General features: G+C 39.0%; 1 long non-coding RNA gene across 1 annotated transcript; it reads left to right on the top strand.

The window, feature by feature from the left end:
• Positions 1-22434: 22434 nt before the first annotated feature.
• LOC140848238 (uncharacterized) lies at positions 22435-35812 on the top strand. Its single transcript, XR_012128805.1, has 3 exons — positions 22435-22761; positions 32217-32284; positions 33946-35812. It is a non-coding gene; the product is annotated as an uncharacterized lncRNA (long non-coding RNA).
• The last annotated feature ends 36277 nt before the right edge of the window (positions 35813-72089 follow it).

The following is a 72089-nucleotide window of genomic DNA, read 5'->3' as shown; positions in this document are numbered from 1 at the left end:
GGAATTAAGGACATGAAGAAAACCAGAGAAAACACACAGATGGAAGCTACACAACGTGCTTGTCAATAATCAGTGATTCAATGCAGAAACCGAAGAGGAAAAGAGACAATGCTTGGAAGCAAATAAAACAGAAACCCAATGGATCAAAGTATGTGCAATGGACCTAGAGTGGTTCTAAGAGGGACGTACATAGCAGTGGAAGCCTCCCTTAAGAAAGAAGGACAATCCCAAACGAACAACCTCCTGTCACAGGGAAAGGAACTAGAAAAAGAGGTACAGACCGGTATAGGTTCCCATTTTTGTGTCACCATAGCACAGGGAGGAAGAGCAGAGTCTGTCCAGTGAGACTGCCTCAGCTTGTTTCCATCATCTCTCTGAATTTGGGCAAAGTCACCTGTGAGGATGTCCCTTTCTCCGTCTGTGTCATGGTGGGGATACTAAATAAGCTAGCTCAGTGTTTGTGGGGAGTGCAAAGTGCTTGTAAAGGACCTTGCGCATAGGGTTTAACCAATCTCAGGATGAATGTTTCTACAGGCCTACCTGTGTTGCATATGTAACTCAGGAGAATACACTAAAACGTATTTCACATATTAAACCAAGAAAGAATAACGAATCCATTTGTTTCACATGCTGTAGGGAAAGGGAGTTGCCATGGCCAGGCTGCACGCCTGACCGCGACCTTCTTGCCCAGGGCTCAAACGCAGTGCTGTCTCCTGACAGCCTGCATTGTGATCTCAGCCCCGTTTACTGCGCATGCGCAGCTCGGGGAATGCTTGACAGAGGGTCCCGACCGTCTGAGTTGCTGAGAAGGGACCTCTAAAGCGTGCTCTATGCCGCTTGGGGATCTCAGAGCCGTTGCGTGCAGCGGCAGCGGATGTAATCTCAGCACTCGATCGACCTGCTGCCACGAAAGTAAAGCTGGGTAGGAAAAGCGGAGCCTCGCCGTTTTCCACTCTCACCGAACCCGGTAGGAAATACGCAGGGACTCCTGTGCTACAGCGTCTTCTCAAGTTCATAGTAGGTGTTAAGGTAGCAGAGATGTAAAATTTGAATTGTCCTGACATTTTGGCTTCTCATGCCGATTGAAAACACCCCCACTGCCATGGCCTCCTAAAGGACTAGCAAGAGAGGTAAGCGCTTGGATCTAAGTCCGGGTCACGGACACAGTGGAATGCATTCAGGGAAGGGGTTACTTATCCACTTTTAATGAAGGATATGTCTAACTGAGAAAAGTCAGACTGAGTGATATTTTTTTCCATATCAAGTACTGGATTTCATACCATTTAAAACGGTTGACATACATTTTAATATGGAATATATTCTGGAATTTTCATAGAGCAGACATTTTGTAGATTTTAAACGTCAGTTTTGTTCCCATTTCACTTCCTCACCAGGAATAACTCATTATATATATATATATATATATATATATATATATATGTTCATATATGTAAGGAAAGAGCAAAGCTGAAGAATAAGCTTATGGTCTCTGGATTTCACGTTCATTTTCACAGACGTGCTTCCTGAAAATGAGCCGTGCTCTAAACACATCAGGTGTAGTCTGGAATTCCCAGAAAACATAACTGTCTGAACTGTCTAGTTATTCTTGTTATTTCTGATACCCTTACGGGCACATGAGCTATGTTTAAAAGTATCTGGACGATCCTACCCAGTCTGGCTTACATGTGGAAAAGATAAATTCAACTGTAACCTGAGGTCTAGAGCAGATACCGGACAAGCGGAGAGAAGCAGGTTCTTGCGGGAGTAAGAGGTATGGAATTTGATGGCTTGTCTGATTTGCAAGGAGGAAGTAGATATTGTTCAGGTCCAATTTTTTTTGTCAAAATAGGTTATCTGCACATGAAAAGGTGGAAATACCACAATATACAAGGATGCTATGTCCATGGGAGAACACATGGGATCTTTTGTTCCCTGTAATCGTTCAAGGTAGTACTCTGTGAGTATGCATGAGATTAATTTCATTATTTCAGCCATTCACAGGGCCTCACTTTCATACTTTTGAAAGTTATATGAGTAATTGCTTTCAATTTAAATGGACTAGAATTGGGGTGGCTGAAGGGATTAAGAGGCGAGACCCACCATTATGTTGCCTCTGGTAGTCTCATTTTAGACCTAAAGTCACACAGAAACTGAAAGGGAAGGGATGTTAAAAGATATTTTATGCAAGTTAAAGAGAGCAAAGAGCAGGATGAACAAATCTTGTGTGAAACAAATTGGACATGGAACAATGTAATGAGAACATCAAGGACATTACGTCAATATGAAGGAATCAGTCCGAGGAGAAGGCAATAACAATTGGGTAAGTGACTGTGCACCCAACACAGATGGACTTTCATAGGCAAAGAACCATTTATACATAAGTATGTTAGTATTTGGCACTTACTAACAGAACTAAAGGGAGCAGTAGAGAGCAGAACAATAATACTATGAGATTTTAACACTCATTTCATCAATGGTTAGAACATCAAGAGAGAAAATAAATGAGGAAACTGTGGCGTTTTATGACACAGCAGACCAGACAGATCACAGAACATTGCAGCCCAAAGCAGCATTATACACATTCTTTCCAGGTACACTTGGAATGCTCTCCAGAGGAGATCACATATTAGGACAGAAAAATGTCCCCATGAATTTAAGAAGACTGAAAGTGTATCAAGCACCTTTTCCCATCAAAATGGTATGAAACTAGGAATTAAGGACATGAAGAAAACCAGAGAAAACACACAGATGGAAGCTACACAACGTGCTTGTCAATAATCAGTGATTCAATGCAGAAACCGAAGAGGAAAAGAGACAATGCTTGGAAGCAAATAAAACAGAAACCCAATGGATCAAAGTATGTGCAATGGACCTAGAGTGGTTCTAAGAGGGACGTACATAGCAGTGGAAGCCTCCCTTAAGAAAGAAGGACAATCCCAAACGAACAACCTCCTGTCACAGGGAAAGGAACTAGAAAAAGAGGTACAGACCGGTATAGGTTCCCATTTTTGTGTCACCATAGCACAGGGAGGAAGAGCAGAGTCTGTCCAGTGAGACTGCCTCAGCTTGTTTCCATCATCTCTCTGAATTTGGGCAAAGTCACCTGTGAGGATGTCCCTTTCTCCGTCTGTGTCATGGTGGGGATACTAAATAAGCTAGCTCAGTGTTTGTGGGGAGTGCAAAGTGCTTGTAAAGGACCTTGCGCATAGGGTTTAACCAATCTCTGGATGAATGTTTCTACAGGCCTACCTGTGTTGCATATGTAACTCAGGAGAATACACTAAAACGTATTTCACATATTAAACCAAGAAAGAATAACGAATCCATTTGTTTCACATGCTGTAGGGAAAGGGAGTTGCCATGGCCAGGCTGCACGCCTGACCGCGACCTTCTTGCCCAGGGCTCAAACGCAGTGCTGTCTCCTGACAGCCTGCATTGTGATCTCAGCCCCGTTTACTGCGCATGCGCAGCTCGGGGAATGCTTGACAGAGGGTCCCGACCGTCTGAGTTGCTGAGAAGGGACCTCTAAAGCGTGCTCTATGCCGCTTGGGGATCTCAGAGCCGTTGCGTGCAGCGGCAGCGGATGTAATCTCAGCACTCGATCGACCTGCTGCCACGAAAGTAAAGCTGGGTAGGAAAAGCGGAGCCTCGCCGTTTTCCACTCTCACCGAACCCGGTAGGAAATACGCAGGGACTCCTGTGCTACAGCGTCTTCTCAAGTTCATAGTAGGTGTTAAGGTAGCAGAGATGTAAAATTTGAATTGTCCTGACATTTTGGCTTCTCATGCCGATTGAAAACACCCCCACTGCCATGGCCTCCTAAAGGACTAGCAAGAGAGGTAAGCGCTTGGATCTAAGTCCGGGTCACGGACACAGTGGAATGCATTCAGGGAAGGGGTTACTTATCCACTTTTAATGAAGGATATGTCTAACTGAGAAAAGTCAGACTGAGTGATATTTTTTTCCATATCAAGTACTGGATTTCATACCATTTAAAACGGTTGACATACATTTTAATATGGAATATATTCTGGAATTTTCATAGAGCAGACATTTTGTAGATTTTAAACGTCAGTTTTGTTCCCATTTCACTTCCTCACCAGGAATAACTCATTATATATATATATATATATATATATATATATATATATATATATATATATATATATATGTTCATATATGTAAGGAAAGAGCAAAGCTGAAGAATAAGCTTATGGTCTCTGGATTTCACGTTCATTTTCACAGACGTGCTTCCTGAAAATGAGCCGTGCTCTAAACACATCAGGTGTAGTCTGGAATTCCCAGAAAACATAACTGTCTGAACTGTCTAGTTATTCTTGTTATTTCTGATACCCTTACGGGCACATGAGCTATGTTTAAAAGTATCTGGACGATCCTACCCAGTCTGGCTTACATGTGGAAAAGATAAATTCAACTGTAACCTGAGGTCTAGAGCAGATACCGGACAAGCGGAGAGAAGCAGGTTCTTGCGGGAGTAAGAGGTATGGAATTTGATGGCTTGTCTGATTTGCAAGGAGGAAGTAGATATTGTTCAGGTCCAATTTTTTTTGTCAAAATAGGTTATCTGCACATGAAAAGGTGGAAATACCACAATATACAAGGATGCTATGTCCATGGGAGAACACATGGGATCTTTTGTTCCCTGTAATCGTTCAAGGTAGTACTCTGTGAGTATGCATGAGATTAATTTCATTATTTCAGCCATTCACAGGGCCTCACTTTCATACTTTTGAAAGTTATATGAGTAATTGCTTTCAATTTAAATGGACTAGAATTGGGGTGGCTGAAGGGATTAAGAGGCGAGACCCACCATTATGTTGCCTCTGGTAGTCTCATTTTAGACCTAAAGTCACACAGAAACTGAAAGGGAAGGGATGTTAAAAGATATTTTATGCAAGTTAAAGAGAGCAAAGAGCAGGATGAACAAATCTTGTGTGAAACAAATTGGACATGGAACAATGTAATGAGAACATCAAGGACATTACGTCAATATGAAGGAATCAGTCCGAGGAGAAGGCAATAACAATTGGGTAAGTGACTGTGCACCCAACACAGATGGACTTTCATAGGCAAAGAACCATTTATACATAAGTATGTTAGTATTTGGCACTTACTAACAGAACTAAAGGGAGCAGTAGAGAGCAGAACAATAATACTATGAGATTTTAACACTCATTTCATCAATGGTTAGAACATCAAGAGAGAAAATAAATGAGGAAACTGTGGCGTTTTATGACACAGCAGACCAGACAGATCACAGAACATTGCAGCCCAAAGCAGCATTATACACATTCTTTCCAGGTACACTTGGAATGCTCTCCAGAGGAGATCACATATTAGGACAGAAAAATGTCCCCATGAATTTAAGAAGACTGAAAGTGTATCAAGCACCTTTTCCCATCAAAATGGTATGAAACTAGGAATTAAGGACATGAAGAAAACCAGAGAAAACACACAGATGGAAGCTACACAACGTGCTTGTCAATAATCAGTGATTCAATGCAGAAACCGAAGAGGAAAAGAGACAATGCTTGGAAGCAAATAAAACAGAAACCCAATGGATCAAAGTATGTGCAATGGACCTAGAGTGGTTCTAAGAGGGACGTACATAGCAGTGGAAGCCTCCCTTAAGAAAGAAGGACAATCCCAAACGAACAACCTCCTGTCACAGGGAAAGGAACTAGAAAAAGAGGTACAGACCGGTATAGGTTCCCATTTTTGTGTCACCATAGCACAGGGAGGAAGAGCAGAGTCTGTCCAGTGAGACTGCCTCAGCTTGTTTCCATCATCTCTCTGAATTTGGGCAAAGTCACCTGTGAGGATGTCCCTTTCTCCGTCTGTGTCATGGTGGGGATACTAAATAAGCTAGCTCAGTGTTTGTGGGGAGTGCAAAGTGCTTGTAAAGGACCTTGCGCATAGGGTTTAACCAATCTCTGGATGAATGTTTCTACAGGCCTACCTGTGTTGCATATGTAACTCAGGAGAATACACTAAAACGTATTTCACATATTAAACCAAGAAAGAATAACGAATCCATTTGTTTCACATGCTGTAGGGAAAGGGAGTTGCCATGGCCAGGCTGCACGCCTGACCGCGACCTTCTTGCCCAGGGCTCAAACGCAGTGCTGTCTCCTGACAGCCTGCAATGTGATCTCAGCCCCGTTTACTGCGCATGCGCAGCTCTGGGAATGCTTGAATGAGGGTCCCGACCGTCTGAGTTGCTGAGAAGGGACCACTAAAGCGTGCTCTATGCCGCTTGGGGATCTCAGAGCCGTTGCGTGCAGCGGCAGCGGATGTAATCTCAGCACTAGATCGACCTGCTGCCACGAAAGTAAAGCTGGGTAGGAAAAGCGGAGCCTCGCCGTTTTCCACTCTCACCGATCCCGGTAGGAAATACGCAGGGACTCCTGTGCTACAGCGTCTTCTCAAGTTCATAGTAGGTGTTAAGGTAGCAGAGATGTAAAATTTGAATTGTCCTGACATTTTGGCTTCTCATGCCGATTGAAAACACCCCCACTGCCATGGCCTCCTAAAGGACTAGCAAGAGAGGTAAGCGCTTGGATCTAAGTCCGGGTCACGGACACAGAGGAATGCATTCAGGGAAGGGGTTACTTATCCACTTTTAATGAAGGATATGTCTAACTGAGAAAAGTCAGACTGAGTGATATTTTTTTCCATATCAAGTACTGGATTTCATACCATTTAAAACGGTTGACATACATTTTAATATGGAATATATTCTGGAATTTTCATAGAGCAGACATTTTGTAGATTTTAAACGTCAGTTTTGTTCCCATTTCACTTCCTCACCAGGAATAACTCATTATATATATATATATATATATATATATACACATACATATATATATATACATATATATATATATATATATATATATATATATATATATATGTTCATATATGTAAGGAAAGAGCAAAGCTGAAGAATAAGCTTATGGTCTCTGGATTTCACGTTCATTTTCACAGACGTGCTTCCTGAAAATGAGCCGTGCTCTAAACACATCAGGTGTAGTCTGGAATTCCCAGAAAACATAACTGTCTGAACTGTCTAGTTATTCTTGTTATTTCTGATACCCTTACGGGCACATGAGCTATGTTTAAAAGTATCTGGACGATCCTACCCAGTCTGGCTTACATGTGGAAAAGATAAATTCAACTGTAACCTGAGGTCTAGAGCAGATACCGGACAAGCGGAGAGAAGCAGGTTCTTGCGGGAGTAAGAGGTATGGAATTTGATGGCTTGTCTGATTTGCAAGGAGGAAGTAGATATTGTTCAGGTCCAATTTTTTTTGTCAAAATAGGTTATCTGCACATGAAAAGGTGGAAATACCACAATATACAAGGATGCTATGTCCATGGGAGAACACATGGGATCTTTTGTTCCCTGTAATCGTTCAAGGTAGTACTCTGTGAGTATGCATGAGATTAATTTCATTATTTCAGCCATTCACAGGGCCTCACTTTCATACTTTTGAAAGTTATATGAGTAATTGCTTTCAATTTAAATGGACTAGAATTGGGGTGGCTGAAGGGATTAAGAGGCGAGACCCACCATTATGTTGCCTCTGGTAGTCTCATTTTAGACCTAAAGTCACACAGAAACTGAAAGGGAAGGGATGTTAAAAGATATTTTATGCAAGTTAAAGAGAGCAAAGAGCAGGATGAACAAATCTTGTGTGAAACAAATTGGACATGGAACAATGTAATGAGAACATCAAGGACATTACGTCAATATGAAGGAATCAGTCCGAGGAGAAGGCAATAACAATTGGGTAAGTGACTGTGCACCCAACACAGATGGACTTTCATAGGCAAAGAACCATTTATACATAAGTATGTTAGTATTTGGCACTTACTAACAGAACTAAAGGGAGCAGTAGAGAGCAGAACAATAATACTATGAGATTTTAACACTCATTTCATCAATGGTTAGAACATCAAGAGAGAAAATAAATGAGGAAACTGTGGCGTTTTATGACACAGCAGACCAGACAGATCACAGAACATTGCACCCCAAAGCAGCATTATACACATTCTTTCCATGTACACTTGGAATGCTCTCCAGAGGAGATCACATATTAGGACAGAAAAATGTCCCCATGAATTTAAGAAGACTGAAAGTGTATCAAGCACCTTTTCCCATCAAAATGGTATGAAACTAGGAATTAAGGACATGAAGAAAACCAGAGAAAACACACAGATGGAAGCTACACAACGTGCTTGTCAATAATCAGTGATTCAATGCAGAAACCGAAGAGGAAAAGAGACAATGCTTGGAAGCAAATAAAACAGAAACCCAATGGATCAAAGTATGTGCAATGGACCTAGAGTGGTTCTAAGAGGGACGTACATAGCAGTGGAAGCCTCCCTTAAGAAAGAAGGACAATCCCAAACGAACAACCTCCTGTCACAGGGAAAGGAACTAGAAAAAGAGGTACAGACCGGTATAGGTTCCCATTTTTGTGTCACCATAGCACAGGGAGGAAGAGCAGAGTCTGTCCAGTGAGACTGCCTCAGCTTGTTTCCATCATCTCTCTGAATTTGGGCAAAGTCACCTGTGAGGATGTCCCTTTCTCCGTCTGTGTCATGGTGGGGATACTAAATAAGCTAGCTCAGTGTTTGTGGGGAGTGCAAAGTGCTTGTAAAGGACCTTGCGCATAGGGTTTAACCAATCTCTGGATGAATGTTTCTACAGGCCTACCTGTGTTGCATATGTAACTCAGGAGAATACACTAAAACGTATTTCACATATTAAACCAAGAAAGAATAACGAATCCATTTGTTTCACATGCTGTAGGGAAAGGGAGTTGCCATGGCCAGGCTGCACGCCTGACCGCGACCTTCTTGCCCAGGGCTCAAACGCAGTGCTGTCTCCTGACAGCCTGCATTGTGATCTCAGCCCCGTTTACTGCGCATGCGCAGCTCGGGGAATGCTTGACAGAGGGTCCCGACCGTCTGAGTTGCTGAGAAGGGACCTCTAAAGCGTGCTCTATGCCGCTTGGGGATCTCAGAGCCGTTGCGAGCAGCGGCAGCGGATGTAATCTCAGCACTCGATCGACCTGCTGCCACGAAAGTAAAGCTGGGTAGGAAAAGCGGAGCCTCGCCGTTTTCCACTCTCACCGAACCCGGTAGGAAATACGCAGGGACTCCTGTGCTACAGCGTCTTCTCAAGTTCATAGTAGGTGTTAAGGTAGCAGAGATGTAAAATTTGAATTGTCCTGACATTTTGGCTTCTCATGCCGATTGAAAACACCCCCACTGCCATGGCCTCCTAAAGGACTAGCAAGAGAGGTAAGCGCTTGGATCTAAGTCCGGGTCACGGACACAGTGGAATGCATTCAGGGAAGGGGTTACTTATCCACTTTTAATGAAGGATATGTCTAACTGAGAAAAGTCATCAGAGTGATATTTTTTTCCATATCAAGTACTGGATTTCATACCATTTAAAACGGTTCACATACATTTTAATATGGAATATATTCTGGAATTTTCATAGAGCAGACATTTTGTAGATTTTAAACGTCAGTTTTGTTCCCATTTCACTTCCTCACCAGGAATAACTCATTATATATATATATATATATGTATATATATATATACATATATATATATATATATATGTTCATATATGTAAGGAAAGAGCAAAGCTGAAGAATAAGCTTATGGTCTCTGGATTTCACGTTCATTTTCACAGACGTGCTTCCTGAAAATGAGCCGTGCTCTAAACACATCAGGTGTAGTCTGGATTTCCCAGAAAACATAACTGTCTGAACTGTCTAGTTATTCTTGTTATTTCTGATACCCTTACGGGCACATGAGCTATGTTTAAAGTATCTGGACGATCCTACCCAGTCTGGCTTACATGTGGAAAAGATAAATTCAACTGTAACCTGAGGTCTAGAGCAGATACCGGACAAGCGGAGAGAAGCAGGTTCTTGCGGGAATAAGAGGTATGGAATTTGATGGCTTGTCTGATTTGCAAGGAGGAAGTAGATATTGTTCAGGTCCAATTTTTTTTGTCAAAATAGGTCATCTGCACATGAAAAGGTGGAAATACGACAATATACAAGGATGCTATGTCCATGGGAGAACACATGGGATCTTTTGTTCCCTGTAATCGTTCAAGGTAGTACACTGTGAGTATGCATGAGATTAATTTCATTATTTCAGCCATTCACAGGGCCTCACTTTCATACTTTTGAAAGTTATATGAGTAATTGCTTTCAATTTAAATGGACTAGAATTGGGGTGGCTGAAGGGATTAAGAGGCGAGACCCACCATTATGTTGCCTCTGGTAGTCTCATTTTAGACCTAAAGTCACACAGAAACTGAAAGGGAAGGGATGTTAAAAGATATTTTATGCAAGTTAAAGAGAGCAAAGAGCAGGATGAACAAATCTTGTGTGAAACAAATTGGACATGGAACAATGTAATGAGAACATCAAGGACATTACGTCAATATGAAGGAATCAGTCCGAGGAGAAGGCAATAACAATTGGGTAAGTGACTGTGCACCCAACACAGATGGACTTTCATAGGCAAAGAACCATTTATACATAAGTATGTTAGTATTTGGCACTTACTAACAGAACTAAAGGGAGCAGTAGAGAGCAGAACAATAATACTATGAGATTTTAACACTCATTTCATCAATGGTTAGAACATCAAGAGAGAAAATAAATGAGGAAACTGTGGCGTTTTATGACACAGCAGACCAGACAGATCACAGAACATTGCAGCCCAAAGCAGCATTATACACATTCTTTCCAGGTACACTTGGAATGCTCTCCAGAGGAGATCACATATTAGGACAGAAAAATGTCCCCATGAATTTAAGAAGACTGAAAGTGTATCAAGCACCTTTTCCCATCAAAATGGTATGAAACTAGGAATTAAGGACATGAAGAAAACCAGAGAAAACACACAGATGGAAGCTACACAACGTGCTTGTCAATAATCAGTGATTCAATGCAGAAACCGAAGAGGAAAAGAGACAATGCTTGGAAGCAAATAAAACAGAAACCCAATGGATCAAAGTATGTGCAATGGACCTAGAGTGGTTCTAAGAGGGACGTACATAGCAGTGGAAGCCTCCCTTAAGAAAGAAGGACAATCCCAAACGAACAACCTCCTGTCACAGGGAAAGGAACTAGAAAAAGAGGTACAGACCGGTATAGGTTCCCATTTTTGTGTCACCATAGCACAGGGAGGAAGAGCAGAGTCTGTCCAGTCAGACTGTCTCAGCTTGTTTCCATCATCTCTCTGAATTTGGGCAAAGTCACCTGTGAGGATGTCCCTTTCTCCGTCTGTGTCATGGTGGGGATACTAAATAAGCTAGCTCAGTGTTTGTGGGGAGTGCAAAGTGCTTGTAAAGGACCTTGCGCATAGGGTTTAACCAATCTCTGGATGAATGTTTCTACAGGCCTACCTGTGTTACATATGTAACTCAGGAGAATACACTAAAACGTATTTCACATATTAAACCAAGAAAGAATAACGAATCCATTTGTTTCACATGCTGTAGGGAAAGGGAGTTGCCATGGCCAGGCTGCACGCCTGACCGCGACCTTCTTGCCCAGGGCTCAAACGCAGTGCTGTCTCCTGACAGCCTGCATTGTGATCTCAGCCCCGTTTACTGCGCATGCGCAGCTCGGGGAATGCTTGACAGAGGGTCCCGACCGTCTGAGTTGCTGAGAAGGGACCTCTAAAGCGTGCTCTATGCCGCTTGGGGATCTCAGAGCCGTTGCGTGCAGCGGCAGCGGATGTAATCTCAGCACTCGATCGACCTGCTGCCACGAAAGTAAAGCTGGGTAGGAAAAGCGGAGCCTCGCCGTTTTCCACTCTCACCGAACCCGGTAGGAAATACGCAGGGACTCCTGTGCTACAGCGTCTTCTCAAGTTCATAGTAGGTGTTAAGGTAGCAGAGATGTAAAATTTGAATTGTCCTGACATTTTGGCTTCTCATGCCGATTGAAAACACCCCCACTGCCATGGCCTCCTAAAGGACTAGCAAGAGAGGTAAGCGCTTGGATCTAAGTCCGGGTCACGGACACAGTGGAATGCATTCAGGGAAGGGGTTACTTATCCACTTTTAATGAAGGATATGTCTAACTGAGAAAAGTCAGACTGAGTGATATTTTTTTCCATATCAAGTACTGGATTTCATACCATTTAAAACGGTTGACATACATTTTAATATGGAATATATTCTGGAATTTTCATAGAGCAGACATTTTGTAGATTTTAAACGTCAGTTTTGTTCCCATTTCACTTCCTCACCAGGAATAACTCATTATATATATATATATATATATATATATATATATATATATATATATATATATATATGTTCATATATGTAAGGAAAGAGCAAAGCTGAAGAATAAGCTTATGGTCTCTGGATTTCACGTTCATTTTCACAGACGTGCTTCCTGAAAATGAGCCGTGCTCTAAACACATCAGGTGTAGTCTGGAATTCCCAGAAAACATAACTGTCTGAACTGTCTAGTTATTCTTGTTATTTCTGATACCCTTACGGGCACATGAGCTATGTTTAAAAGTATCTGGACGATCCTACCCAGTCTGGCTTACATGTGGAAAAGATAAATTCAACTGTAACCTGAGGTCTAGAGCAGATACCGGACAAGCGGAGAGAAGCAGGTTCTTGCGGGAGTAAGAGGTATGGAATTTGATGGCTTGTCTGATTTGCAAGGAGGAAGTAGATATTGTTCAGGTCCAATTTTTTTTGTCAAAATAGGTTATCTGCACATGAAAAGGTGGAAATACTACAATATACAAGGATGCTATGTCCATGGGAGAACACATGGGATCTTTTGTTCCCTGTAATCGTTCAAGGTAGTACTCTGTGAGTATGCATGAGATTAATTTCATTATTTCAGCCATTCACAGGGCCTCACTTTCATACTTTTGAAAGTTATATGAGTAATTGCTTTCAATTTAAATGGACTAGAATTGGGGTGGCTGAAGGGATTAAGAGGCGAGACCCACCATTATGTTGCCTCTGGTAGTCTCATTTTAGACCTAAAGTCACACAGAAACTGAAAGGGAAGGGATGTTAAAAGATATTTTATGCAAGTTAAAGAGAGCAAAGAGCAGGATGAACAAATCTTGTGTGAAACAAATTGGACATGGAACAATGTAATGAGAACATCAAGGACATTACGTCAATATGAAGGAATCAGTCCGAGGAGAAGGCAATAACAATTGGGTAAGTGACTGTGCACCCAACACAGATGGACTTTCATAGGCAAAGAACCATTTATACATAAGTATGTTAGTATTTGGCACTTACTAACAGAACTAAAGGGAGCAGTAGAGAGCAGAACAATAATACTATGAGATTTTAACACTCATTTCATCAATGGTTAGAACATCAAGAGAGAAAATAAATGAGGAAACTGTGGCGTTTTATGACACAGCAGACCAGACAGATCACAGAACATTGCAGCCCAAAGCAGCATTATACACATTCTTTCCAGGTACACTTGGAATGCTCTCCAGAGGAGATCACATATTAGGACAGAAAAATGTCCCCATGAATTTAAGAAGACTGAAAGTGTATCAAGCACCTTTTCCCATCAAAATGGTATGAAACTAGGAATTAAGGACATGAAGAAAACCAGAGAAAACACACAGATGGAAGCTACACAACGTGCTTGTCAATAATCAGTGATTCAATGCAGAAACCGAAGAGGAAAAGAGACAATGCTTGGAAGCAAATAAAACAGAAACCCAATGGATCAAAGTATGTGCAATGGACCTAGAGTGGTTCTAAGAGGGACGTACATAGCAGTGGAAGCCTCCCTTAAGAAAGAAGGACAATCCCAAACGAACAACCTCCTGTCACAGGGAAAGGAACTAGAAAAAGAGGTACAGACCGGTATAGGTTCCCATTTTTGTGTCACCATAGCACAGGGAGGAAGAGCAGAGTCTGTCCAGTCAGACTGTCTCAGCTTGTTTCCATCATCTCTCTGAATTTGGGCAAAGTCACCTGTGAGGATGTCCCTTTCTCCGTCTGTGTCATGGTGGGGATACTAAATAAGCTAGCTCAGTGTTTGTGGGGAGTGCAAAGTGCTTGTAAAGGACCTTGCGCATAGGGTTTAACCAATCTCTGGATGAATGTTTCTACAGGCCTACCTGTGTTACATATGTAACTCAGGAGAATACACTAAAACGTATTTCACATATTAAACCAAGAAAGAATAACGAATCCATTTGTTTCACATGCTGTAGGGAAAGGGAGTTGCCATGGCCAGGCTGCACGCCTGACCGCGACCTTCTTGCCCAGGGCTCAAACGCAGTGCTGTCTCCTGACAGCCTGCATTGTGACCTCGGCCCCGTTTACTGCGCATGCGCAGCTCGGGGAATGCTTGACAGAGGGTCCCGACCGTCTGAGTTGCTGAGAAGGGACCTCTAAAGCGTGCTCTATGCCGCTTGGGGATCTCAGAGCCGTTGCGTGCAGCGGCAGCGGATGTAATCTCAGCACTCGATCGACCTGCTGCCACGAAAGTAAAGCTGGGTAGGCAAAGCAGAGCCTCGCCGTTTTCCACTCTCACCGAACCCGGTAGGAAATACGCAGGGACTCCTGTGCTACAGCGTCTTCTCAAGTTCATAGTAGGTGTTAAGGTAGCAGAGATGTAAAATTTGAATTGTCCTGACATTTTGGCTTCTCATGCCGATTGAAAACACCCCCACTGCCATGGCCTCCTAAAGGACTAGCAAGAGAGGTAAGCGCTTGGATCTAAGTCCGGGTCACGGACACAGTGGAATGCATTCAGGGAAGGGGTTACTTATCCACTTTTAATGAAGGATATGTCTAACTGAGAAAAGTCAGACTGAGTGATAGTTTTTTCCATATCAAGTACTGGGTTTCATACCATTTAAAACGGTTGACATACATTTTAATATGGAATATATTCTGGAATTTTCATAGAGCAGACATTTTGTAGAGTTTAAACGTCAGTTTTGTTCCCATTTCACTTCCTCACCAGGAATAACTCATTATATATATGTATATGTATATATATATATATATATATATATATATATATATGTATATATATGTTCATATAAGTAAGGAAAGAGCAAAGCTGAAGAATAAGCTTATGGTCTCTGGATTTCACGTTCGTTTTCACAGACGTGCTTCCTGATAATGAGCCGTGCTCTAAACACATCAGGTGTAGTCTGGAATTCCCAGAAAACATAACTGTCTGAACTGTCTAGTTATTCTTGTTATTTTTGATACCCTTACGGGCACATGAGGTATGTTTAAAATATCTGGACGATCCTACCCAGTCTGGCTTACATGTGGAAAAGATAAATTCAACTGTAACCTGAGGTCTAGAGCAGATACCGGACAAGCGGAGAGAAGCAGGTTCTTGCGGGAGTAAGAGGTATGGAATTTGATGGCTTGTCTGATTTGCAAGGAGGAAGGAGATATTGTTCAGGTCCAATTTCTTTTGTCAAAATAGGTTATCTGCACATGAAAAGGTGGACATACTACAATATACAAGGATGCTATGGCCATGGGAGAACACATGGGATCTTTTGTTCCCTGTAATCGTTCAAGGTAGTACTCTGTGAGTATGCATGAGAATAATGTCCTTATTTCAGCCATTCACAGGGCCTCACTTTCATACTTTTGAAAGTTATATGAGTTATTGCTTTCAATGTAAATGGACTAGAATTGGGGTGGCTGAAGGGATTAAGAGGCGAGACCCACCATTATGTTGCCTCTGGTAGTCTCATTTTAGACCTAAAGTCACACAGAAACTGAAAGGGAAGGGATGTTAAAAGATATTTTATGCAAGTTAAAGAGAGCAAAGAGCAGGATGAACAAATCTTGTGCGAAACAAATTGGACATGGAACAATGTAATGAGAACATCAAGGACTTTACATCAATATGAAGGAATCAGTCCGAGGAGAAGGCAATAACAATTGGGTAAGTGACTGTGCACCCAACACAGATGGACTTTCATAGGCAAAGAACCATTTATACATAAGTATGTTAGTATTTGGCACTTACTAACAGAACTGAAGGGAGCAGTAGAGAGCAGAACGATAATACTATGAGATTTTAACACTCATTTCATCAATGCTTAGAACATCAAGAGAGAAAATAAATGAGGAAACTGTGGCGTTTTATGACACAGCAGACCAGACAGATCACAGAACATTGCAGCCCAAAGCAGCATTATACACATTCTTTCCAGGTACACTTGGAATGCTCTCCATAGGAGATCACATATTAGGACAGAAAAAATGTCCCCATGAATTTAAGAAGACTGAAAGTGTATCAAGCACCTTTTCCCATCAAAATGGTATGAAACTAGGAATTAAGGACATGAAGAAAACCAGAGAAAACAGACAGATGGAAGCTACACAACGTGCTTGTCAATAATCAGTGATTCAATGCAGAAACCGAAGAGGAAAAGAGACAATGCTTGGAAGCAAATAAAACAGAAAGCCAATGGATCAAAGTATGTGCAATGGACCTAGAGTGGTTCTAAGAGGGACGTACATAGCAGTGGAAGCCTCCCTTAAGAAAGAAGGACAATCCCAAACGAACAACCTCCTGTCACAGGGAAAGGAACTAGAAAAAGAGGTACAGACCGGTATAGGTTCCCATTTTTGTGTCACCATAGCACAGGGAGGAAGAGCAGAGTCTGTCCAGTCAGACTGTCTCAGCTTGTTTCCATCATCTCTCTGAATTTGGGCAAAGTCACCTGTGAGGATGTCCCTTTCTCCGTCTGTGTCATGGTGGGGATACTAAATAAGCTAGCTCAGCGTTTGTGGGGAGTGCAAAGTGCTTGTAAAGGACCTTGCGCATAGGGTTTAACCAATCTCTGGATGAATGTTTCTACAGGCCTACCTGTGTTACATATGTAACTCAGGAGAATACACTAAAACGTATTTCACATATTAAACCAAGAAAGAATAACGAATCCATTTGTTTCACATGCTGTAGGGAAAGGGAGTTGCCATGGCCAGGCTGCACGCCTGACCGCGACCTTCTTGCCCAGGGCTCAAACGCAGTGCTGTCTCCTGACAGCCTGCATTGTGACCTCGGCCCCGTTTACTGCGCATGCGCAGCGCGGGGAATGCTTGACAGAGGGTCCCGACCGTCTGAGTTGCTGAGAAGGGACCTCTAGTGAGAGCTCTATGCCGCTTGGGGATCTCAGAGGCGTTGCGTGCAGCGGCAGCGGATATAATCTCAGCACTCGATCGACCTGCTGCCACGAAAGTAAAGCTGGGTAGGAAAAGCAGAGCCTCGCCGTTTTCCACTCTCACCGAACCCGGTAGGAAATACGCAGGGAATCCTGCGCTACAGCGTCTTCTCAAGTTCATAGTAGGTGTTAAGGTAGCAGAGATGTAAAATTTGAATTGTCCTGACGTTTTGGCTTCTCATGCCGATTGAAAACACCCCCACTGCCATGTCCTCCGAAAGGACTAGCAAGAGAGGTAAGCGCTTGGATCTAAGTCCGGGTCACGGACACAGTGGAATGCATTCTGGGAAGGTGTTATTTATCCACTTTTAATGAAGGATATGTCTAACTGAGAAAAGTCAGACTGAGTGATATTTTTTTCCATATCAAGTACTGGATTTCATACCATTTAAAACGGTTGACATACATTTTAATATGGAATATATTCTGGAATTTTCATAGAGCAGACATTTTGTAGATTTTAAACGTCTGTTTTGTTCCCATTTCACTTCCTCACCAGGAATAACTCATTATATATATATATATATATTCATATATGTAAGGAAAGAGCAAAGCTGAAGAATAAGCTTATGGTCTCTGGATTTCACGTTCGTTTTCACAGACGTGCTTCCTGATAATGAGCCGTGCTCTAAACACATCAGGTGTAGTCTGGAATTCCCAGAAAACATAACTGTCTGAACTGTCTAGTTATTCTTGTTATTTTTGATACCCTTACGGGCACATGAGGTATGTTTAAAATATCTGGACGATCCTACCCAGTCAGGCTTACATGTGGAAAAGATAAATTCAACTGTAAACTGAGGTCTAGAGCAGATACCGGACAAGCGGAGAGAAGCAGGTTCTTGCGGGAGTAAGAGGTATGGAATTTGATGGCTTGTCTGATTTGCAAGGAGGAAGGAGATATTGTTCAGGTCCAATTTCTTTTGTCAAAATAGGTTATCTGCACATGAAAAAGTGGAAATACCACAATATACAAGGATGCTATGGCCATGGGAGAACACATGGGATCTTTTGTTCCCTGTAATCGTTCAAGGTAGTACTCTGTGAGTATGCATGAGAATAATGTCCTTATTTCAGCCATTCACAGGGCCTCACTTTCATACTTTTGAAAGTTATATGAGTAATTGCTTTCAATGTAAATGGACTAGAATTGGGGAGGCTGAAGGGATTAAGAGGCGAGACCCACCATTATGTTGCCTCTGGTAGTCTCATTTTAGACCTAAAGTCACACAGAAACTGAAAGGGAAGGGATGTTAAAAGATATTTTATGCAAGTTAAAGAGAGCAAAGAGCAGGATGAACAAATCTTGTGCGAAACAAATTGGACATGGAACAATGTAATGAGAACATCAAGGACATTACATCAATATGAAGGAATCAGTCCGAGGAGAAGGCAATAACAATTGGGTAAGTGACTGTGCACCCAACACAGATGGACTTTCATAGGCAAAGAACCATTTATACATAAGTATGTTAGTATTTGGCACTTACTAACAGAACTAAAGGGAGCAGTAGAGAGCAGAACAATAATACTATGAGATTTTAACACTCATTTCATCAATGGTTAGATCATCCAGAGAGAAAATAAATGAGGAAACTGTGGCGTTTTATGACACAGCAGACCAGACAGATCACAGAACATTGCAGCCCAAAGCAGCATTATACACATTCTTTCCAGGTACACTTGGAATGTTCTCCAGAGGAGATCACATATTAGGACAGAAAAATGTCCCCATCAATTTAAGAAGACTGAAAGTGTATCAAGCACCTTTTCCCATCAAAATGGTATGAAACTAGGAATTAAGGACACGAAGAAAACCAGAGAAAACACACAGATGGAAGCTACACAACGTGCTTGTCAATAATCAGTGATTCAATGCAGAAACCGAAGAGGAAAAGAGACAATGCATGGAAGCAAATAAAACAGAAACCCAATGGATCAAAGTATGTGCAATGGACCTAGAGTGGTTCTAAGAGGGACGTACACAGCAGTGGAAGCCTCCCTTAAGAAAGAAGGACAATCCCAAACGAACAACATCCTGTCACAGGGAAAGGAACTAGAAAAAGAGGTACAGACCGGTATAGGTTCCCATTTTTGTGTCACCATAGCACAGGGAGGAAGAGCAGAGTCTGTCCAGTCAGACTGTCTCACCTTATTTCCATCATCTCTCTGAATTTGGGCAAAGTCACCTGTGAGGATGTCCCTTTCGCCGTCTGTGTCATGGTGGGGATACTAAATAAGCTAGCTCAGAGATTGTGGGGAGTGCAAAGTGCTTGTAAAAGACCTTGCGCATAGGGTTCAACCAATCTCTGGATGAATGTTTCCTCAGGCATACCTGTGTTACATATGTAACTCAGGAGAATACACTAAAACGTATTTCACATATTAAACCAAGAAAGAATAACGAATCCATTTGTTTCACATGCTGTAGGAAAAAGAGTTCCCATGGCCAGGGTGCACACCTGAACGCGACCTTCTTGCCCAGGGCTCAAACGCAGTGCTGTCTCCTGACAGCCTGCATTGTGACCTCATCCCCGTTTACTGCGCATGCGCAGCTCGGGGAATGCTTGACAGAGGGTCCCGACCGTCTGAGTTGCTGAGTAGGGACGTATACCGAGTGCTCTATGCCGCTTGGGGATCTCAGAGCCGTTGCGTGCAGCGGCAGCGGATGTAATCTCAGCATTCGATCGACCTGCTGCCACGAAAGTAAAGCTGGGTAGGAAAAACAGAGCCACGCTGTTTCCCACTCTCACCAACCCGGTACGAAATACGCAGTGACTCCTGCGCTGCAACGTCATCTAAAGTTCATAGTAGGTGTTAAGGTAGCAGAGTTGTAAAATTTTAATTGTCCTGACGTTTTGGCTTCTCATGCGATTAAAAACACCCCCACTGCCATGTCCTATGAAAGGACTAGCAAGAGAGGTAAGCGCTTGGATCTAATGCCGGGTCATGGACACAGTGGAATGCATTCTGGGAAGGGGTTACTTATTCACTTTTAATGAAGGATATGTCTAACTGAGAAAAGTCAGACTGAGTGATATTTTTTTCCATATCAAGTACTGGATTTCATACCATTTAAAACGGTTGACATACATTTTCATATGGAATATATTCTGGAATTTTCATTCAGCAGACGTTTTGTACATTTTAAACGTCAGTTTTGTTCTCATTTCACTTCCTCACCAGGAATAACTCATTATTATTATATAGATATATATATATAGATATATATATATTCATATATGTAAGTAAAGAGCAAAGCTGTATAAGAAGCTTATGGTCTCTGGATTTCACGTTCATTTTCACAGACGTGCTTCCTGAAAATGAGCCGTGCTCTAAACACATCAGGTGTGGTCTGGAATACCCAGAAAACGTAACTGTCTGAACTGTCTAGTTATTCTTGTTATTTTTGATACCATTACGGGCACATGAGGTATGTTTTAAAGTATCTGGATGATCCTACCCAGTTTGGCTTACATGTGGAAAAGATAAATTCATCTGTAACCTGAGGTCTAGAGCAGATACAGGACAAGCGGAGAGAAGCAGGTTCTTGCGGGAGTAAGAGGTATGGAATTTGATGGCTTGTCTGATTTGCAAGGAGGAAGTAGATATTGTTCAGGTCCAATTTTTTTCTGTCAAAATAGGTGATCTACACATGAAAAGGTGGACATACTACAATATACAAGGATGCTATGACCATGAGAGAACACATGGGATCTTTTGTTCCCTGTAATCCTTCAAGGTAGTTCTCTGTGAGTATGCATGAGAATAATGTCCTTATTTCAGCCATTCACAGGGCCTCACTTTCATACTTTTGAAAGTTATATGAGTTATTGCTTTCAATGTAAATGGACTAGAATTGGGGTGGCTGAAGGGATTAAGAGGCGAGACCCACCATTATGTTGCCTCTGGTAGTCTCATTTTAGACCTAAAGTCACACAGAAACTGAAAGGGAAGGGATGTTAAAAGATATTTTATGCAAGTTAAAGAGAGCAAAGAGCAGGATGAACAAATCTTGTGCGAAACAAATTGGACATGGAACAATGTAATGAGAACATCAAGGACTTTACATCAATATGAAGGAATCAGTCCGAGGAGAAGGCAATAACAATTGGGTAAGTGACTGTGCACCCAACACAGATGGACTTTCATAGGCAAAGAACCATTTATACATAAGTATGTTAGTATTTGGCACTTACTAACAGAACTGAAGGGAGCAGTAGAGAGCAGAACGATAATACTATGAGATTTTAACACTCATTTCATCAATGCTTAGAACATCAAGAGAGAAAATAAATGAGGAAACTGTGGCGTTTTATGACACAGCAGACCAGACAGATCACAGAACATTGCAGCCCAAAGCAGCATTATACACATTCTTTCCAGGTACACTTGGAATGCTCTCCATAGGAGATCACATATTAGGACAGAAAAAATGTCCCCATGAATTTAAGAAGACTGAAAGTGTATCAAGCACCTTTTCCCATCAAAATGGTATGAAACTAGGAATTAAGGACATGAAGAAAACCAGAGAAAACAGACAGATGGAAGCTACACAACGTGCTTGTCAATAATCAGTGATTCAATGCAGAAACCGAAGAGGAAAAGAGACAATGCTTGGAAGCAAATAAAACAGAAAGCCAATGGATCAAAGTATGTGCAATGGACCTACAGTGGTTCTAAGAGGGACGTACATAGCAGTGGAAGCCTCCCTTAAGAAAGAAGGACAATCCCAAACGAACAACCTCCTGTCACAGGGAAAGGAACTAGAAAAAGAGGTACAGACCGGTATAGGTTCCCATTTTTGTGTCACCATAGCACAGGGAGGAAGAGCAGAGTCTGTCCAGTCAGACTGTCTCAGCTTGTTTCCATCATCTCTCTGAATTTGGGCAAAGTCACCTGTGAGGATGTCCCTTTCTCCGTCTGTGTCATGGTGGGGATACTAAATAAGCTAGCTCAGCGTTTGTGGGGAGTGCAAAGTGCTTGTAAAGGACCTTGCGCATAGGGTTTAACCAATCTCTGGATGAATGTTTCTACAGGCCTACCTGTGTTACATATGTAACTCAGGAGAATACACTAAAACGTATTTCACATATTAAACCAAGAAAGAATAACGAATCCATTTGTTTCACATGCTGTAGGGAAAGGGAGTTGCCATGGCCAGGCTGCACGCCTGACCGCGACCTTCTTGCCCAGGGCTCAAACGCAGTGCTGTCTCCTGAGAGCCTGCATTGTGACCTCGGCCCCGTTTACTGCGCATGCGCAGCTCGGGGAATGCTTGACAGAGGGTCCCGACCGTCTGAGTGGCTGAGAAGGGACCTATAGTGAGAGCTCTATGCCGCTTGGGGATCTCAGAGGCGTTGCGTGCAGCGGCAGGGGATGTAATCTCAGCACTCGATCGACCTGCTGCCACGAAAGTAAAGCTGGGTAGGAAAAGCAGAGCCTCGCCGTTTTCCACTCTCACCGAACCCGGTAGGAAATACGCAGGGAATCCTGCGCTACAGCGTCTTCTCAAGTTCATAGTAGGTGTTAAGGTAGCAGAGATGTAAAATTTGAATTGTCCTGACGTTTTGGATTCTCATGCCGATTGAAAACACCCCCACTGCCATGTCCTCCGAAAGGACTAGCAAGAGAGGTAAGCGCTTGGATCTAAGTCCGGGTCACGGACACAGTGGAATGCATTCTGGGAAGGTGTTATTTATCCACTTTTAATGAAGGATATGTCTAACTGAGAAAAGTCAGACTGAGTGATATTTTTTTCCATATCAAGTACTGGATTTCATACCATTTAAAACGGTTGACATACATTTTAATATGGAATATATTCTGGAATTTTCATAGAGCAGACATTTTGTAGATTTTAAACGTCTGTTTTGTTCCCATTTCACTTCCTCACCAGGAATAACTCATTATATATATATATATATATTCATATATGTAAGGAAAGAGCAAAGCTGAAGAATAAGCTTATGGTCTCTGGATTTCACGTTCGTTTTCACAGACGTGCTTCCTGATAATGAGCCGTGCTCTAAACACATCAGGTGTAGTCTGGAATTCCCAGAAAACATAACTGTCTGAACTGTCTAGTTATTCTTGTTATTTTTGATACCCTTACGGGCACATGAGGTATGTTTAAAATATCTGGACGATCCTACCCAGTCAGGCTTACATGTGGAAAAGATAAATTCAACTGTAAACTGAGGTCTAGAGCAGATACCGGACAAGCGGAGAGAAGCAGGTTCTTGCGGGAGTAAGAGGTATGGAATTTGATGGCTTGTCTGATTTGCAAGGAGGAAGGAGATATTGTTCAGGTCCAATTTCTTTTGTCAAAATAGGTTATCTGCACATGAAAAAGTGGAAATACCACAATATACAAGGATGCTATGGCCATGGGAGAACACATGGGATCTTTTGTTCCCTGTAATCGTTCAAGGTAGTACTCTGTGAGTATGCATGAGAATAATGTCCTTATTTCAGCCATTCACAGGGCCTCACTTTCATACTTTTGAAAGTTATATGAGTAATTGCTTTCAATGTAAATGGACTAGAATTGGGGAGGCTGAAGGGATTAAGAGGCGAGACCCACCATTATGTTGCCTCTGGTAGTCTCATTTTAGACCTAAAGTCACACAGAAACTGAAAGGGAAGGGATGTTAAAAGATATTTTATGCAAGTTAAAGAGAGCAAAGAGCAGGATGAACAAATCTTGTGCGAAACAAATTGGACATGGAACAATGTAATGAGAACATCAAGGACATTACATCAATATGAAGGAATCAGTCCGAGGAGAAGGCAATAACAATTGGGTAAGTGACTGTGCACCCAACACAGATGGACTTTCATAGGCAAAGAACCATTTATACATAAGTATGTTAGTATTTGGCACTTACTAACAGAACTAAAGGGAGCAGTAGAGAGCAGAACAATAATACTATGAGATTTTAACACTCATTTCATCAATGGTTAGATCATCCAGAGAGAAAATAAATGAGGAAACTGTGGCGTTTTATGACACAGCAGACCAGACAGATCACAGAACATTGCAGCCCAAAGCAGCATTATACACATTCTTTCCAGGTACACTTGGAATGTTCTCCAGAGGAGATCACATATTAGGACAGAAAAATGTCCCCATCAATTTAAGAAGACTGAAAGTGTATCAAGCACCTTTTCCCATCAAAATGGTATGAAACTAGGAATTAAGGACACGAAGAAAACCAGAGAAAACACACAGATGGAAGCTACACAACGTGCTTGTCAATAATCAGTGATTCAATGCAGAAACCGAAGAGGAAAAGAGACAATGCATGGAAGCAAATAAAACAGAAACCCAATGGATCAAAGTATGTGCAATGGACCTAGAGTGGTTCTAAGAGGGACGTACACAGCAGTGGAAGCCTCCCTTAAGAAAGAAGGACAATCCCAAACGAACAACATCCTGTCACAGGGAAAGGAACTAGAAAAAGAGGTACAGACCGGTATAGGTTCCCATTTTTGTGTCACCATAGCACAGGGAGGAAGAGCAGAGTCTGTCCAGTCAGACTGTCTCACCTTATTTCCATCATCTCTCTGAATTTGGGCAAAGTCACCTGTGAGGATGTCCCTTTCGCCGTCTGTGTCATGGTGGGGATACTAAATAAGCTAGCTCAGAGATTGTGGGGAGTGCAAAGTGCTTGTAAAAGACCTTGCGCATAGGGTTCAACCAATCTCTGGATGAATGTTTCCTCAGGCATACCTGTGTTACATATGTAACTCAGGAGAATACACTAAAACGTATTTCACATATTAAACCAAGAAAGAATAACGAATCCATTTGTTTCACATGCTGTAGGAAAAAGAGTTCCCATGGCCAGGGTGCACACCTGAACGCGACCTTCTTGCCCAGGGCTCAAACGCAGTGCTGTCTCCTGACAGCCTGCATTGTGACCTCATCCCCGTTTACTGCGCATGCGCAGCTCGGGGAATGCTTGACAGAGGGTCCCGACCGTCTGAGTTGCTGAGTAGGGACGTATACCGAGTGCTCTATGCCGCTTGGGGATCTCAGAGCCGTTGCGTGCAGCGGCAGCGGATGTAATCTCAGCATTCGATCGACCTGCTGCCACGAAAGTAAAGCTGGGTAGGAAAAACAGAGCCACGCTGTTTCCCACTCTCACCAACCCGGTACGAAATACGCAGTGACTCCTGCGCTGCAACGTCATCTAAAGTTCATAGTAGGTGTTAAGGTAGCAGAGTTGTAAAATTTTAATTGTCCTGACGTTTTGGCTTCTCATGCGATTAAAAACACCCCCACTGCCATGTCCTATGAAAGGACTAGCAAGAGAGGTAAGCGCTTGGATCTAATGCCGGGTCATGGACACAGTGGAATGCATTCTGGGAAGGGGTTACTTATTCACTTTTAATGAAGGATATGTCTAACTGAGAAAAGTCAGACTGAGTGATATTTTTTTCCATATCAAGTACTGGATTTCATACCATTTAAAACGGTTGACATACATTTTCATATGGAATATATTCTGGAATTTTCATTCAGCAGACGTTTTGTACATTTTAAACGTCAGTTTTGTTCTCATTTCACTTCCTCACCAGGAATAACTCATTATTATTATATAGATATATATATAGATATATATATATTCATATATGTAAGTAAAGAGCAAAGCTGTATAAGAAGCTTATGGTCTCTGGATTTCACGTTCATTTTCACAGACGTGCTTCCTGAAAATGAGCCGTGCTCTAAACACATCAGGTGTGGTCTGGAATACCCAGAAAACATAACTGTCTGAACTGTCTAGTTATTCTTGTTATTTTTGATACCATTACGGGCACATGAGGTATGTTTTAAAGTATCTGGACGATCCTACCCAGTTTGGCTTACATGTGGAAAAGATAAATTCATCTGTAACCTGAGGTCTAGAGCAGATACCGGACAAGCGGAGAGAAGCAGGTTCTTGCGGGAGTAAGAGGTATGGAATTTGATGGCTTGTCTGATTTGCAAGGAGGAAGTAGATATTGTTCAGGTCCAATTTTTTCTGTCAAAATAGGTGATCTACACATGAAAAGGTGGACATACTACAATATAGAAGGATGCTATGACCATGAGAGAACACATGGGATCTTTTGTTCCCTGTAATCCTTCAAGGTAGTTCTCTGTGAGTATGCATGAGAATAATTTCATTATTTCAGTCATTCACAGGGCCTCACTTTTGTACTTTTGAAAGTTATATGAGTAATTGCTTTCAATTTAAATGGTCTAGAACTGGGGTGGCTGAAGGGATAAAGAAGCGAGACCCACCATTATGTTGTCTATGGTAGTCTCATTTTAGACCTAAAATCACACATAAACTGAAAGGGAAGGGATGTTAAAAGATATTTTATGCAAGTTAAAGAGAGCAAAGAGCAAGATGAACAAATCCTGTGTGAAACTAATTGGACATTGAACCATGTAATGAGAACATCAAGGACATTACTTCAATAGGAAGGAATGAGTTCGAGGAGAAGGAAATAACAATTGGGTAAGTGACTGTGCACCCAACACAGATGGACTTTCATAGGTAAAGATCCATTTATACATAAGTATGCTAGTATTTGGCACTTACTAACAGAACTAAAAGGAGCAGTAGAAAGCAGAACAATAATACTATGAGATTTTAACACTCATTTCATCAATGGTTAGATCACCCAGAGAGAAAATAAATGAGGAAACTCTGGCGTTTTATGACACAGCAGACCAGACAGATCACAGAATATTGCAGCCTAAAGCAGCATTATACACATTTTTTCCAGGTAGACTTGGAATGTTCTCCAGAGGAGATCACATATTAGGACAGAAAAATATCCCCATCAATTTAAGAAGACTGAAAGTGTATCAAGCACCTTTTCCCATCAAAATGGTATGAAACTAGGAATTAAGGACATGAAGAAAACCAGAGAATACACACAGATGGAAGCTACACAACGTGCTTGTCAATAATCAGTGATTCAATGAAGAATCCGAAGATGAAAACAAACAATGCATGGAAGCAAATAAAACAGAAACCCAATGGATCAAAGTATGTGCAATGGACCTAGAGTGGTTCTAAGAGGGACGTACATAGCAGAGGAGGCCTCCCTTAAGAAAGAAGGACAATCCCAAACGAACAATATCCTCTCACAAGGAAAGGAACTAGAAAAAGAGGTATAGACCGGTATAGGTTCCCATTTTTGTGTCACCATAGCACAGGGAGGAAGAGCAGAGTCTGTCCAGTCAGACTGTCTCAGCTTGTTTCCATCATCTCTCTGAATTTGGGCAAAGTCACCTGTGAGGATGTCCCTTTCTCCGTCTGTGTCATGGTGGGGATACTAAATAAGCTAGCTCAGAGATTGTGGGGAGTGCAATGTGCTTGTCAAAGTACCTTGTGCATAGGGTTCAACCAATCTCTGGATGAATGTTTCTACAGGCCTACCAGTGTTATATATGTAACTCAGGAGAATACACTAAAACATATTTCATATATTAAAGCAAGAAAGAGTAACGAATCCATTTGTTTCACATGCTGTAGGGAATAGGAGTTTTCATGGCCAGGCTGCACGCCTGACCGCGACCTTCTTGCCCAGGGCTGAAACGCAGTGCTGTCCCCTGACAGCGTGTGTTGTGACCTCAGCCCCGTTTACTGTGCATGTGCAGCTCGGGGAATGCTTGACAGAGTGTCCCGACCGTCTCATTTGCTGAGTAGGGACCTCCACCGAGTGCTCTATGCCGCTTGGTGATCTCAGAGCCGTTGCGTGTAGCGGCAGCGGTGTAATCTCAGCACTCGATCGACCTGCTGCTACGAAAATAAAGCTGGGTAGGAAAAGCGGAGCCTCGCTGTTTTCCACTCTCACCAAACCCGGTAGGAAATACGCAGGGACTCCTGTGCTACAATGTCTTCTCAAGTTCATTGTAGGTGTTTAGGTAGCAAAGTTGTAAAATTTGAATTTTCCTTTTGTTTTGACTTCTTATGCCGATTAAAAACACCCTCACTGTCATGTCCTCTGAAAGTACTAGTTAGAGTTGTAAGCATTTGGATCTATGTCCTGGTCACGGACACAGTGGAATTAATTCTGGGAAGGAGTTATCCACGTTTAGTGAAGGATATGTCTAATTGAGAAAAGTGAGACTGAGTGATCTATTTTCCTTATCAAATACTGGATCTCATACCATTTCAAAATGTTAACCTACATTTTTGGTATGGAATATATTCTGTATTTTTCATAGAGTAGACATTTTGTAGATTTTAAACATCAATTTTTGTTCCCATCTCTTTTCCTCACCAGGAATAACTCATTATATATATGTATTCATTGTGGAAAACTCGGGATTTTTTACTTAATAATTCAATGTAAAAATACTTTGTGTGTTTTTATGAGGGGTAATTGCATTAATTATCCAGTGACATTATGTCACTTTTATCCTTTTCAAATTACACTTCACATAACTCTTTTATTTAGTTTTTTTAAACTTTGAGCAATTATGTGCTACTTAATAGGTTTTCGTACATATATGAAACTCAAAATAAATTGAAGATATTTAGCATAATTTTAAAACAATATGGCAAAGTTAAAATATTTTTTAATTGTTTTTTAATGAGTTACAAGGGTTTACTATTTTTATTCTTTCAAACAAAAATACCCTTTTCTCCTTATAAGCCACAGGTAGAGTTTTAGATATTCCATTTACAGATTTTCATTAGTGAACAATTTCCACAGTAGTGCATGGCAATCATGAAATCGCAGTGCTTTACCAAAATAAGTCTTTCTGTTGCTCAACAGTTTGTGATCTAGATCCGCATCTGCTGCTGTTACCCCTGGGTCAGCTGGGGTATCTACTTCATGCATCCCTCATTCCCCTGGCACCAGCAGGTTGATTTGGCATGTTGTCCTGGTGAAGATGGCAGAGATGCAGAAAAGAGTACCCAAGACAGACAAGCACATATCTCAGTCCCATTTGTTTTATGTTTGCTGATGTCTCATTGACTGAAAGAAGTCCCATGGCCAAGCCCAAAGTCAAGGGCTAAGGATATATTATCCACTCTCCTCCCCAACTAAGGAGGCCATGGCAAGGAAGTTGGGTGCAAAGAGGTGTGAAGTATTGTGGTCAATAAATCAATCTATCACATGTAGTTATTGCTATAAAATTAGAAAAAAACTATGAAAGACATAATTTGTAGCAGAAATTGGCATAGTTAGATTGTTTTAGATACCCTGACTGGGCACTTTCATTTGTATGTTAAGCAATGAGATAAGTGATGAGATACTTGGAGCCCTGATGTTTTTAACCTAGAAGGTAATATTAAATTGTAAATAGTTTTGTCACCCAAAATTTAATGGATTTTATTCTGGAAAGCATTTGTTTATGTTCTGTGAGACATTATGACGTTATTTAAAACAATGGCTAGTAGAATACCATCAGTTATATTCTCTATTGAGTAATTATTTTTCTTTATAGTCCAGTATTTTTAGCATATTCTAGCCTCGAAATTATGAATTTTTTTTCTACTCTGAAGTGACAACCTTTAGGCTAATCAAGAGAATGTGTGTATATGTATATATAGATGTATTTATACATTACTCCCTAGCACTAACAGGCTGGTAAAGGACTGTTTGCCTTCTCATTCCCCAATCTGCATGCACACCTTTTCTTTTAATGGCCAGCGAACTAGCAGGAAAAAGCAGAATTTCATATCACTGTCGATATTTTATTTTTTATTGTGCAGCCTCAAAATACTTATGCTCAGGGACACAGTATAATTACATTCATATTTTTCGCAATTCCTTCAATGTTGAATAAAGATTAGGAAGCAATGCCAACTGTTCTCTGTGATTAATGGAGTATGGTCATCGGCATTAAGAAACAACCTTTCTAATGTGAGTAGCTATGCTCTTTATTGTTGCATTCATAACTGCTACTCTGTCAGCACATGTTTTTTCTTTCTGTGTTGTACATTTTGATGCACAAAGAAAGCATTAAGTAAAGTGAAGAATATATTTTCTACTGTTATGAGTTCCCAGCAACAGAAAGAAAAGCTAGCAATTTTTCTTATAAATTCCTATTGTGTATGTGAAGAGATAGTCCAAGCTCTGCTCATTGGTGGCTTTACCCAATTCTAAAGTGGAATTCCTGTGTGGAATGCACAGGGAAGTGTACTTGCTTTTTCATATTATATACTCTTGCCAACGTGTACCATTAGACACTGACATTCAATGAAGAAATTTGCTAATAACTTGCTTTTTTCTTTCTTTAGTCTTTGCCATTAATTTTGTGGCTGCTTTTGTAGTATCTCAGTAATCTGCATGATTAATGCTTGTCTTTGTCTCAGGTGTTTGACTTTGAATGTTGCTTTCATAATTTGGGTGATCTTTCTGTGGTTAGCTAAAAAATAACCAGCTTTGTAATGGAAAGTGTTTTTTGCACTAGTCTTGGGTGGAAAGACACATCTTTTTCCCATTGCTTGTAAGGCATTATCACATAGATTCACTTGCCCTGGGCCACTTAGAATTCCCTTTGCATATTTCCTCTGAAATGCTGTTTACTACTTACATATATCTCATAATTCTATATTAAAGATGTATTTGGTCATTTTATACCTCCTGTGCTTCAGTGAAGTGCTTTTAAAGGCACTGATTTATTTTTCCAAAGTATATATTTCACCCAATAGTAACAGAAAATTCATATTTGAAAATACATTTCATAACATGCAAATAATATGACAATATATTAATCAAGGCACAATTATGGTGACTCAGTTTTGGCTGAGAAAGATAAACTGACCACTGTGTTCTTGGTAAGAAATGTACAATGAAAGCATATTTGAAGAACATATTAAGATATGTAATGGTTCTTTACTTTAAATTTGTTAAATGAATGTCAGTAAAATTCGTCAATAAAATATCATTAAAACTTTTTCTTTAAGCCAACAAATAGTCTGTGTAACACAGACTTAGTAAAATTCTACTGACCACCATTCATCTATGGTACACACTTTCAGAAACACTGCTTACTAATTAATTGATATTTTATTTATTTATTTTTACTAAGGTATCATTGATATACAATCTTATGAAAGCTTCACAAGAAAAACAATGTGATTACTACATTCACCCTTATTATTGAGCCAAACTCCATACCCCATTGCAGTCACTGTCCATCAGTATAGTAAGATGTCACAGAGTTCCTATTTGTCTTCTCTGAGCTACACTGTCTTCCCCGTGACCCCCCCATACAGCATGTGCACCAATTATGTTACCCCCCCTTAATCCCCTTCTCCCTCCCTCTTTTCCTGCCCTCCCTCACCCCTCCCCATTGGTAACCACTAGTCCCTTCTTGGAGACTGTGAGTCTGCTGCTATTTTGTTCCTTCAGTTTTGCTTCATTGTTATACTCCACAAATGAGGGAAATCATTTGGTATTTGTCTTTCTCTGAGCATAATATCCTCTAGCTCTATCATGTTGTTTCAAATGGTAGGATTTGTTTGTTTCTTATGGCTGAATAGTATTCCATTGTGGACATGTACCACATCTTTATCCAATCATCTACTGATAGACACGTTGTTTCCATATCTTGGCTATTGTAAATAGTGCTGCAATAAACAGGGTGGCAGATGTCTTTTTGAAACTGAGAACTTACACTCCTAGAAGGGGAATTCCCAAGTCAAATGGTAATATGGATTATGAGTGAAGTGTTGGATTTTTTTTCCTGTAAAACACTTTTCTGTGTATGCACGTGTGTGTGTAAAGTGGAAGTAAGGCAAATGTAGGAAATGCTACAGTTTTCATTTATTAATTCAATTTAATGTTTTGACTTATATATCACTTTATGGTAGGCATATTCTAAGTGCTTTAAAAATATCAACTAATTTAATTTGCATAATACCATTATCAAATATATACTTCTATTATTCCTGTTTTTGCAGATAAGGATCAGAGTTATGGAGAGTTCAAAACACTTGCTGTTAAGTAGACGAATTGGGATTCAACCCAGGTAGTCTGGCTACAGATAGTCTATTATGAACACATTTCTTTGTTAAAATACTTTTGTTTCTTCAGTCTTTGAGTTTCCAATGTCTTGATGCCATTTTGAAATGAATTTCTAATTCAATAGGTGAGCAGAAGCAATGAAAGCACATTTAAGCACAAGTAGCCTGTATTGATATTTGACTCCTTTGGAGTTGAACAGTATAACAGTTTATGTTTTATAAAATGGGATAAGAGACTTTCTTTGGTGCATTCAAGTGTTGATTTAAATTTTCTGATAGTGAAATTTTAAAAGAAATTCACTTTAAATATGTGAATGCATGTTTCTTATAGTTAATAAATAAAGTATGTATCCACAGTGTAAAAGACTACTTTGTAAATGAGAGTTTGTAGCAGCTGGTATACTTTCTTTTAAATGCAAAGGACACAACTAGAAAAGTTACAAGCCATCCTTTAACAATTTACAGTTTTAATATGTATCCTTAGCTACATTTAAATAATTTAATTTAATTTATAATTTACTTTTTTAATTGAAATATCACTGATATACAATCATATTGGTTTCAAGTATACAACACAGTGGTTTACCAGTTACACATATTATAAAATCCTCACCCCAACTAGTGCAGTTACTATCTGTCAGCATAAAAGGATATTACAGAACCAATGATATATTCTCCAGGCTGTACTACTTACCCCATAACCAACTTATATTATGATTGAGAACTTTTATGCTCCTTTTTCTCCTTTCACCCTCCCCACTCACCCACCCTAATTCTTCTCCCATAGTCCTCAGCTACATTTAAATTTTATTTTTGGAATAATTTCACTTAATGAACTGAAATGCTAACTTTCCTTATCCAATAGTACTCTCCTTGTCTATGTTTTAGCACACACATCAATGAGATTTGACAGGATTATCTTAAGCAGCTATGCTAGCTGTTAATTTTAATATGGTTAATGTTGCAAGTGAACACAAATAATTGTTTCAAATTATGTGTTTATTGTTCACACTGTACATTTGATACAGCATGGTTAAATACCAATAACATGGGAAACTAAAGATATGAGAACTTGTTGGGTGTGTGTGTGTATACTTGTGAACTCATTCTCACTATTTCAGTGTCATTTCCTATGTGTGTAGGAAAACTAAATGATACATTAAGATTCTGTTTACATTTCTTTTGGAAGCTTCATACGTTTTGGCTTCATATATGTTATTTTGGCTAAAGTCATAGGCAATCCAGGGGAAAGAAAGTATCTTCAGTAATGTATATATTTGTATTTGAGATCAGGAACTCAAACTTCGCCATAAAGTTTACACTTCAAAACATATATTCTATCTTACACTGATATTTCATATTATAAAGAATAAGTAGGTTAGGAATGATTGAGAATTTTATTTAACTTCCAAGGTGACAAGACCCTCTTACTCGTCACTGGTTATCCTCAAGGCATAGAAGAATGCTGGGTACACAGTAGATATTCCAAAACTGAATGAATGAATGAATAATAACTGCAAGGATGTAGGCTAAAGGGCTTTTCAAATTAAAAGTTATGCTTTATAATCACCAAAATTCTCCTTAGAGTTTGCTTATTTTAAACAAAAATTGTTAAACTTCTGGGTTTATCCAGTCACCCTGAAGAATATTTTTTTTTCTTCTCTAGGAAATGTAGCTCTTATGGCTGAAGAGTGCATCAAACTCAAGGGGCTAAGTAGCTTTCCTGATGCCTTAATTCCCTTCACAGAGTTAGGTTTTGCTAAATTAGCTATTAGGCAAGTGCGAAGAGAAGCGTTATCAGAAAGATGGAATTCTACAGTCAAAGGCAGTAAAAGAATAAATGGAAATAGAAATATGTAAGCTGTAGTTTCTCAGGGGGGTTGAAACTTGCCTACCAGATTGTTATAGGGAACTCAGAACACTAAAGGCTCTCATCAGAAAAGGATACTTTGTTTTAGGACACTAAAAAATGAGAGCAAATAAGCTCTAAGGAAGAATTTAACAAAAATCTTCATCAGACACATTCGCTGCTTAAAACTGAGAAAATAAGCTTCACATACAGGTCTTCATTACTGAAAAATACCTATGGAATATTCGATCTGTTGGAGACAGTTGATGGAATCTGGTTATCTACTTAAGGAGTAATTGTCTTTTAGGTTTATCAAACTTGTTTATTTGGTCAAGGTGGAAAGAGCCTATAGTAAATGCTTAAAATGTAATTAAAGCTGCACCTGAATAAATAGGAAAGATAAAAGAATGGACATCAGTTAATTCAGAAGGTAAGTTGGAGAGGTGACTTGATGTCAATCTTCAAGCATATAGGGAAATAGCAGGCAGAGCAATTTTTATTTTACTTTCCAGCATATATAATAGGAGGTGGATTTGGTCAAACTTTCATCAAATATTTATTGAGTGCTTATTGTTTAAATAAGGTCTCCCTAAGTGTACAGTATCAAGTACAATTTAAAAAACTTGATTTTCTGCCATGTATAACTATATGGATATGTATAGTTCCTCCACGATTTATTTTTGGGGAGAGAGTAACAGTCATTCTAGTTTGTATTTTGACAGGAACCAGAAAACCCCCTGATCTTTAGACATATGGCAACCCAGAGCAAAGTCTTTTTTGCATCTAAATGTGGTTAGGTCTCTAAGTTCTGATTATGATGTATGAGCACAAGTAGAATGTGACACCTATAGACATGCCCTTAAAGGGAGGAAGCTTGTCCCAAACTTCCTTTGGGCTGAATTGTGGAGCTGGACAAAGCATCAAAAAGTGGAAGCAGCAAGATGAGGGTAGAGAGGTTTCTTCACTATCTTAGATTGTGCATTTGTGTGAAATAGAAAAAAATATGTTCCTCATTTCAGAAGTTTGCTTCCATCTATGTAAAATTGTTAGCAAAAATCTACAATGTCTGTGATTTGAATAACCCTCTTTAGTACTGTGCAGTGAGGTACCTATATAACCATACTTGGGAAACCCATCTGATAATTACAGAGTAACCATAGTAGGTGCTGGACTGCCAACACATTTTACAAGCTTTTTTTTCTTCTTCAAATGTTTAGTTTTCTGTCACTCAAGGCCAGACCTAATTTTAATTAAAACACCTCTCTCCAGAGTGTAAGCTCCCTTGAAGCAGAGAAAGTGTCTGTCTTTATCTATATTTTTCATTGCCTAGAGCAGGGTATACCATAGATGAAGATAAAATATTTGTTGGACGACTTACTGAAAAAGGGAAAGAAAGAAAAACAGAGAGAGGAAAAAGAAGGAAAGAAGGAATAATTTTTCTTTGCTTAGAATTTTTGGCTTTGAAATTTTATCATATGTAAAACTATTGTAATTAGAATTGTATGGAAAATACAGCTGTAATTGTATAATTAATAGCATATTTTGTGATTAAGAAAATTATTTTAGAGTGATTTTTTTCATGCATAAGCTAATTGTGTGGTTCAAATAATTTAAAAAATTATTTTGTAAGTCACAGTGTGGCTACCTATGTATATTAAGAAGTCAACCATAAGAAATATAAATTGTGAGCATTTTAGAAGTTGAACTGAATTGAATTCAAATTAAATAAACTGAATTAAAGTTCTTTCTGCCAATCATTTACTAAATGTCTCTTGTAAGTGTAACACTGTGCTAGAGACTGTGTAAAGCAGTGAGTCTCCATGTGATTACCAAGCACATTGATCTTTCTATATGTTCTGAACTAGTGGAGAAACATATGAAGAGTTAAATAGAGAACCAAATGCTTGTTTCATTGCTGTTAAAGCTGGATTGGAGAATTCAGCCTTATGAGTCACCTACCCTGGGGCCATGGGAATCGAGAACAGTATGCACACAGGCTATGGGCACCACTCACCCAAAATCATCAGAAAACTTCTCCATAAGCTCCTTGCTTTCCCTGTGTTGGGATATAGGTTTCTCCACTGTTTCTTTTCATTTGCTGATAATGTCCTCCCTTGTTTCACCAACACAGTTTGGGACTTATTTTTGAATATATTTATCATTTTCCTGCAATTTTGAAATAAACATGAGGTAAATGTATGGGTTAGTTTTTCTTTACATTACTTTGTATATCAGGTCTCCAGGATTTGTGCATTTTTTTAAACCCCACACTTATTTTAATTCACTAGCATAAAGGAAATATTCATTTGTTTCTGTAGTCTTGTATATTTTGGAATGTATTTTGTTTTTGTTCTTTCTCAAAGAATGTTTCTGACTGTGAAGTTTATGCTACCTGGAGATAATAGGATTATATGGTCAAAGAAAGGTGCTTGAAAGAAATGTTTGATATGTATGAGATTGCATTTATCCAAGTGCTCAGGTAATAAAGTAGCATCCTGGTGTGTGAAGTTAAAAGTTGACATAGCTATTTTGAGATTCGTGCAGAGGCTTTCATTTAATCCCTTAGTTAGACTGACACAAACATGGCTTAAATGTTGATGTGAATCTTCCCTGTGGTGTCATCTCAGATTAGTAAACTGGAAACTGGAAGTGTGTCCTATAGGACTGAGAACTCTAGATCATAGGACAGAGCATATCCCTCTCTTCTCTTCATGTGGATTTGTCCCATTGTGGCATCCTTCCCAAACTGTGTATTAGTAAAATGGCCACTTAAAAAAAAAGTGAATGTTTTTTCCAAAGGTTATTCTTCTACATGGAAATGTTTCCAGTATAAGAGAATCTGGTGTATTAACAGATTATATCTAGCTCTCAATCATGATTCGGCACATTTTTCTAGTTTTTATTTTATTTTATTATTATTTTTATTATACAAGTGGTCAGAGGCCCTCAAGACCACTGTGGGTTCAGTGATTCACTAGAAGGACCCACTGGACTCAGCATATAGCAATTTTCATAGTGAGGTTTATTACAGCAAAATGCTGCAAAATCAGCAAAGAGAAAAGATGTTGGGGGCAAAGTCTAGAGAAACCCAGGAACAAGGGTCCAAGGTTCCTCTCCAGAAAAGTCACACAGAATGTGCTTAATTCCTAGAGATGAGTGGTGATGATGCATGTGAAATATTGTCTTCCAGGGAAACCCCTTAGAGACTCAGTCCCAATATTTTTACTGTGAGCTGGTCGCATAGGTACCCTCTGAATAGAATGTGCCCAAACTGCAGACTGCCTGAAGAAAAGCAGATACTCAGTTTAGACCATATTGTTTGTATGAACAGTTGAGCCACAGTGTACCACTCTTATCTATGAGAGAATGGTGGGAACATTCTAGAAAGCCAAGTTCCCAGATGCCAGCTAACAGCTGACCTTGCAAGTAGACTCTTCTATGCATACACAGTTATATAAGCTCAGGCTTGCAAATTGAGTCTTTACTGCATACAAGGTCTCTTCTTTCCTACTGAGTGGGTTATTAATATTGCATCTGTTTTAGTAATCCTTCAAACAAGTAAACTACAAGAAATTAGTCCACTGGAAATTCCACAAGTAAATCTTCAAAAAATTTAACAGACAATGATGTTGGATGTATGTAATTATATACATTGTCTATAGGTTATATATAGTCTTGCTACAGTTTTCTCCACTCAACTTTTTCATGTTTCTTAAGAAAATTCTTTGTTTCACATATTCTATAGTCTGTTATTTTATTGAATTTCGATTTATTAGTTACTTTAATTACTGATTCATTTTTTGATGGTTAAATTTTATTTTGAGATACTATAGATTCAGATGTAGTTGTAAAAAATAATAGATCTCATGTACCCTTCACTGTGTTATCTATTACCACACCTATCTTCCTCCTCACCTACCTGTGCTTCCTAACCCTGCTCCCTAATACCTGATAAGCACTGGTCTCTTTTCTAATTTAATAATTTTGTCATCTCAGGTATGTTATTTAAGTGGAATCAAACCATGAATAGCCTTTGAAATTTTTTTTCCACTCTGATAATCCTTGAGATCTATCTAAGTTGCATGTATCAATAGCCCATTCCTTGTTATTGTTAAACAGTATTCCATGGCATGGATGTACCATCATTTGTTTAACTATTCACCCACTGACATTGGATGGCTTCCAGTTTATTTTATTTTATTTTTTTATTATTATATTTTTTAACTTAAAAAAAATTAATTTTGGTATCATTAATCTACAATTACATGAAGGACATTATGTTTACTAGGCTCCCCCCTTCACCAAGTCCCCCCAACATCCCCATTCACAGTCACTGTCCAGCAACATAGTAAGATGCAGTAAAATCACTACTTGTCTTCTCTGTGTTGCACAGCCCTCCCCGTGGCCCCCCAACATGATACATGCTAATTGTAACACCCCTTTCTTTTCTTCCCACCTTTATCCCTCCCTTCCTGCCTGTCCTCCCCAGTCCCTTTTCCTTTGGTAACTATTAGTCCATTCTTGGGTTCTGTGCTTCTGCTGCTGTTTTGTTCCTTCAGTTTTTTTTGTTCTTATACTCCACATATGAGTGAGATCATTTGGTACTTGTCTTTCTCCACCTGACTTATTTCACTGAGCTTAATACCCTCTAGCTCCATCCATGTTGTTACAAATGGTAGGAATTGTTTTTTTCTTATGGCTGAGTAATATTCCATTGTGTATATGTACCACATCTTCTTTATCCATTACTGATGGACATTTAGGTTGCTTCCATATCTTGGCTATTGTAAATAGTGCAGTGATAAACATAGGGGTGCATCTGTCTTTTTCAAACTGGAGTGCTGCATTTTTGGGGTAAATTCCTAGAAGTGGAATTCCTGAGTCAAAAGGTACTTCTATTTTGAGCATTTTGAGGAACCTCCATACTGCTTTCCACATTTGTTGTTGTTTGTCTTTTGGATGGTAGCCATCCTCACTGGTGTGAGGTGATACCTCTTTGTGGTTTTAATTTGCATTTCCCTGATGATCATGTTAACACTTTTTAAATCGTTTTCTTTAAATACCAAAAAAAAAATTGTTTTAAAAGAATGAGTTCCAGCAGAAATAGGCAAGGAAGGAACTGTTAATCCATTTAGTATATGAGAAAATGGGAACTCAGAGGATAAAATCAGCTTGCCTTCTAGACTTACAGAAAGTTTGTAGTGGTGGAGTTGTGCCAATCCAGGTCCTCCAGTTCAGCTCTTGTTAACATAATGATTTATACTCACTCTGGTTTTGAAGTGACTGACCTGACATGGATTCCTCAATTAAAATAACTTCTTTTCTCTGGGATTCACTTTTACCTCCAAGTCTGTTCTTGGATTTCTGAAAATTCCGAGTAAGCATTGGCTCTGTCAGAACAGTAGAGACATGAATGGCCCCATAGGACATCTCAAACACTTGTGATCTGGCTCTTCCCAGACTCGCTCCTGGCAGGCTCCTGGCCTCTGCCTGCCAGCACAGGTTGCCAGTAGCAAGTTACAACTATTTTATTATTTTTTTAAAATTTAATTTGGCATCATTAATCCACAATTACATGAAGGACATTATGTTTACTAGGCTCCCCCCTTCACCAAGTCTCCCCCCACATCCCCATTCACAATCACTGTCCACCAACATAATAAGATGCTGTAAAATCACTACTTGTCTTCTCTGTTTTGCACAGCCCTCCCTGTGCCTTCCCCACACTATACATGCTAATCGTAATACCTTCTTTGTTTTATTCCCGCCCTTATCCCTCCCTTCCCACCTGTCCTCCCCACTCCCTTTCCCTTTGGTAACTATTAGTCCATACTTGGGTTCTGTGCTTCTACTGCTGTTTTGTTCCTTCAGTTTTCCTTTGCTCTTATACTCCACATATGAGTGAAATCATTTGGTACTTGTCTTTCTCCGCCTGGCTTATTTCACTGAGCATAATACCCTCTAGCTCCATCCATGTTGTTGCGAATGGTAGGATCTGATTTTTTTCTTATGGCTGAGTAATATATTCCACTGTGTATATGTACCACATCTTCTTTATCCATTCATCTATCAATGGACATTTAGGTTGCTTCCATATCTTGGCTATTGTAAATAGTGCAGCAATAAACATAGGGGTGCATTTGTCTTTTTCAAACTGGAGTGCTGCATTCTTAGGGTAAATTCCTAGAAGTGGAATTCCTGGGTCAAATGGTATGTCTGATTTGAGCATTTTGATGAACCTCCATACTTCTTTCCACAATGGTTGAACTAATTTACATTCCCACCAGCAGTGTAGGAGGGTTCCCCTTTCTCCACAACCTCACCAACATTTGTTGTTGCTTGTCTTTTGAATGGTAGCCATCCTTACTGGTGTGAGATGATATCTCATTGTGGGTTTAATTTGCATTTCTCTGATGACAAGTGATGTGGAGCATCTTTTCATGTGTCTGTTGGCCATCTGAAATTCTTCTTTAGAGAATGGTCTATACAGCTCCTCTGCGCATTTTTTAATTGGATTATTTGTTTTTTGTATGTTGAGGTGTGTGAGATCTTTATACATTTTGGATGTCAACCCTTTATCAGATCTGTCATTTTCGAATATATTCTCCCATACTTAGGATACCTTTTTGTTCTATTGATGGTGTCCTTTGCTGTACAGAAGCTTTTCAGCTTGATATAGTCCCATTTGTTCATTTTTGCATTTGTTTCCCTTGCCTGGGAGATATGTTCAAGAAGAGGTCACTCATGTTTATGTCTAAGAGATTTTGGCCTATGTTTTTTTCCAAGAGTTTAATGGATTCATGACTTACATTCAGGTCTTTGATCCATTTTGAGTTTACTTTTGTATATGGGGTTAGACAATGGTCCAGTTTCATTCTCCTACATGTAGCTGTCCAGTTTTGCCAGCACCGTCTGTTGAAGAGAATGTCATTTCGCCATTGTATGTTCATGGCTCCTTTATCAAATATTAATTGACCATATTTGTTTGGGTTAATGTCTAGAGTCTGTAGTCTGTTCCACTGGTCTGTGGCTCTGTTCTTGTGCCAGTACCAAATTGTCTTGATTACTATGGCTTTGTAGTAGAGCTTGAAGTTGGGGAGTGAGAATCCCCCTACTTTATTCTTCTTTCTCAGAATTGCTTTGACTATTCTGGGTCTTTGGTGTTTCCATACGAATTTTTGAACTATTTGTTCCAGTTCATTGAAGAATGTTGCTGGTAGTTTGATAGGGATTGCATCAAATCTGTATATTGCTTTGGGTAGGATGACCATTTTGATGATATTAATTCTTCCCAGCCACGAGCATGGGATTAGTTTCCATTTGTTAGTGACCTATTTAATTTCTCTTTGCAATGTATTGTAGTTTTCAGGGTATAGGTCTTTCACTTCCTTGGTTGGGTTTATTCCTAGGTGTTTTATACTTTTGATGCTATTTTGAATGGAATTGTTTTCCTGATTTCTCTTTCTATTAGTTCATTGTTAGTGTATAGGAAAGCCACAGATTTCTGTGTGTTAATTTTGTATCCTGCAACTTTGTTGTATTCCGATATCAGTTCTAGTAGTTTTGGGGTGGAGTCTTTAGGGTTTTTTAAGTACAATATCATGTCATCTGCAAATAGTGACAGTTTCACTTCTTCTTTACCAATCTGGATTTCTTGTATTTCTTTGATTTGTCTGATTTCCGTGGCTGGGATCTCCAGTACTATGTTCAATAACAGTGGGGAGAGTGGGCATCCCTGTCTGGTTCCCGATCTCAGAGGAAAAGCTTTCAGCTTCTCGCTGTTCAGTATAATGATGGCTGTGGGTTTATGATATATGGCCTTCATTATGTTGAGGTACTTGCCCTCTATTCCCATTTTGCTGAGAGTTTTTATCATGAATGGATGTTGAATTTTGTCAAATGCTTTTTCAGCATCTATGGAGATGATCATGTGGTTTTAGTCTTTCTTTTTGTTGATGTGGTGGATGATGTTGATTGATTTTCTAATGTACCATCCTTGCATCCCTGGGATGAATCCCACTTGGTCATGGTGTATGATCCTTTTGATATACTGTTGAATTCTGTTTGCTAATATTTTATTGAGTATTTTTGCATCTACATTCATCAGGGATATTGGTCTGTAGTTTTCTTTTTTGGTGGGGTCTTTTCCTGGTTTTGGTATTAGGGTGATGTTGGCTTCATAGAATGAATTTGGGAGTATTCCTTCCTCTTCTATTTTTTGGAAAATTTAAGGAGAATGGGTATTATGTCTTCCCTGTATGTCTAATAAAATTCTGAGATGAATCCATCTGGCCTGGGGCTTTTATTCTTTGGTAGTTTTTTGATTACTGCTTCAATTTCGTTGCTGGTATTTGGTCTGTTTAGATTTTCTGTTTCTTTCCTGGTCAGTCTTTGAAGGTTATATTTTTCTAGGAAGTTGTCCATTTCTCCTAGGTTTCCCAGCTTGTTAGCATATAGGTTTCAATAGTACTCTCTAATAATTCTTTGTATTTCTGTGGGGTCCTTTGTGATTTTTCCTTTCTCGTTTCTGATTCTGTTGATTCGTGTTGACTCTCTTTTCCTCTTAATAAGTCGACTAGAGGCTTATCTACTTTATTTTCATGAAGAACCAGCTCTTGGTTTCATTGATTTTTGCTATTGTTTTATTCTTCTCAATTTTATTTATTTCTTCTCTGATCTTTATTATGTCCCTCCTACTGCTGACCTTAGACTCATTTTTTCTTCTTTTTCCAATTTCGATAGTTGTGACATTAGACCATTCATTTGGGATTGTTCTTCATTCTTTAAATATGCCTGAATTGCTATATACTTTCCTCTTAAGACCACTTTCGCTGTATCCCACAGTAGTTGGGGCTTTGTGTTGTTGTTGTTAGTTTCCATACATTGCTGAATCTCCATTTTGATTTGGTCATTGATCCATTGATTATTTAGGAGCATGTTGTTAAGCCCCCATGTGTTTGTGAGCCTTTTTGCTTTCTTTGTACAGTTTATTTCTTGTTTTATGCCTTTGTGGTCTGAAAAGTTGGTTGGTTGGTAGGATTTCAATCTTTTTGAATTTACTGAGGCTCTTTTTGTGGCCTAGTATGTGGTCTATTCTGGAAAATGTTCCATGTGCACTTGAGAAGAATGTGTATCCTTTTGCTTTAGGAAGTAGAGTTCTTTAGATATCTATTAGGTCCATCAGTTCTAGTGTGTTGTTCAGTGCCTCTGTGTCCTTACTTATTTTCTGTCTGGTGGATCTGTCCTTTGGAGTGATTGGTGTGTTGAAGTCTCCCAGAATGAATGCATTGCATTGTATTTCCTCGTTTAGTTCTATTAGTATTTGTTTCACATATGTTGGTGCTCCTGTATTGAGTGCATATATATTTATAATGGTTATATCCTCTGTTGGACTGAGCCCTTTATCATTATGTAATGTCCTTCTTTATCTTTTGTTACTTTATTTTGAAGTCTGTTTTGTCTGATACTAGTATTGCAACACCTGCTTTCTTCTCTCTGTTGTTTGCATGAAATATCTTCTTCCATCTCTTGACTTTAAGTCTGTGCATGTCTTTGGGTTTGAGGTGAGTCTCTTGTAAGCAGCATATGGATGGATCTTGCTTTTTTATCCATTCTTTTACTCTGTGTCTTTTGATTGGTGCATTCAGTCCATTTCCATTTAGGGTGATTATTGAAAGGTATGTACTTATTGCCATTGCAGGCTTTAAGTTTGTAGTTACCAAAGGTTCAGGGTTAGCTTCTTTACTATCATACTGTCTAACTTAACTCGCTTATTGAGCTATTGTAAACATGGTCTGATGATTCTTTATTTATCTCCCTACTTATTCCTCCTCCTCCCCTCTTCCTATGTTGGGTGTTTTGTTCTGGGCTCTTTTTAGGAGTGCTCCCATCTAGAGCTGTCCCTGTAAGATGCCCTATAGAGGTGGGTTGTGGGAGGCAAATTCCCTCAACTTTTGCTTGTTTAATCCCTCCTTCATATTAAATGATAATCGTGCTGGATACAGTAGTCTTGTTTCGAGGCCCTTCTGTTTCATTGCATTAAGTATATCAGTGCATTCTCTTCTGGCCTGTAGGGTTTCTGTTGAGAAGTCTGATGATAGCCTGATGGGTTTTCCTTTGTAGGTGACCTTTTTTTTCTCTCTGGCTGCCTTTAATACTTTGTCCTTGCCTTTGATCTTTGCAATTTTAATTATTATGTGTCTTGGTGTTGCCCTCCTTGGGTACCTTGTCATGGGAGTTCTGTGTACCTCTGTGGTTTGAGAGGCCATTTCCTCCCCTAGTTTGGGGAAGTTTTCAGCAATTATTTATTCAAAGACACTTTCTGTCCCTTTTTCTCTCTCTTCTTCTCCTTGTACCTCTATGATGCAGATATTGTTCCATTTTCAATGGTCACTCAACTCTCTTAGAATTCTTTCATTCCAGGAGATCCTTATATTTCTCTCTGCATCAGCTTCTCTGCGTTCCTGTTCTCCATTTTCTAGTCCATTAATGGTCTCTTGCATCTCTTCCATTCTGTTTTGAAGTCCTTCCAGAGCTTGTTTTATTTCTGTATTCTACTTCCTTAGTTCTTGCATATGTCTCTGCAAGTCCATCTGTGTAGTTATGACTTTTGTTTTAAATTCTTTTTCAGGAAGACTGGTTAAATCTATCTCCCCAGGTTCCTTCTCAGGGGAAGATGTAGCAGATGCCGAAGCTGTCTGGGTTAGTCTTGTCTGGATCAAATTTTTTTTCCTTTTCATGTTGATAGGTGCAGTTGAGTGCTACTGACGCATATATCAGCTTTCCACTTGCTCCTGGCCTTTCTTTACTGGGACAACTGCGACCCCTAGTGGCTTGTGTTGGGCAATTGCATGTAGTCTGGGTCTCTGTATCTTGTCCGGTTGGTATGGAGGAATTTCACTTGCTGAGGGCATGGCCTGCCTCAGGCTGCTTCTCTGCTTTAGCAGAGCCCCAGAGTGTTAATGGATGGGGGCCTGTTTGGCTGTTTACCTCCATGAGGGGTCTCAGAGCTGTTGCCCAGGGGGTTAGTGTACCCAGATTTCCCTGGATTTTCCAGCTGCTGGACTGTGACCTGGGTTGTTTCCATCCAGCTGAGGCATCCCTGTCCCTTTAAGACTTTCAAAAAGCACTTGCTTTTATTTGTCACAGGGGCATCGGCTTCAGGACCTGCTCAGAGGTCTTGCTGCCCTGTTTCCCTAGTTTCCAGCCCTCCATGCATGCACTGTGTCTGCGCTCTGCTGTGGATGGCTAGGGCTGCGTGTTCAGCAGTCCTGGGCTCCCTCTCCCTCCCCGCTGCGGCTCCTCACCTCCTGCCGGGAGCTTGGGTGAGGGGCGCTTGTGTCCAGCCGGGCCAGGGCTTGTATTTTACCCCTTTCTCCAGGTGCTGGGCTCTCGCATATGTGGATGTGGTCTGGCTGTTGTCCTGTGTCTTCTGGTCTCTCTTTTATGATTAGTTGCATTTGTTGTATTTTCAAAAATATGTATGTTTTTGGGAGGAGACTCCCACTGTCCTACTCACGCCGCCATTTTGGCTCTGCCCTCCGTATGTCTTCCAGTTTTTTATATGACAAGTAAAACTGCTGTGAACATTTACAAGTGTTCATGAGAGAATATTTTCATTTTTCTGCAATAAAGGCCCAAGAATGCAATGGTTGATTTCATGGTAATTTAATGTTTTTGTTTATAAAAAAATGCCAAGTTGTTACCCAGAATGGCCATATCATTTGACATTCCCACCAAAAAAGTGAGAGAGTTTTTTCAGATCTTTACAAGCATTTACTGTTGTCACTTTTTTTTATTTCAATCATTTTAACTGAGGTATGATACTAATTTCTCATTTTGGTTTTAATTTTAATTTCCCTAAAGTCTAATACTGCTGAATATCTTTTCACATGTTTATTTGCTATCTGAAAAACCTCTTAGGTGAAGTTTGTTGCTTGTTTTCTAATTAGACTTTTTTATTGTTGAGTTTTGAGAACTCGTTTTATACTCTAGCTACCGGTTTTTTGTCAGATATTTGCAAATGTATTTCCCAGTTTGTTGCTTGTTTTTTTTTTCTTTTCATCTTCTTCACAGGGTATTTTACAGAACAAAAGTTTAATTTTGATGTCTAATTTATCAATGTTTTCTTTCATGGACTGTGCTATTGTGTCAAATCTAAGAATTCTTCTCTTAGTCCTGGGTTCTAATGAGTTTCTCCTAGTATTTTTTTTCTAAATGTTTTATAGCATTATATGTTATATATTTAAACTAACTGCTTAGAGAGACAATTCTTAGCAAAACATCACCTTAGAATCTCTTTGTGTATGGTGACATACTTGATGTGTTTTCCCACTGTAAAATTATCAAGTTTGTGTGAGTGCATCTTAGGCATTCTGTTCTAGGGTACAGAATGTTGTTAGTGATAAGTGAGAAGTAGTAGACTGAGAAAGAAATAAACTTCAAAATTTGTTAAGCTATCATGCATTGCATTAAAATTTATCACCTTTTCCCTCTTCACCCTATTTCCTTTATTTGATCTGAATAATTGAAGCGGTTTCAAACAAAATACAGGAAAAATTACAGAGAAAAATGGGGTGTGGTTTATTTTTTTCCTGGAAATTTGAAACTACAAATAATTTATAGTAGCAGAAAGACTATTTTATCTTGTAGAATTATATCTTAAAAGCATTTTGAGACTGCTTATTCAGACTCTCAAGAAAGAAGTTTCCTGTTCCCATTTTGAATGAAAAAATACAGAATAATGCCTCACTATAATAGTGGCTCTTCTCTAGGCTGTATTTTATCTCCAATCTTGTTCAACTTTAACAAAATCAAGTACATCTACAAACTCAATTCCATGTGAATGTTGATTCTGCATGTTTTCATTTTTACCAAATTTTACTTGACACTGAAAACCATTTGGCTTTTAACCTGTAACAGCTTTCTTTCATGATTGTCATGTATTAAAATATGGTTCACTTCCTGACAGGTAGCTAAAGACTGGGTTTTTAATCTCCCTCAGAAGATAAAAATCCCCCCTTTTTGAACTGCAGAAGTTGAAATTGCAGGGAAGATTTTCCATGCCTGTGGATATGAGTTGGGGAATAATTCCTTCAAGTATATCTGTTAAAAAATGATCTCATTGCCTCTAGATGGCACACTACTGTTATTTTTTCTTAGCTTTAGGAGTCTGCTTTTTAAGCACCAGGTAACATAGGTGCCTGCTCCCAGTTTCAAGAATCAGTTTTCAAATACTTTGAAATGGTTTTCTATGTGTTTTAAAGTTGCCTTGGACTTCTGCTACTTTCTTTTGACTCACATTTATGTAAACATGCCTCAATGTGCAGCATTGTATGTGAATTATTTGTAAACATACTACTGTTTACACCTTAATAAATTTTATGTACATGTACACAAAATCTAAAATCAGTTATTGGCATTTACGTGCTGAATCTCCCTAAAAGCATTACCCACATAAATATAATGTAAGGATATAAATATAAACAAGTTTATTTCATATCAATTCTTGACTGATTAGTGTTATATAAGCAAAGTATTAATTTTATCAATTGTATTTTTTATGGATTATGAATTTTGTCTTTAACCTACCATTTATGTGAAGGGGATATGAATTTAAATGTCAAAAACAATGACAGAAACATTAAGAGTACGTCCAATGATTTACTTATGCATGAAGTCTCTATAAAAAAAATAAAGCAAAAACTATCCATTGGACTGTACATCATTAAATATTTGCTTTTGAAAGTCATGTTCCTTTTTAAAGTCAGTTTTGTTTCACAATAACATTTAAAGAAAGGTTAATTTTTAATTATATTTTTAGTTTTCTAGGGTTTTTAAGATTGAACTTAAATTCAATTTATGAGTCAAATTTATGAAATACAATTTTAGCTGTTGGAAAATTCAGGCTGGCTTCTTTTTAGTCATTGTAACATATAACATTAGATACATTAGAATCAGTAATATTTACATTGTATCATAAAATAATTTTTGGAAATATTACTTTCTCTAGACTTAGGGTATTCTGTACCTAGAAGTAGTATAATCATTGTACCTAATAAACACATTTCAGTGAAAAGAGTCACCTCCTGAGGTTATGACAAGAAGATTAAACTTGATAATGGTGATAAAATGTGGCAAGAATTTCTCACCTTTAAAATGCTCTTTATCATTGCTTCTAACCCTAAAATTTTATGAAATTCCCAATGACCCTCTGTATTTCTCTCCAGAACTCATGAGTACTGATTAGACCTGATATTTTCCTGAGGAAATAATTTAATTATGTATCATGTCTAATGGTCTCCTTATTTTAATTTTCATAAAATTTATGTGATTAGGAAAATATTTGCTAAACACATAACTGAAAAGCACTTGTAGCTGCATTACATGAAGAACTCTGAAAACCTAACAACAAAGATACAAGCGGTTTAATCAGAAAATGGGCATTATACATTACACTGATAATATGCAGATGGCAATCATCATGTGAAAATGTGATGAACATATTAAACATTAAGGAAACAAAAATTTAAAAAAAATTAAAGCCAAAATGACATAACACTATCTCCCTATCAAAATGGCTAAAATACAAAAGACTGATAACCCCAGATGCTGATGAAGATGTAGAGAAACTGGATCACTCACAGTATGCTGGGGTAGATGTAGTATGTATGGTACAGCCACTCTGGAAATTTCCTATAAAAATAAACTTGCAAGTGCCATATGACCTGACAATTGCACTCTTGGATATTTATGCCAGAGAAATGAAAACCTTTGTTCAATCAAAAACCTGTACATGGATGTTTTAGAAGGTTTATTTGTATAAGCCAAATGTCTGTTTATGGATGAATGTTTAAACAAAGTGTGATACATCCACACCATGGAATACTATTCAGTAACTAACTAACTATTTATACATGGAACCACCTGGATGAATATCCAGAGAATTATGCTGAATAAAATCATAAAAGGTTAGATAATGCAGATTCCATTCTTGAAATAAGAGCATTGCAAAAATAGAAAATAGATTGTTGCCATAGGGTGTCAGGAATGGGAAAATGGGTGTAGTGTTACAGGAGCACCACAAATAAGAATCGTGGTGATGGAACTGTTCTATCATTTGAATTGTGGTGATTATTCCATGAATTTACACATGCAATGATATTGCATGGAAATGTAGGACCCCTGGAAAGTTATCTTGACATAACTTACTCCATTTTGTAATCTTAGCCTAACAAACCCCATCTTGTGTAAAACCATAATCATAAGCAAAATCACTAAAATCACAGTCCTAAGCAAAATAGGAGAAAGGGAGTACCCCATCCCTGGAGAAGCCACAAGCTAGAAAACCACAATGAGTAAATGTCCATTTTGCTGAGACTAATCATTTTGCTGTGATTATGAAACTGTAATTATCCATTTTGCTGAATCTGCCCCTTAAAAAGCCCCTAACCATTTTAGCTATATATGATAACTGTTTTTGCTGTATCTGCTACCTTCCCAAGTATAAAAGCAAAAAGGGAACTTTGTTCAGGGTCTCAGATTGAGTCCTCTGCTCTGACCCTAGTTCAAACTAGCAATAAAGACATGTTTTGTTTTTGCATCTCGTGACTGGACTTATTGACTGCGACTCCAAACTGGGACTCAAGGAAACGGGGCGCAACATTTGGAGGCTTGTCCGGGATCCCCATGAGGAGCAGCAGCCCCAACCGCTGGGTAAGGTCTTTATTGAATCTGAAAGTGACTAGCCACACCAGCTGCAGGCCGGCTGGGTTTTGGGCAACGTGAGTCCAAGGCCGGCGAGCATGCTGGAAGGCAGTTGACCCAGGTTTTGGGCAGCATGCATAAGACCCTGGAGGCAGAAGTCCTTCCATAGGACCTGCCTCCATCTGGTTTGGGCAACGTGAGTCCGAGGCCGGCAAGCACGCCGGAAGGCAGTTGACCCAGGTGCAGGGCAACATAAGGCAGGGGCCGGCTGAGGCGCCAGAAGGCTGTTGCAGGCTCAGGACCATATCAGATGGTCCATGGGTCTCTGGGGTCAGACTTCTCTGACTGAAGGATATTATTCTGTAACTGAGGGATATTTGGGGTATTCTTCACTAACTGAAAGAGATTTCTGGGGATATTTCTGTCAGACTCCTGGGAGAATTTGTTTTTTGGCTGGTTTTGTCTGTCTTATCTGTCTGTTTTGTGTTGTAATTGGCATTTCAGGATGGTGTTAGTAAAATTGATTTAAAGACAAGCACTTGTGAAAATTGGGCATTCTAAAACTTCCAGGAAATTCTAATAAAAGATATTAAGCATTAATGCTACATTTAAGTTAAACTGAAATGGGCATGTCCTTATGGTTATCAGCTACCTAAGTTTACCTAAAGTCATTTAAGTTGATGTTATCTGCAAATAAAATGCTTAGAGGCTTGACTTTGTCTAATATTCAGTAAAGGTCTTGTAAGTGATCTAGCATAACTAAGTGTAGCAAATAACATTTTAATAATAATACTGCATTAATGTATAACCATGTATATATATATATGCAAACAGCCTGATAATTTTTGTAGTAACCAAAATTCTTAAAGTTTGCTAAGTTATATTGACATATTGTGTACCTAATGAGAAATTGTGCTGTAAAGCACAGATGTATCAATCTGAAGAATGCTAGTCTAACAGTTTACAGTGGCCTATTTTCAGTGTTCACTGAAAGTTAAAGTATTAAATGGGTTTAAGTTCTAATGAAAACTACTTAATAAATAACAAAAGTATGTCTGTATGCTAAAGATGTGTGTTTTAAAAAGAGAAAGTATACAGAATGGAAATTCATTTTGTTGAGGATAAAAGAAGGTAATTGTTCCAAAGTACAGCTGTTTATTTAAAGGGGGAGAACACTGAATGTAAAAAGAAAGTTGTAGAAAGATTGTAGAAAAATTGATACAGTCATGCTATGTGAAATTAAAGCAAGTGAGTCGATATCAAGTACACAGCAAAATTAGAATTTTGTTTTCAGTTAAAAAGACAAAGTTTTCTTTAACTGTTAGTCTGCTCTTAATGTTGAAAGATTGCAAAAGGTTTTCTAATTGTTATATCAAAAGTTTCTCATGCTTAAAGTCTCAATGAATTGTTTGAGTATTTAAGAAAATGAGATCTTAATATTAAACGACTAAAAGTTAAACTTTGCTAACAACTGTGTAAACTTCTGTATCTGCCTTTGAAGTATTTTGTTGTCATTTTAGTTAAATAGATAAGTATTGCTTCATGGCAACCTATAATCTTATTTAAGCAAATGCAAAGAAACTTTCTTTTGACCACTGTCCAAAAATCAAATTCAAAAGGGTACTTTTACCTCTAGTTAACTCTGATATTTTCCAGAGGGCCCCTGGAACATGTCAGAAGAAATTTTTCTCCTCATTGGGACAAATATTTGGCTAATTTGGCTGATTAATCTGATATATATTTACCTAGAAAGCACTGTCAAAAGGAATGATGCTAAACTTTGTTACTGAATGTTTTTGTTAAAGAAATATCCAAATTTCCTTATGTCAACTGTCTTACAGTAAGCTCTCATCAGATCTATAACCATTGTCATTTGTAAGTCTTTTGTCATTTACAGTCATTGTTTTAATACTCCCACACTAGTAAAGAGCTAGATTTCAGCAGAACAGATATTGGTTACATAGGATTAAGTAAACCATGGAAGATGATTTAGTGGCTTTTTGTTTCAAATGTTGCTCTTAAAGTGTTTTAAGCTTTTTCTCTTAATCTGACAACAGTTTAGTAAATGACTGTCTTTATAAGCAGAATTGAAACTTTGTCTTTCTCTCTACCTGATCCCTCCAGAATTTAAAAACTATCACTGACTATTTTTATATTTCATGGCAGTATGTTTATTTGCATAAGTTCAGTAAGAACCTACTTTCCTTGTAAGAGGACCAATTAAAACCACTGGTTATATTATCAAGTCTTTGACTGGAATGTTATACCCGAGAGACACATGTGTGGACTCAGATGTGAACAGACTGCTTTAAGGAACAGGTTGATTTTATAAAGCCAACAAAGCCCCTTGGAAGAACTGGCCTTGTACCTTGCTTACAGGGTTCCCAGCAGCCTTACCAGGTGAGTAAGGAAGGTCACTTCCTGGCAGGTGCAGGAACCTTAGGATGTCTTGGGGACCTCGAGAAGAGAGGAATTCATCCAAATGTACAGGTACTGTAGGCACAACCTGATGGCAAGTCTTACTTGGCTTTCTAGCCTCAAGAAGCCTTTAAAAGTTCAATCTGAAATTCCTTACAAAAAGTTCCAGCAAAGCACATTTAAAAGAGTCTATGTAATCAATTGCTCTTCTTGCTGCACTTATGCAAATAATAAAGCCAAGTGTTAATTATTTTCTTAATATGGTTACTTCTAATAAAATTGAGGGTGATTTTGGAGAAAAGTGTTGTTTCAATAATGCAGCCTTGTCCATACTAAATCCTAGTACTATTCACTGAGACATAAACTAGATCCAGAATTCTAGCTTCTTCAAAATATCTGGTTATGATTTCCCAGAGATTTTACCATGCATTCTTAATCTCATCAAGATTGTCCTTCCAGAATAGAAAATCCAACTCCAGATATTGCTGCTTAACTTAATAACATGATGTATTTTATCTTGCCTAGAAGCCACAAAATTGCAAATAGTAACAGAAATGGAACCTGGAATAGAAGTGCCCATCTTCCGAGGCTCTCTCAGCCATCCACTGATGGAGACCTAGCTACATCCCTTTACTATGCCCCCTCTCAGCATGAAGCAGCCAGAGCGGTCATCGCCCCTTTCCCTCGCAGCAGCTAGGGTCTCTATCTGTAGAGGGGGGAAAGAGACAGGTACTATAGATGTAGTCAGAGTAGGGTGAGGGCCTCTGGAGGGGGCAGGGTGAGATATTTGCTGTCAAAGCAATGTAACTACATGCAAAGAAATCCCCCTACTAGAACTCTGTTAAACATTGAGCTCAAGAATCATTCTTCAGTGAGATCAGTTACTGTTCCCCAGGTAAAGAAGAGTAGCACATGTTTACATATTTTATTATACTAATCATTTGTAACCATGTGTGAGATTCACTTTAGCATGCTAAAAGGCCCAGGCCTATGTGCTGTCTTTCCTCCTTCAAATCTGACAAGGTGATTTTTGCAAACTGAGCAACTAACTTAGCATGCAGACCCAGCTGTAGATGGCATGGTTAATTCCTTGTGTTAAGTTAATTTTAATATTCTAGGACCACTTGACAAGTCCCCACCCCTAAGTTTTTTTTTTCCTGTTCTCAAAAAATCCTCAACTGCTTATAAAACCCCCTAGACAACGCACCACTACAGACTCTCTTGTCCCCTCCTGGAGCCAGAAGCTCTGTCCCTTCACTTTAAGAGTAGCTAGGGCCAGAACAGGCATATCCTCTCTGGCCACTCAACAAGCAGGTATAGCATCCCTGAGATCAGCCATAGATGAAGATATAGAAAGAATAGAGACCTCTATTAGTCATTTAGAAAAATCTCTCACCTCCTTTTTCGAAGTCGCACTCCAAAATAGAAGACTTGATTTATTGTTCCTCCAACAAGGGAGAATATGTGCTACGCTAAGAGAAGAATGCTGTTTTTATGCAGACCACTCAAGAGTAGTGAAAGAGTCTCTAGCCAAAGTCAGAGAAGGACTAGCTAAGAGGGAAAGAGAATACCGAGAAAACCGGAGTTAGTACGAAAGGTAGTTTGACAGCTCCCCTTGGTCCACCACCCTCTTATCCACCCTCATTGAGCTTCTCACAATCCTATTGCTCCTTCTCACCTTCCGTCCCTGCATTCATAACCACTTAGTTCAGTACATGAGACAGTGCCTCAGCACTATTCAGCTTATGGTGCTATGCTACCAATGTCAAAATGGCGATCTTGAAGGAGCCTATGAGGTGCTACGTCAATAATGTCATCAAATAGGTGTATAGTGAGACAAGAATACCCACTCAGGCACAAAAGTAAAAGGGGGGAATGTAGGATCCCTGGAAAGTTATCTTGACATAACTTACTCCATTTTGTAAGCTTAGCCTAACAAACCCCATCTTGTGTAAAACCATAGTCATAAGCAAAATCAGTAAAATCACAGTCCTAAGAAAAATAGGAGAAAGGAAGTACCCCATCCCTGGAGAAGCCACAAGCTAGAAAACCACAATGAGTAAATGTCCATTTTGCTGAGACTGTGATTATGAAACTGTAATTATCCATTTTGCTGAATCTGCCCCTTGGAAAGCCCCTAAGCATTTTAGCTATAAATGCTAACTGTTTTTGCTGTATCTGCTACCTTCCCAAGTATAAAAGCAAAAAGGGAACTTTGTTCAGGGTCTCATATTGAGTCCTGTGCTCTGACAGGCTACTGGGACCCTATTTCGAACTAGCAATAAAGACCTGTTTTGTTTTTGCATCTCGTGACTGGACTTAGTGACTGCGACTCCGAACGGGGACTCAAGGAAACGGGGCACAACAGAAACACACACAAACATGCAAAACTGGTAAAATTTAAATAAATTCTATGGGTGGTATCAAGATCAATTTCCTGGTTGTGATACTTTACTATAGTTATGCAAAATATTAAAATTGAAGACAGCTGGATAAAAAAGGTCACAGGTTTTCTGAACTTTTTTTTGTTACTGCCTATGAATATATAATTATTTCAAAACAAAAACCTACAAAACTGCTGTGTTTATTTCACCCAGAAATTATTCTGTGTTAATCTCCCACAGTTAAACTGCTTTCTATTCTAAGGCTACAATTATTATGATGATTATATAATTGATTATAAAAAGAAACGCAATTATTAGTTACAAAGTGTGAAATGAAAAAAATGCTTTGTTTAAATAATTTTATTTTAGCATCTGTACTCCTTTTAAACCATTTAATATGTCTGATATTCTATGACTATTTTCATTTAATAGTTTCTTAAGATTCTGTTTCTTTGTCATATATGAAATATAGTGGATAATTTTTTCTTCTCCATTTGATCTAGATTATGTTACTTAGCTCCTATGACTAAGAAACCCAAAAATAGTAAAATCAAAAATGAAGAAATGTAGTATGTGACAATTTGCATACACACATTTATGATCCTGGCAAAATTCTTAATGCATCCTTTGTGTAAAGGTTAACTTTATATGAAAATAAATTTCTCATAGTAATACCTTTGGTATTACTAGAGATTTCTTCAACAAGTTTCTACCAAAATATAAGTGGGCCAACTAAAAAAAATCATAATTCTCTAAGACCTGACTGAATAACAGTGTCATGGCAACAGCAACTTTATGGCTTTGCAAATGAACATTTATTCTGAGAAAGAATTAAACTTCAACATTTAGGCTCTTTTATGATTCTAGAATGAATCTCCTTTGAGATTGCTCTTCCTGAACTAAGGATATATTCTGGGCCAAATTCATCACTTTGGAAGCAATTAAAAATCTTTGACTTATTTACAGATTTTTCAGGCTTTCTCAGTTTTTATTTTATTCTGTCTTTCATGTCTTCCCACCCTGAGAGTCTCTGGGCTGAGCTTTCCAAACTTTCTGACAAACAGCTGCTTGCTCAGACTATGAGCTACTATTTATATGACTCAGGGTTAAGCAATCAGAGTTAGACCACAGTGGAATTTATTAAGCATACTTCTCTGCTGTGAAAGGAAGTTTTGAGCTGGGTGTTTGGGTGGGGAGAATAAAATGGATAAGAAATGTATCAAAATGAGCAGAATAGTTTTTCATTTTTCCACATCACACCATGAATTGGAGCAGACAGTGAAAGTTTTCCATGTTAGACAAAGCTTAGACAAAAAATCTATAATTTAAAACCTTTAAACAGAGGATGGCAGCCTGAGTAGAGCAGTGGAACTCTCCTCTCAAAATCACATAGAATTATGAAAATATAATAAAGACAACTCTTCCAAAAATAGAGACCAGAGGACACAGGACAACATCCAGACCACATGCACACCTGTGAGAACCCTGGGCCTCACGAAGGGGGTAAGATACAAGTCCTGGCCCAGTGGGACCCGAGCGCCCCTCCCCCTGGCTCTCAGAGGGTGGAAAGAAACCGGAGCTGTTTTTTTTCCTTTTTTGGTGAGTGCTTCTTGGAAGCCTTAAAGGAACAGGGACCCCAATACCAAGGAAACAGGGCAGTAAGACAGGTGAGCGGGCGCCTGAGACCGGTGCTAGAGGACAAAGAAAATCACGTGTTTTTCCCTTTATTTTTGGCAAGTGCTTTTTGGAAGCCTTAAAGGGACAGGTACCCCAATACTAGGGAAACAGGGCAGCAAGACCGGTGAGTGGATGCCTGAGACCGGAGCCTGAGGACAAACAATAGTGCACGTTTCTCCCTTTTCTTTTTTTTTTTTTTGGAGAGTGCTTTTTGGAAGCCTTAAAGGGGACAGAGAGCCCAATACTAGGGAAACAAGGCAGCAAGACCGGTGAGCGGGTGCCTGAGACCGGGTGCATTTTTTCCTTTTTTTTTTCACTTTCATTGTTCCTATTATTGTTTTGATTTGGAGAATGCTTTTTGGAAGTCTTAAAGGGGCAGGACAGGACACTTAGCCCAGAGGCAGGGAATCTGGGGATCTCTGGGCACTCTAACCCCCTGGGCAACAGGGAGCACAGAGGCCTCCCGGCCGCTCCCCCTCCAACTGGGCTCTACCATTTTAGAAGAGCTACCCCAGCCAGACCACGCCCAAAGCAACAGTGGAGATAAACTCCAAAGCAACCAGGCAGGTAACTGAAGCCCTGTCTGTGCACAGCTGCCAAGCATAAGCCACTAGAGGTTGCTATTCTCCCAGGAGAGGAAGGCCAAAACCAACAAGAAGGAAAGCTCTTCCAGCTGTCACTCGTACCAACTCTACAAACTATCTCTATCACCATGAAAAGGCAAAACTACAGGCAGACGAAGATCACAGAAACAACACCTGAGAAGGAGACAGATCTAACCAGTCCACCTGAAAAAGAATTCAAAATAAAAATCATGAACATGCTGACAGAGATGCAGAGAAAAATGCAAGAGCAATGGGATGAGATGCAGAGAAAAATGCAAGAGCAATGGGATGAAGTCCGGAGGGAGATCACAGATGTCAGGAAGGAGATCACAGAAGTGAAACAATCCCTGGGAGGATTTATAAGCAGAATGGATAAGATGCAAGAGGCCATTGAAGGAATAGAAGCCAGAGAACAGGAATGTATAGAAGCTGACATAGAGAGAGATAAAAGGATCTCCAGGAACGAAACAACACTAAGAGAACTATGTGACCAATCCAAAAGGAATAAAGTTAGTATTATAGGGGTACCAGAAGAAGAAGAAAGAGGAAAAGGGATAGAAAGTCTCTTTGAAGAAATAATTGCTGAAAACTTCCCCAAACTGGGGGAGGAAATAATCGAACAGACCACGGGAATACACAGAACCCCCAACAGAAAGGATCCAAGGATGACAACACCAAGACACATAATAATTAAAATGGCAAGGATCAAGGACAAGGAAAGAGTTTTAAAGGCAGCTAGAGAGAAAAAGGTCACATACAAAGGAAAACCCATCAGGCTAACATCAGACTTCTCCACAGAAACCCTACAGGCCAGAAGAGAATGGCATGATATATTTAATGCAATGAAACAGAAGGGCCTTGAACCAAGGATACTGTATCCAGCACGACTATCATTTAAATATGTTGGTGGTATTAAACAATTCCCAGACTTGCAAAAGCTGAGGGAATTTGCTTCCCACAAACCACCTCTACAGGGCATCTTACAGGGACTGCTCTAGAGGGGACCACTCCTAAAAAGAGCACAGAACAAAACATACAACATATGAATAATGGAGGAGGAGGAATAAGAAGGGAGAGAAGAAAAGAATCTCCAGACAGTATATATAACAGCTCAACAAGTGAGCTAATTTAGGCAGTAAGATACTAAAGAAGCTAACCTTGAACCTTTGGTAATCACAAATCTAAAGCCTGCAATGGCAATAAGTACATATCTCTCAATAGTCACCCTAAATGTAAATGGACTTAATGCACCAATCAAAAGACACAGAGTAAAGGAATGGATAAAAAAGCAAGATCCATCCATATGCTGCTTACAAGACACTCACCTCAAACCCAAAGACATGCACAGACTTAAAGTCAAGAGATGGAAGAAGAGTAATACAATGGATAAAAAAGCAAGACCCATCTATATGCTGCCTACAAGAAACTCACTTCAAAACCAAAGACAAGCACAGACTAAAAGTCAAAGGATGGAAAAACATATCTCAGGCAAACAACAGTGAGAAGAAAGCAGGGGTTGCAGTACTAATATCAGACAAAATGGACTTCAAAACAAAGAAAATAAGAAGAGATAAAGAAGAACACTACATAATGATAAAGAGCTCAGTCCAACAAGAGGATATAACCATTCTAAATATATTTGCACCCAACACAGGAGCACCAACATTTGTGAAACAAATACTAACAGAACTAAAAAGAGAAATAGACTGCAATGCATTCATCTGAGGAGACTTCAACACACCACTCACCCCAAAGGATAGATCCACCAGGCAGAAAGTAAGTAATGACACACAGGCATTGAACAACACACTAGAACAGATGGACCTAACAAACATCTATAGAACTCTACATCCAAAAGCAACAAGATATACATTCTTCACAAGTGCACATGGAACATTCTCCAGAATAGACCACATAATAGCTCACAAAAAGAGACTCAGTAAAATCCAAAATATTGAAATTCTACCAACCAATTTTTCAGACCACAAAGGTATAAAACTAGAAATAAATTCTACAAAGAAAACAAAAAGGCTCACAAACACATGGAGGCTCAACAACATGCTACTAAATAATCAATGGATCAATGAACAAACCAAAATAGAGATCAAGGAATATATAGAAACAAATGACAACAACAACACAAAGCCCCACATTCTGTGGGATGCAGCGAAAGCAGTCTTAAGAGGAAAGTATATAGGGATCCAGGCACACTTGAAGAAGGAAGAACAAATCCCAAATGAATAGTCTAACATCAGAACTATTGAAACTGGAAAAAGAAGAACAAATGAGGCCTAAAGTCAGCAGAAGGAGGGACATAATAAAGATCAGAGAATAAATAAACAAAATTGAGAAGAATAAAACAATAGCAAAAATCAACGAAACCAAAAGCTGGTTCTTTGAGAAAATAAACAAAATAGATAAGCCTCTAGACAAACTTATTAAGAGAAAAAGAGAATCAACACAAATCAACATAACCAGAAATGACAATGGAAAAATCAAGACAGACCCCACATAAATACAAAGAATTATTCAAGACTACTATGAAAACCTAGATTCCAACAAGCTGGAAAACCTAGAAGAAGTGGACAACTTCCTAGAAAAATACAACCTCCCAAGACCGACCAAGGAAGAAATACAAAAGTTAAACAAACAAATTAAGAGCAAAGAAATTGAAACGGTAATCAAAAAACTACAGAAGAACAAAACCCCGGGGCCGGACAGATTTACCTCGGAATTTTATCAGACACAGAGAAGACATAATACCCATTCTCCTTAAAGTGTTCCAAAAAATAGAAGAGGAGGGAATACTCCTAAACTCATTCTATGAAGCCAACATCACCCTAATACCAAAACCAGGCAAAGACCCCATCACAAAATAAAATTACAGACCAATATCCCTGATGAATGTAGATGCAAAAATACTCAATAAAATATTAGCAAACAGAATTCAACTGTATATCAAAAGGATCATACACCATGACCAAGTGGGATTCATCCCAGGAATGCAAGGATGGTGTATCATTAGAAAATCCATCAACATCATCCACCATATCAAAAAAAAAGAAAGACAAAAACCACATGATCAACTCCAGAGATGCTGAAAAAGTATTTGACAAAATTCAACATCCATTCATTATAAAAACTCTCAGCAAAACGGGAAAAGAGGGCAAATACCTCAACATAATAAAGGCCATATATGATAAACCCACAGCCAGCATTATACTGAATTGAGAGAAGCTGAAAGCTTTTCCTCTGAGATCGGGAACCAGACAGGGATGCCCACTCTCCCCACTGTTATTTAACATAGTACTGGAGGTCCTAGCCACAGCAATCAGACAAAACAAAGAAATACAAGGAATCCAGATTGGTAAAGAAGAAGTTAAATTGTCACTATTTGCAGATGATATGATACTGTACATAAAAAACCCTAAAGACTCCACTCCAAAACTACTAGAACTGATATGGGAATACAACAAAGTTGCAAGATACAAAATTAACACACAGAAATCTGTAGCATTCCTGTACACTAACAATCAACCAATAGAAAGTGAAATCAGGAAAACTATTCAATTCACCATAGCATCAAAAAGAATAAAATATCTAGGAATAAACCTAACCAAAGAAGTGAAAGACTTATACTCTGAAAACTGCAAGTCACTCTTAAGAGAAATTGAAGGGGACACTAATAAATGGATACTCACCCCATGCTCATGGCTAGGAAGAATTAATATCGTCAAAATGGCCATCCTGATGAAAACAATATACAGATTTGATGCAATCTCTCTCAAATTACCAGCAACATTCTTCAATGAATTGGAACAAATAATTCAAAAATTGATATGGAAACACCAAAGACCCCGAATAGCCAAAGCAATCCTGAGAACGAATAATAAAGCAGGGGAATCTCACTCCCCAACTTCAAGCTCTACTACAAAGCCATAGTAATCAAGACAATTTGGTACTGGCACAAGAACAGAGCCACAGACCAGTGGAACAGATTAGAGACTCCAGAAATTAACCTAAACATATATGGTCAATTAATATTTGATAAAGGAGCCATGGACATACAATGGCAAAATGACAGTCTCTTCAACAGATGGTGCTGGCAAAACTGGACAGCTACATGTAGGAGAATGAAACTGGACCAATCCAAAAGGAATAATATTAGTATTATAGTGGTACCAGAAGAAGAAGAAAGAGGAAAAGGACAGAAACTCAAAATGGATCAAAGACCTGAATGTAAGTCATGAAACCATTAAACTCTTGGAAAAAAACATAGGCAAAAACCTCTTAGACATAAACATGAGTGACCTCTTCCTCAACATATCTCCCCGGGCAAGAAAACAACAGCAAAAATGAGCAAGTGGGACTACATTAAGCTGAAAAGCTTCTGTACAGCGAAAGACACCATCAATAGAAGAAAAAGGAACCCTACAGTATGGGAGAATATATTTGAAAATAACAGATCCGATAAAGGCTTGATGTCCAGAATATATAAATAGCTCACACACTTCAACAAACAAAAAACAAATAACCCAATTAAAAAATGGGCAGAGGAACTGAACAGACAGTTCTCTAAAAAAAGAAATACAGATGGCCAACAGACACATGAAAAGATACTCCACATCGCTATTTATCAGAGAAATGCAAATTAAAACTACAATGAGGTATCACCTCACACCAGTAAGGATGGCTGCCATCCAAAAGACAAACAACAACAAATGTTGGTGAGGCTGTGGAGAAAGGGGAACCCTCCTACACTGCTGGTGGGAATGTAAGTTAATTCAACCATTGTGGAAAGAAGTATGGAGGTTCATCAAAATGCTCAAAACAGACTTACCATTTGACCCAGGAATTCCACTCCTAGGAATTTACCCTAAGAAGGCAGCAATCAAGTTTGAGAAAGACAGATGCACCCCTATGTTTATCACAGCACTATTTACAATAGCCAAGAATTGGAAGCAACCGAAATGTCCATCGGTAGATAAGTGGATAAAGAAGATGTGGTACATATACACAATAGAATACTACTCAGCCATAAGAAGAGGAAAAATCCTACCATTTGCAGCAACATGGATGGAGCTGGAGAGTATTATGCTCAGTGAAATAAACCAAGTGGAGGAAGAGAAATACCAAATGATTTCACTCATCTGAGGAGTATAAGAACAAAGGAAAAACTGAAGGAACAAAACAGCAGCGGAATTAAAGAACCCAAAAGTGGACTAACAGGTACCAAAGGGAAAGGGACTGGGGAGGATGGGTGGTCAGGGAGGGATAGGGGGGGAAGAAGAATGGTGGTATTAAGATTAACATGCATAAGGGAGGGAGGGAGAAAGGGGAGGGAGGGCTCTACAACACAGAGAGGACAAGTAGTGACTACATTTTGCTATGCTGATGGAGAGTGACTGTAAGGTGGTTTTTAGGGGGGACCTGATATAGATGTGAGCATAGTAAACATAGTATTCTTCATGTAAGTATAGATTAAAGATAAAAAAAAAAGAGAGAAAGAAATAAAAGAGGGATTACCCCTTGATTGGATAAAACAATTGGTAAATCAAAGATTAATGCATGCTTTAAATATCCTTAATTTTGATCGCTTAATGGGTATCCCATGATCAACTATGGAAGTACTCTTTTCTGATATTATTCCTTTCTTTTAAAAAAAATAAAAAAAATAAAAAAATAAAAAAATCAGTTCCTGTGTGCTGACCTCCAATGAGTTCTACACAGTGGTATAGAGGGTATGTCAACGTGTGGGCAAAGGGTCTGTTTGTTTCTATGCAGAAGATCAAGGCCTAGCTTGGCTACCCAGAAAATGAACTAAGGTACGATATGAGGAGGAGCTTCTGGCATCAGCACTCTCTGGAGGACTCGTGATGGGGGATGAACATCAAAAAGCCTCCACAAGCATCCGGGCAATGCTGCGCTTGTGGCTGCATCCACCCCACCGTTTCCTGGACTTGCCATTGGAATGAGGAAGGTGATGTCTAGGCTGGCATGTTCATACAGTGAGACAACGAATTTGACTGGATCTGTACTGTTGGAACTCAGTCAGGAGTTGGGAGGGGTGCAAGTTGTAGTGCTCCAAAACCCTATGACTATAGACTATCTTCTGTTAAAAGAACATATGGGGTGTGAACAGATCCCAGAAATGGGTTGCTTTAATTTGTCTGATTTCTCTCAGACTGTTCAAGTACAGTTGGACAATATCCATCATATCAAAGACTAATTTTCACAAATGCCTAGGGTGCCTAAATGGTTTTCTTGGCTTCACTGGAGATGGCTGGTAATTATAGATTTGCTTTGTTTATGTCACTGTATTCCTATTATGTTAATATGTGTGCACAAGTTAGTAGTTTAAAACCTATACATGCTTAAGGTACTCTACAAGAAGATATGTCAAAGAAATAATCAATCCTCTCATGTTTTCTTCCATATGCTACCTCTATAGTTTTCTTCTTCCGTCCTAATTACAACCCTTAAATAGAATTCGTGCCCCATATCGAATTTACTGAGTATCATAATTCCTCCAGGTGGTAAAGATACCTCGAGACAAGTGCTGGGCATAGAAGCCACAGGGCATAAATCTGCAAAGAAGTAAAAAGCTAACCTTTTCAAACAGCATGGCTTCTCTCTCACTTACCAACTTTACATTTCCCTGTATGGCCCCGGAAGATGACTGGTTAGCCAGAGAAGGGTAAGATTCCTCAAGGGAAGAACAACCTAAGATAGGCACAGTCACAGGGGGGCCATCAGGTGAGAAATTGGGGAACAACAGTGGTGAAGCTTAAAACCTCACCCCCCCTGTGTTGAGAGAAAGCTTCTGCATCCATGGATGTTTTATTGCCCTTGTCTAGCTCGGATTAGCACATAGTCTACAGGCACACACCTGATCATCTGCAATTGCTCTCTTACAACACTAAACTATGTTTTCTACCTTTATCTTCCATCTTCCTACCACTTCAGCAGTCTATTAAAAATAATAATAATAATAATAATAAAGGGAGAAATGTGGTATCCACATATAAATCAAGTATAAAAATCAAATGAATATTCATATTTGACCTGATTGTTTATAGTTCATAATGCGTGATCAGAACCGAAAGTTTCTGTGATGACTGCCCTTGTACTGTTCACCATGTAAGAACTTATTCACTATATAAGAATTCGTTCACTATGTAAGAACTTTTTTGTTATGCTTCAGAAGATTGGAGACTGACAAGAACTAGGCTTTAGATGGATTAATGGTTGTGCATTGAGCATTGACCCCCCTATACATAATTTTATTGTTGTTAACAACCATTTGATCAATAAATATGAGAGATGGCCTCTCAAAAAAAAAAAAACAACCTTTAAACACTATGGCAATATCATTGGGCTTAGAATCAGGAGATCTGGGTTAGAGTACTGACTATCTAATGTCCCAGCCTTATGATCTTGAATGAGTAAATCTCATGTTCTTTAATATATGTACTCATGTGTAAAATGAGCCTTGTAGTATTGTCATAAAATGGCTTTCATGAGGATTAAGTTAATGTATATGAGAAATAAAATTTCCAAATATTAAGGTCTATTTAAATATGTTATTGCTCTTTAGCATTCATTAGAATTTAACGTATCTAAATTCTCATGGCTATGAGTATGTGTGTATTGTGCACCTGTGTGCGTGTCTAAATTTGCTTCCTGAAGGTTGAGAATGGTTGCCCCCCTCCACTTTCAAACCAATATATATCTATAAGTCAATACATGGAAGGCACTTAAAAATGTACATAAACGAATGGATTAATGGACTTCAAGAAAAAGAATGCTAAAATCTAAGGATTCACTTATTCTCATTTAGCTGGCATCAGGATAAGAATAAGCACAGAAACTTTTAGACCAGCAATGGAATTACAGCATCTCCTAAGTGAAATTATGTAATTTCAGGAATGATGGTAAATGTTTTTGAACAGTGTCATTTTAGTGTTACTGGCATAGCTATGAACATCAATCATGATATCCTTCTGCTTATAACCCTTAGTAACTCCTATTGCTTAGGAAATAAAATCCAGTTCTTTAGTTGGCACTAGCCTTTTCAAATGAATTTTTCTCTACTCCCATTCTTATCTCTTTTAGCTATTTCCTGTATATCACCCAACTATTCTTCCTTCCCTCCTCTCTTGTCTCTTTGCCAATGCCCAGGTTTTATCCTCACTGTGGAGTGCCCTTCAAATTTCTATAGAATCATATCCTACCTATCTGTCAACTTCTATCTCTAATACTGTGTGTTCATGAAGGTCATGCAGATTCCTGCATAAATATCCAGTTTATGTTTGCCCTCTTGAAACCTCTATCACCTCCTAGTCTCGGTGGTAAAGTAAATTTTTAATAGAATATTCTATGTCTGATTTATCTTTGTATTGTCAAAATTACTTTCCCTGTGAACATACATCCATTACATTTAATTGAGCAAATTTAATTCCTGGGCATTAACTGCTTTTGCTTGTAAACAACTTGGATTTATCAGTAATTGTTAATTACAATAAAATCATATAGGTGTTCATGATTTGACATATTCATCATTATTATGCTTAATTAATTTTGGCAAAAGGGCCAGATAATTCCATTGGGAAATGATGGTCTTTTCAACAATTGGATACCACATGCAAAGAAAAAAAGGAAAGAAACAAAGTAAAAGGGAATTTGGATTATCTCCCCAGTAACAAAAATGAACTCATAATGGTTCATAACTTGAATGTAAGCCCCCAAAGTATAAAACATATAAGAAAAATATTTGTGATCTTGAGCTATTCAAAGAGAATTTAGATATGATGACATCACAAGCATGATCCATAAAATAAAAAAATGGTAAACTGGAATTCATTTAAATTAAGAATTAAAGTTTTGCCCCTAAAAAGACACTAGTGAGACACTAGTGAGACACTAGATGGCAGCATGAGCAGAGCAGTGGAAATCTCCTAAAACCATATATATTTTTGAAAATACAACAAACACAGCTATTCCTAAAAGAGAGACCAGAGGATACAGTACAATAACCAGGCCATCTTTACATCTGCAAGAACTCATCATCTCATGAAGTGGGTAAGATACAAGCCGTGGCCCAGCGGGACGTGAGTGCACCCCCCATCCCAGCCCACTGGTGGAAGGAGAAAAATTGGAGCAGGGAGGGAGTGGAAGCACAGGACTAATAAATAACCAGCCCTAGTAATCTGCACTGGGAGCACAGACACACATTGCATGGTGCATGGTGTGCTGGATATTAGGGAAACAGAAATGTAAACTCTTTGAGCAAGTACCTGTAGCTGGCTCCCCTGGGACACACAAAAAAAAGTGAGTGCTTTTTGAAAATCTTAAAAGGACACAGCTGGGTGGAATTATCCTGGCACACTCAGCTCAGCAGTTGGGAATCCTGAGGAACTTCAGGTGCCCCAGCCTCCTGGATGGCAATGCAGCTCTGAAGCTCCTCATGGTGGTAAGCAGACTGCATTCATTTCCCCAGTGTGGCTCCACCACAGTGGCCAAGCAGCTGGAGAGCAGCCTTGCCCACAGTGGCCTTCCACAGCATCCTCCTGGCACACAGCCACCTGGGCCAGACCCAAAGGATGCTGTTAGCACACAGCTGCCTGGCACAGGCAGAGGAAGCTGGAGCAAGGTGTGAAGGAGTGCCTTTCTCACGGGAGAGCACATTCTCCATGCCTGCCTTTCCACACAGGGCTCTGGGCTACCCTGATGGCTCTCCCACCTGGGGCAGCTGAAAGGATACACCCATATGCCACTCCTGGTGTGTGGGTAACTGACACAGGCAGTGGATAAGGACACGGCAACCAGCAAGCAGGAAGGGACTTTGTTCTCCAAGCTGGTACATGTGCCACCCACCTGTGAATACCTCTATCGCTATGAAATGACAGAATAATTTGGCCCAATCCAGAATTACCCAGACAATCCCCTAGAGAGGGCATGGGGAGATAGATATAATGAATCTTCCTGAAAAAGAATTCAAAATAAAGGTCAACCATTCTGATGGACCTGCAGAGAAATATGAAAGAGCTAAGGGATCAAGTCAGGAGGAAGAATAAAGAAATAAAACAATCAGTGGAAGGACTTAAGAGCAGACTGGATGAGGGGCAAGAGACCATTAATGGAATAGAAATCAGAGAACAGGAATATAGAGAAGCTGAGGCAGAGAGAGATAAAAGGATCTCCAGGAATGAAAGATTATCAATAGAACTGTGTGACCAGTCCAAATGGAACAATATTTGCATTATAGGGGTATCAGAAGAGGAAGAAGAGGGAAAAAGGGATAGAAAGTATCTTTGAAGAAATAATTGCTGAAAACTTCCCCAAACTGAGAGAGGAAATAGTCTCCCAGACCACAGAAGCCCACAGATCTCTCAACACAAGGGACCTAAAGAGGACAACACCAAGACATATAATAATTAAAATGGCTAAGCTCAAAGACAAGGACAGAGTATTAATAGCAGCCAGAGAGAGAAAAAGGTCACCTACAAAGGAAAACCCATCAGGATATCATCAGACTTCTCAACAGAAACCTTACAGGCCAGAAGAGAATGGCATGATATATTTAATGCAATGAAACAGAAGGGCCTTGAACCAATAATATTGTTTCTAGCACAATTATCATTTAAATATGAAGGAAGGATTAAACAATTCCCAGACAGGCAAAAGTTGAGAGAATTTGCCTCCCACAAATCACCTCTACAGGATATTTTAAAGGGACTGCTCTAGATGGAAGCACTCCTAAGTCTAAACAGATGTCACCAGCGAAAATAAAATCACAGCAAAGAAAGCAGATGAACCAAATACTAACTAAAGGCAAAAAATAAAATCAGCTATTCACAAATGCAGTCAAAGGAAACACAAACGAGTACAGAATAAAACACCAAACCTATAAAGAATGGAGGAGGAGGCAGAATAAGAAGGGAGATAAATAATCATCAGACTGTGTTTATAATAGCTTAATAAGCAACTTAAGTTAGATGGTTAGATAATAAAGAAGCTACCCTTGAACTTTTGGTAACCACTCATCTAAAGCCTGCAATGGCAATAAGTACATATCTTACAATAATCATCCTAAAGTAAATGGACTGAATGCACCAATCAAAAGACACAGAGTAATAGAATGGATAAAGGCAAAACCATCTATATTGTGCTTACAAGAGACTCACCTCAAACCCAAAGACATACACAGACAAAAAGTGAAGGGATGGAAAAAGACATTTCAAGCAAACAATCAGGAGAAAAAACAGGTGTTGCAGTACTTGTATCAGACAAAATAGACTTCAAAGCAAAGTAATAAGAGATAAAGAAGGACATTACATAATGAAAAAGAGGTCAGTCCAACAGGAGGATATAACCATTATAAATATATATGCACCCAATACAGGAGCACCAACATATGTGAAACAAATACTAATGGAATTAAAGGAGGAAATAGAAGGCAAAACATTCGTTCTAGGAGACTTCAATACACCACTCACTCCAAAGGGCAGATCCACCAGACAGAAAATAAGTAAGACACAAAATTACTGAAGAACACACTAGAGCAGATGGAACTAAGAGACACCTACAGAATTCTAGACCCAAAAACAGCAGGATACACATTCTTCTCAAGTGCACATGGAACATATTCCAGATTAGACCACATACTAGGCCACAAAAAGAGCCTCAGTAAATTCAAGATTGAAATTCTACCAACCAACTTTTATATCTTAGACCACAAAGGTATAAAACTAGAAATAAATTATACAAAGAAAACAAAAAGGCTCACAGATGGAGGCTTAACAACATGCTCCTAAATAATCAATGGATCAATGACCAAATTAAAACAGAGGTCAAGCAATATATGGAGACAAATTACAACAACAGCACAAAGCCCCAACTATTGTAGGATACAGCAAATGCAGTTCTAACAGGAAAGTATATAGCAATCCACACCTATTTAAAGAAGGAAGAACAGTACCAAAAGAATAGTCTAAAGTCACAATTACTGAAACTGGAAAAGGAAGAACAAATGAGGCCCAAAGTTAGCAGAAAGAGGGACATAATAAAGATCAGAGAAGAAATAAATAAAATTGAGAAGAATAAAATAATAGAAAAAATCAATGAAACCAAGAGCTGGTTCTTTGAGAAAGTAAACAAAATAGATAAGCCCCTAGGCCAGACTTATTAAGATAAAAAGAGAATCTACACACATCAAGAGAATCAGAAGTGGGAAAGGAAAAATTACAATGGATCCCACAGAAATACAAAGAATTATTAGAGATTACTATGAGAATCTATATACTAACAAGCTGGAATAACCTAGAAGAAATGGAAAACTTCCTAGAAAAATACAACTTTCCACTCTTAACTGCAACTTTCCATGACTGACCAAGGAAGAAACAGGAAATCTAAACAGACCAATTACCAGCAATGAAATTGAAGTGGTAATCAAAAATCTACCCAAGAACAAAATTCCTGGGCCAGATGGTTTCACTGGTGAATTTTATCAGACATATAGAGAAGACATAGTACCCATTCTCCTTAGAGTTTGCCAAAAATATAGAAGAGGACGGAATACGTCCAAACTCATTCAATGAAGCCAGCATCACTCTAATACCAAAACCAGACAAAGACCCACCAAAAAAGAAAATTACAGAACAATATCCCTGATGAATATAGATGCAAAAATACTCAACCAAATATTACCAAACTTAATTCAAAAATACGTCAAGAAGATCATATATCATGATCAATTGGGATTCATCTCAGGGATATATGAATGGTACACTATTCGAAAATCCATCAACATCATCCAGAACATCAACAAAAAAGGACAAAAATCACATGATCATCTCCATAGATGCTGAAAAATCGTTCGAAAAAATTCAACATCCATTCATGATAAAAACTCTCAACAAAATGGGTATAGAGGGCAAGAACCTCAGCATAATAAAGTCCATATATGACAAACCCACAGCCAACATCATACTTAACAGTGAGAAACTGAAAGCTTTTCCTCTAAGATCGGGAACAAGACAAGGATGCCCACCCTCCCCACTGTTATTCAACATAGTACTGGAGGTCTTCACTATGGCAATCAGACAAAACACAGAAATACAAGGCATCCAGATTGAATAGAGATGCAAAAATACTCAACAAAATATTAGAAGTCAACAAAAGAAGAAGTCAAACTGTCACTATTTGAAGATGACATGATATAGTACATAAAAAATCCTAAAGATGCCACTCCAAAACTACTAGAACTAATATCTGAATTCAGCAAAGTTGCAGGATACAAAAATAATACACAGATATCTGTTGCATTCCTTTATAGCAACAATGAACTAGCAGAAGGAAAAATCAGGAAAACAATTCCATTCACAGTTGCATCAAAAAAGCAAAATACCTAGGAATAAACCTAACCAAGGAAGTGAAAGACCTATACTCTGAAAACTACAAGACACTCTAAAGAGAAATTTAAGAGGACACTAACAAGTGGAAACTCATCTCATACTCTTGGCTAGGAAGAAATAATATTGTAAAAATGGCCAAAGTTCCTGAGGTAATCTACAGATTCAATGCAATACCTATCAAAACAATAACAGCATTCTTCAACGAACTGGAACAAATAGTTTAAAATTCATATGGAACCAGAAAAGACCCCAAATAGCCAAAACAATCCTGAGAAGGAAGAATAAAGCCGGGGTAATCTGGCTTCCCAACTTCAAGCTCTACTACAAAGCCACAGTATTTAAGACCATCTGGTACGGGCAAAACAACAGACCCACAGACGAGTTGAACAGAATAGATAGTCCAGATATTAATCAAAATATATATGGTCAATTAATATACAGTAAAGGAGACATGGACATATTATGGGGAAATGACAGCATCTTCAACAGCTAGTGTTGGCAAAACTGGACAGCTACATGTAAAAGAATGAAATGATCATTGTCTAACCCATACACAAAAGTAAATTCAAAATGGATCAACGACCTTAATGTAAGTCACGAAACCATTAAACTCTTAGAAAAAAACATAGGCAAAAATATCTTGAACATAAACATGAGTGACTTCTTCATGAACATATGTCCCTGGGCAAAGAAAACAAAAGCAAAAATGAACAAGGTGGACTATATCAAGCCGAAAATCTTCTGTACAGCCAAGGACACTGCCAATAGAACAAAAAGGCATCCTATAGTATAGGAGAATATATTCATAAATGACAGATCTGATAAAGGGTTGTCATTCAAAATATATATATAAAGAGCTCACACACCTCAACAAACAAAAAGCAAATAATCCAATCAAAAACTGGTCAGAGGGACTGGACAGTTATCCAAAGAAATTCAGATGGCCAACAGATACATGAAAAGATGCTCCACATTGCTAGTCATTAGCGAAATGCAAATTAAAAGCACAATGAGACATCACCTTACATGATTAAGGATCCCCAACATCCAAAAGACAAACAACAGCAAATGTTGGTGAGGTTGTGGAGAAAGGGGAACCCTCCTACACTGCTGGTGGGAATGTAAATAAGTTCAACCATTGTGGAAAGCAGTATGGAGGTTCCTCAAAATAGATTTACTATTTGACACAGGAAATCCACTTCTAGGAATTTACCTTAAGAATGCAGCACTCTAGTTTGAAAAAGACAGATGCACCACTATGTTTCTCATATCCCTATTTATAATAGCCCAGAATTGGAAGCAACCTAAGTGTCCATCAGTAGATGAATGGATAAAGAACATATGGTACATAGACACAATGGAATATTATTCAGCCATAAGAAGAAAACAAGTCCTACCATTTTCAACAACATGGATGCAGCTAGAGGGTATTATGCTCAGTGAAATAAGCCAAGCAGAGAAAGAGAAATACCAAATTATTTCACTCATCTGTGGAGTATAAGAACAAAGGAAAAACTGAAGGAACAAAACAGCAGCAGAATCACAGAACCCAAGAATGGACTAACAGGTACCAAAGGGAAAGGAACTGGGGAGGATGGGTGGGTAGGGAAGGATAAGGTGGGGGAAGAAGAAAGGGGGTATTATGATTAGCATGCATAATGTGGGGGTGGGAGAAAGGGGAGGGCTTTGCAACATAGAGAAGACAAGTAGTGATTCTACAACATTTTGCTATGCTGATGGACAGTGACTGTAATGGG

Source organism: Manis javanica, chromosome 3, assembly GCF_040802235.1.
Source record: "Manis javanica isolate MJ-LG chromosome 3, MJ_LKY, whole genome shotgun sequence".
Taxonomy (NCBI): Eukaryota; Metazoa; Chordata; class Mammalia; order Pholidota; family Manidae; genus Manis; species Manis javanica.
Note: the sequence above shows the minus strand (reverse complement) of the source record. Positions and strands in the feature narration are given on the sequence as shown.